We start from the raw sequence: 51,538 nt of genomic DNA on the forward strand, positions 1-51,538 counted from the left end.
CTCTTCCTAGAGCTGGCTGCCCAGCCAAACTGAGGAATCAGGGAGAAGGGCCTTGGTCAGGCAGGTGACCAATAACCCAATGTTCACTCTGACAGAGATCCAGAGTTCCTCTGTGGAGATGGGAGAACCTTTCAGAAGGACAACCATCTCTGCAGCACTCAACCAATCAGGACTTTATGATAAAGTTGCCAGACGGAAGACACTCCTCAGTCATTGACAGCCTGCACATGACAGCCTGCTTGGAGTTTGCCAAAAGGTCCCTAAAGGACTCTCAGCCCATGACAAAGCAGATTCTCTGGTCTGATGAAACTATTATTTAACTCTTTGGCCTGAATGTCAAGCATCACATTTGGAGGAAACCAGGCACCGCTCATCACCTGGCCAACACCATCCCAATTGATAAGCGTGGTGGCAGGATAAGCGTGGTGGCAGCATCATGCTGTGGGGATGTTTTTCAGCGGGACTGGGAGACTAGTCAGGATTAAGGGAAAGATGAACGGAGCAAAGAACAGAGAGATCATTGATGAAAATCTGCTCCAGAGAGCCCAGGACCTCAGACTGGGGCAAAGGTTTATCTCCCAACAGGACAATGACCCTAAGCACACAGCCATGACAATTTAGGAGTGTCTTTGGGACAAGTCTCTGAATGTCCTTGAGTGGCCCAGCCAGAGCCCGGACTTGAACCCGATCGAACATCTCTGGAGAGACCTGAAAAAAACTGTGAAGCGAAGCTCCCCATCCAACCTGACAGAGCAGAATGGGAGAAACTCCCAAATATATGTGTGCCAAGCTTGTAGAGTCACAACCATGAATACTCAATGTTGTAATCGCTGCCAAAAGTGCTTCAACAAAGTACTGAGTAAAGAGTCTGACTGCTGATGTAAATATGATATTTCTTAGTTTTTTTGCAAACATTTCTAAAAACCTGTTTTTGCTTGGTTGCTATGGGGTATTGTGTGTAGGTTGACGAGGCAAAAAAAACAACAGTTTAATACATTTTAGAATAAGGCTGTAACGTACATAATGTGGAAAAAGTGAAGGGGTCTGATTACTTTCTGAGTGCGCTGTATATACAGTACCAGACAAAAGTTGAGAGACAGCTACTCATTCCATGTTTTTTCTTTATTTCTACTATTTTCTACATTGTAGAATAATTGTGGAGACATTCAAACTATGAAATAAAAAATATGGAATCATGAAGTAAACAAAAAATTGTTAAACAAATATACATGTATTTTAGATACTAGAGTCTTCAAAGTTGCCACCCTTTGTCTTGATGACAGCTTTGCACACTCTTGGCATTTTCTCAACCAGCATCACGAGGAAGGCTTTTCCAACAGTCTTGAAGGAGTTCCCACATACAGTGGGGCAAAAAATTATTTAGTCAGCCATCAATTTTAACTTGTTATCAGTATAAAAGACACCTGTCCACAACCTCAAACAGTCACACTCCAAACTCCACTATGGCCAAGACCAAAGAACTGTCAAAGGACACCAGAAACAAAATTGTAGACCTGCACCAGGCTGGGAAGACTGAATCTGCAATAGGTAAGCAGCTTGGTTTGAAGAAATCAACTGTGGGAGCAATTATTAGGAAATGGAAGACAGACAAGACCACTGATAATCTCCCTCGATCTGGGGCTCCACGCAAGATCTCACCCCGTGGGGTCAAAATGATCACAAGAACGGTGAGCAAAAATCCCAGAATAGAACAACTCGTCGTGTTTGGAGGACAAAGAATGCTGAGTTGCATCCAAAGAACACCTACTGTGAAGCATGGGGGTGGAAACATCATGCTTTTGGGCTGTTTTTCTGCAAAGGGACCAGGACGACTGATTCGTGTAAAGGAAAGAATGAATGGGGCCATGTATCTTGAGATTTTGAGTGAAAACCTCCTTCCATCAGCAAGGGCATTGAAGATGAAACGTGGCTGGGTCTTTCAGCATGACAATGATCCCAAACACACCGCCCGGGCAACGAAGGAGTGGCTTCGTAAGAAGCATTTCAAGGTCCTGGAGTGGCCTAGCCAGTCTCCAGATCTCAACCCCATAGAAAATCTGTGGAGGGTGTTGAAAGTCCATGTTGCCCAGCAACAGAGCCAAAACATCACTGCTCTAGAGGAGATCTGCATGGAGGAATGGGCCAAAATACCAGCAACAGTGTGTGAAAACCTTGTGAAGACTTACAGAAAACGTTTGACCTCTGTCATTACCAACAAAGGGTATATAACAAAGTATTACTTTTGTTAGTATAACTTTAAATAGTATAACTTTTGTTATTGACCAAATACTTATTTCCCACCATAATTTCCAAATAAATTCATAAAAAATCCTACAATGCGATTTTCTGGATTTTTTTTCTCATTTTATCTGTCATAGTTGAAGTGTACCTATGATGAAAATTACAGGCCTCTCTCATCTTTTTAAGTGGGAGAACTTGCACAATTGGTGGCTGACTAAATACTTTTTTGCCCCACTGTATACTGAACACTTGTTGGTTGTATTTCCTTCACTCTGTGGCCCAACTCATCTCAATTGGGTTGAGGTCGGGTGATTGTGGAGGCCAGGTCATCTGATGCAGCACTCCATCAAATCAAATCAAATTGTATTTGTCACAAGTGCCAAATACAACAGGTGTAGGAGACCTTACAGTGAAATGCTTACTTACAAACCCAACTGCTTATGGCTGCAGGGGCAGTATTGAGTAGCTTGAATGAATAAGGTGCCCAGAGTAAACGGGATGCTCCTCAGTCCCAGTTGCTAATATATGCATATTATTAGGACATTTGGATAGAAAACACTCTGAAGTTTCTAAAACTGTTTGAATGATGTCTGTGAGTATAACAGAACTCATATGGCAGGCAAAAACCTGAGAGAAAATCCAAACAGGAAGTGGGAAATCTGAGGTTTGTAGTTTTTGAACTCAGCCTTATCGAATACACAGTGGGATATTGGTTATGTTGCACTTCCGAGGGCTTCCACTATATGTCAACCGTCTTTAGAAACTTGAATGAGGCTTCTACTGTGATGTGGGTCCGGATGAGAGCTCTTTGAGTCAGTGGTCTGGCAGAGAGCCAGGTCCTGGTCACGCGCATTTCACATGAGAGCGACCTGCATTCCATGGCTTTTCTACAGACAATGGAATTCTCCATTGAATTCTCCTAAAGATTGATTCTATACTTAGTTTGAAATGTTTCTACGACCTGTAATATAACTTTTTGAACTTTTCGTCCGACGTTCTGCTGGACCAGCACGAGCGTTTGGATTTGTGTACTAAACGCCCTAACAAAAGTAGCTACTTGGACATAAATAATGGATATTATTGAACAAATCAAACATTTATTGTGGAACTAGGATTCCTGGGAGTGCATTCTGATGAAGATCATCAAAGGTAAGGGAATATTTATAATGTTATTTCTGATTTCTGTTGACTCCAACATGGCAGATAATGTTTTTTTTCTTTCTGAGCGCCGTTCTCAGATTATTGCATGGTTTGCTATTTCCGTAAAGTTTTTTTTAAATCTGACCCAGCGGTTCCATTAAGAAGAGGTATATCTATAATTCCATGTGTAACACTTGTATTTTCATCAACATTTATGATGAGTATTTCTGTAAAATTGATATGGCTATGCAAAATCACTGGATGTTTTTGGAACTAGTGAAAGTAACGCACCAATGTAAACTCAGATGTTTTGATATAAATATGAACTTTATCAAACAAAACAAACATGAATTGTGTAACATGAAGTCCTATGAGTGTCATCTGATGAAGATCATCAAAGGTTAGTGATTAATTCTATCTCTATTTGTGCTTTTTGTGACTCCTATCTTTGGCTGGAAAAATGGCTGTTTTTCTGTGGCCTGGTGGTGAACTAACATAATCATGTGTGGTGCTTTCACTGTAAAGCCTATTTGAAATCGGACACTGTGGTGGGATTAACAACAAGATTACCTTTAAAACGGTATAAGATACATGTATGTTTGAGGAATTTTAATTATGAGATTTCTGTTGTTTTGATTTTGGCACCCTGCACTTTCACTGAGCTGTTGTCATATCGATCCCGTTAACAGGATTGCAGCCCTAATAAGTTTTAACCAACAATGCCTAAAGAAGTTAAGAAAAACAAGTGTTAAGTAAAAGTATGAATAAATATTTAAAAAAATAAGTATCCTTGGTCAAATAGCCCTTACACACCCTGGAGGTGTATTTTGGGTCATTGTCCTGTTGAAAAACAAATGATAGTCACACTAAGCGCAAACCAGATGGAATGTGTATCGTCGCAGAATGTTATGGTAGCCAGGCTGGTTAAGTGTGCCTTGAATTCTAAATAAATCACCAAGTGTCACCATTGAAGCACCCACACACCATCACACACACCTCCTCCTCCATGTTTCACAGTGGGAACCACATATGCGGAGATCATCTGTTCGTCAATACTGTGTCTAGCAAAGACATGGCAGTTGGAAGCAAAAATCTCAAATTTGGACTCATCAGACCAGGCTAGCTTTTTCAATCAGAAATTTGCATCCTGTAGCACAAACTCAAAAAAGTTCTGGGACACTGTAAAGTCCATGGAGAATAAGAGCACCTCCTCCCAGCTGCCCACTGCACTGAGGATAGGAAACATTGTTACCACCGATAAATCCACCATAATTGAGAATTTCAATAAGCATTTTTCTACGGCTGGCCATGCTTTCCACCTGGCTACCCCTACCCCGGTCAACAGCCCTGCGCTCCCCACAGCAACTCGCCCAAACCTCCCCCACTTCTCCTTCACCCAAATCAAGATAGCTGAGGTTCTGAAAGAGCTGCAAAATCTGGACCAAATCAGCTGGGCTAGACAATCTGGACCCTCTCTTTCTAAAATGATCTGCCGAAATGGTTGCAACCCCTATTACTAGCCTGTTCAACCTCTCTTTAGTATTGTCTGAGATCCCCAAAGATTGGAAAGCTGCCGCGGCCATCCCCCTCTTCAAAAGGGGAGACACTCTAGACCCAAACTGCTACAGACCTATATCTATCCTACCCTGCCCTTCTAAGGTCTTCGACGGCCAAGTTAACAAACAGATTACCGACCATTTCGAATCCTACCGTACCTTCTCCGCTTTGCAATCTAGTTTCAGAGCTGGTCATGGGTGCACCTCAGCCACGCTCAAGGTCCTAAACGATATCATAACCGCCATCGATAAGAGACAATACTGTGCAGCCGTATTCTTCGACCTGGCTAAGGCTTTCGACTCTGTCAATCACAACATTCTTATTTGCATACTCAACAGCCTTCGTTTCTCAAATGATTGCCTCGTCTGGTTCACCAACTACTTCTCTGATAGAGTTCAGTGTGTCAAATCGGAGGGCCTGTTGTCCGGACCTCTGGCAGTCTCTATGGGGGTGACACAGGGTTCAATTCTCGGGCCGACTCTCTTCTCTGTATACATCAATGATGTCGCTCTTGCTGCAGGTGATTATTTGATACACCTCTATGCAGACGACACCATTCTGTATAATTCTGGCCCTTCTTTGGACACTGTGTTAACTAACCTCCAGATGAGCTTCAATGCCATACAACTCTCTTTCCGTGGCCTCCAACTGCTCTTAAATGCAAATAAAACTAAATGCATGCTCTTCAATCGATCGCTGCCCGCACTTGCCCACCCATCCTGCATCACTACTCTGGACGGTTCTGACTTAGAATATGTGGACAACTACAAATACCTAGGTGTCTGGTTAGACTGTAAACTCTCCTTCCAGACTCACATTAAACATCTCCAATCCAAAATTAAATCTAGAATTGGCTTCCTATTCTGCAACAAATCATCCTTCACTCATGCTGCCAAACATACCCTCGTAAAACTGACTATCCTACCGATCCTTGACTTCGGTGATGTCATTAACAAAATAGCCTTCAACACTCTACTCAACAAATTGGATGCAGTCTATCACAGTGCCATCCGTTTTGTCACCAAAGCCCCATACACTACCCACCACTGCGACTTGTACGCTCTCGTTGGCTGGCCCTCGCTTCATACTCGTCGCCAAACCCACAGGCTCCAGGTCATCTACAAGTCTCTGCTAGGTAAAGCCCCGCCTTATCTCAGCTCACTGGTCACCATAGCAGCACCCACCCTTTGCACGCACTCCAGCAGGTATATCTCACTGGTCATCCCCAAATCCAATTCTTCCTGTTATCTGCTGCCAATGACTGGAACAAACTGCAAAAATCACTAAAGCTGGAGACTCTTACCTCCCTCACTAGCTTTAAGAACCAGCTGTCAGAGCAGCTCACAGATCACTGCACCTGTACATAGCTCATCTGTAAATAGCCAATCCAATCTACCTCATCCCCATACTGTATTTATTTATTTATCTTGCTCCTTTGCATTCCAGTATCTCTACTTGCATATTCATCTTCTGCACATTCTACCATTCCAGTGTTTAATTGCTATATTGTAATTACTTCGCCACCACGGCCTATTTATTGCCTTACCTCTCTTATCCTACCTCACTTGTACATGCTGTATATAGATTGTTCTACTGTATTATTGATTGTATGTTTGTTTATTCCATGTGTAACTTTGTGTTGTATGCTTTGCTTTATCTTTTCCAGTGTCACTCCCTGACCTTTAATCCTAATAGATCCTTTAATTTCTCTATTTGGTTAGGTCAGGGTGTGATTAGGGTGGGCATTCTAGTTTTTCGTTTTCTATGTTGGCCTGGTATGGTTCCCAATCAGAGAGTCTATCGTTGTCTCTGATTGGGGATCATATTTAGGCAGCCTTTTCCCACCTGTTGTTTGTGGGATCTTGTTTTTGTGTAGGGCCTGTGAGCACTCCATTACGTTTCATGTGTGGCTGTATTGAGTTTAATTTATTAAAACATGTGAAACTCTACACACACTGCGCCTTGATCCATTTATTCCAATGATCATGACAGCCAGGTGGCAGTTGCAAATGAGAATTTGTTCTCAACTAACCTACCTGGTTAAATAAAGGTCACATAAAAAAAGACCAAAGGACAGATTTCCACTGGTCTAATGTGCATTGCTTGTGTATCTTGGCCTAAGCAAGTCTCTTCTTATTATTGGTGTCTTTTAGCAGTGGTTTCTTTGCAGCAATTCGACCATGAAGGCCTATTTACGCAGTCTCTGAACAGTTGATGTTGAGATGTGTCTGTTACTTGAACTCTGTAAAGCATTTATTTGGGCTGCAAATTCTGAGGCTGGTAACTCTAATGAACTTATCCTTTGCATCAGAGGTAACTCTGGGTCTTCCCTTCCTTTGGCAGTCCTCATGAGAGCCAGTTTCATCATAGTGCTTGATGGTTTTTGTGACTGCACTTGAAGAAACTTTAAAAGTTGTTGACATTTTCCAGATTGGCTGACCTTCATGTCTTAAATGAATTATGAAATGTATTTTATTTTTACTTATTTGAGTTGTTCTTGCCATAATATGGACTTATCTTATACTTATTTTCCACCATAATTTGCAAATAAATTCATTAAAAACCCTACAATGTGATTTTCTGGATTTTTTTTCTAATTTTGTCTGTCATAGTTGAAGTGTACCTATGATGAAAATTACAGCCCTCTCTCATCTTTTTAAGTGGGAGAACTTGCACAATTGCTGGCTGACTAAATACTTTTTTGCCCCACTGTATGTATATATATACACTACCGTTCAAATGTTTGGGGTCACTTAGAAATGTCCTTGTTTTTGAAAGAAAAGCACATTTGTTGTCCATTGAAATAACATCAAATTGATCAGAAATAGTGTAGACTTGGTTAATGTTGTAAGTGACTATTGTAGCTGGAAACAACAGATTTTTTAATGGAATATCTACAGAGGCCAATTATCAGCAAACTATCTCTAACCAGAATAGAAAGAGGAGTGGGAGGCCCCGGTGCACAACTGAGCAAGAGGACAAATACATTAGAGTCTAGTGTCTATATATATATATATACAGTTGAAGTCGGAAGTTGACATACACCATAGCCAAATACATTAAAACTCAGTTTTTCACAATTCCTGACATTTAAATATTCCATCTAAAAACATTTAAAAATTCCCTGTTTTGGGTCAGTTAGGATCACAACTTTATTTTAAGAATGTGAAATGTCAGAATAATAGTAGAGAGTGATTTATTTCAGCTTGTATTTCTTTCATCACATTCCCAGTGGGTCAGAAGTTTACATACACTCAATTAGTATTTGGTAGCATTGCCTTTAAATTGTTTAACTTGGGTCAAACGTTCCGGGTAGCCTTCCACAAGCTTCCCACAATCAGTTGGGTGAATTTTGGCCCATTCCTCATGACAGAGCTAGTGTAACTGAGTCAGGTTTGTAGGCCTCCTTGCTCGCACACACTTTTTCAGTTCTGCCCACAAATTTTCTATAGGATTGAGGTCAGGGCTTTGTGATGGCCACTCCAATACATTGACTTTGTTGTCCTTAAGCCATTTTTCCACAAATTTGGAAGTATGCTTGGGGTCATCGTCCATTTAGAAAACCCATTTGCGACCAAGCTTTAACTTCCTGACTGATGTCTTGAGATGTTGCTTCAATATATCCACATAATTTTCCTGCCTCATGATGCCATCTATTTTGTGAAGTGCACCAATCTTTCCTGTAGCAAAGCACCCCCACAACATGATGCTGCCACCCCCGTGCTTCACGGTTGGGATGGTGTTCTTCAGCTTGCAAGCCTCCCCCTTTTTCCTCAAACATAACGATGGTCATTATGGCTAAACAGTTCTATTTTTGTTTCGCCAGACCAGAGGACATTTGTGGTGCAGCCAGAATGTATTTGTTTGACCGTCTCGTACTGTACAGTCACAGTGCCATGGAATGCTACTGGCATGATGGCATCTCTAGTCTTAAGCACTCTGTTAAATGTTGATGGATGAAAATGGTGCACTTTCACCGTGTTATTTTATTAAGGTGCTTTTTATTCTGTATCTGCATTAGATAAGAGCCCAAGCATTCAATGTTATATTTTACTAAAATGTCACCATATTTTGCAAAGATATTGAATCAACACAGCATTATATTCATCCATTTCGGGAAACTTTACTCTGGAAAAATAGTAACATACTATAACGCAGCCTATTTCAAAAGCTCCTACACTTTTTGTCATCACGCCTCAAAAATACACATTCTTCACATGCATCTGGAAATCAATCAGCGATAAACAGACAAATGATATGAAATATAAAATGGCAGCCGCCAGTCAGATAATATGAATGTGCTGCCTGTATGTGCTCTAGATTCCACCCAACAAAACCCTGACCTTTGTAGAATCATTATAATACCTTCTAATCTGAATAGTTGCTGTGGATATGGCCTTCCTTTTCCTGCTTGGTGGAAAGGGTATGCAGGATGATAATGGAACCATTTCAAGGGCTTCCTGCCTCTCTCTCTGCCTGCATGTGGGAATTTATGCCCGTCGGGAATGAAATTGACACAATATTTGAGTGTCACCCAGCATCATTATCATGTACATTTCAAAATGTACAGATAAGAGAGAGCATTTGAACATGCCTTTTTTTCTCACTAGACCAATCTGTGTGTTGGTGTCATCATGCGTTCAGCATGCAAACATTTTGTTTTAAAGCTAAAGAGGCTGATGTATGTAGTGATTACAGTCATGGCTATAGTCCAGGCAGTCGTTGTAAATAAGAATTTGTTCTTAATTAACCTGCCTAGTAAAATAAAGGTAAAATAAATAAAATAAATAGTGTGTTGTTAAGCAAAAGGTGGAGAAGCTGTGATATCTTTTGCTGCATAAACCTACTATGAATTATTAACTTTCAAATTATCCATTAATTTGTATTGATCGACACAAGTATTTGGGGATAGGAACATAACCTACACCTTGTGGCCATTGAAAACGATCACTGACACATTCCTTAAAATGTTTTATCCCTGTGAAACAGACAACATTTCAGGAGCCAGATCCAATTTCGTAATTATAATAACGTCCTGACACCTTGGAATCAGATAGCCAATGCCCCTCTCTCTCTGTGTTGCTTTCAGTTTTGACACATAGCCTACCCCAGAGAAAAATAAAGAATATCCTTTGTGCAACAGTGACATCTTTTGGTAAAAAATATCCCTGCTTGGAGTTATAGAGGATGTGTGAGGTCCAGGTCAACAAATCATCAATAACAATCTGTATTAGGCTACTACTGTATGCTTTTATTTAAAAACAAATCTCTGATTTAAAGATAAATAACTTACCTTAAAGAAACAATAAACACCAACGTATCCAGTAGCCTAAGACGTTAAAATAAATTGCTGCCTGTGTAATAATTGCAATGTACTTTCTATAGTAGCAATATTGTAATATCTATTCCAGCCTCATCTCGTGTAACGCAGGACTCAAATGTCGCGTGATTGTTCAACTGCTTTTTATGTTTAAGTATTCGGCCCACGGTTTCCACTAGCTACCACAGCCACAAAGTCAAATATATCGTACAAATGTTTGAAAACAAAAATGAGTTTTAGGGTTATAATTTTAAGTTAGGGTTAGGTATAAGGTTAGCAGTGGGGTTAGGGTTTAAGTCACATTTTAAGAAAATATATTATAGAAATAGGCGGGGTTCATTACTTTGTGGCTGTGGTAACTAGTCTCTGCCCACGAAAAAACCTGCCATAAAAGACTATAGAAGTACATCCATGGCTATTCAAATGAAGGCTAGTCCTTCATCCTTCACACGGGTCACAGTCATCACATGTAGTCCTACTCTCCTACCATGGATATCAAAGGCTACATTTTGTTGCTTCTTCTATTCATAACAGTGACACGTAGCTATGTCCTTTCGCATATAACATTGATGTCACACACTTTTACAGATATAATCTGACATGTCAGATATCCATATCCTGACCTATCCAATTCAACTCATCTGTGGCCAACCCTCTCCTTTTCCAGTGGTACTTCCGTTTCTGCGCAGTAAATTGAATTCACTCAAATTCTGAAATTATACTGAGTTTCAGCAGCAGCGACTGCTGATGATGTCCCCGTAGCCTACATTGTCGGTGTAAATCTGGGCAGCTATGAGTAGAACTATCGACGCTGTTGTGTCCCCCACCCAAACAAATGCAATACCTGCCGACATCTCCGGACAGATGTTAGATCTAGACGAGGACGACGATTTAGAAGTTTTCAGCAAGGTAAAAATAACACTAGCCTACTAATGTGGAATGTACAGAGAAGTTTAGAAACGGAGTTGGCGCAGGGGGTTGAATGCGATATTTCTGTGCTACGTGGATAGCCTGCATTTGACACTCAGTGGTGAGTTAATCGTTCAGGGAAGTTTGCATTGCTTTTGTAAATCCAATGAAGTTCAGGCAGGAAAGTGCATTGTTAGGGTGCTTTCCACTTGGATAGTCTAAAATGTATATTTTACCAGTTTAAATCACTGTATTTTACGTAGTCTACATCAATGCACCCCGACTGCATCTTAAAAGTATATTTTATATCAGACATTGGTTCGAAACAGTCTGTGTATTACCCTTTTGAATTCTCTGCTGATGTTATGTTTTTGTCAGTTTCAAAGGTCACTCGATCAGACGATGTCATGCAAATATCATTAGGACTAATGCCGCGTTCAAAAAACTAAGAACTCGGAATAATACGAGGTCAAATCATGACGTGTGATCTTTTAACTCCGAAAGTCGGAGCTGTGGAAAGAGGCCCGAGTTGGATCACCGTTAAAAAGAAATCCCAAGCGGAACTTTTTTTCCCAGTTCCCAGTTGTTTTCAACGCAATGAAGTCGGAAGTCAGAGATTTCCGAGTTCCAAGCTCCCAGTTGTTGTGAACACTGCATACTTTATCTTGTTGCCATCCACAGAGGCGTCATGCACATAGGGGGAACGTGCCCCCTTAGATATCTAAATGTTAGTGCTGAACCATTAACTGAAATGTTTATTTTTAAACAACTAATTGACCAAAGTTAAATTATTTGGAATTTCATTAACTTTCGTTAACTTGCCTAGTTAAATAAAGGTTTTTTTTTTTTTTTTAAATTGCTGAGCAATTACTAAGATTACCCAGATTTTAGCCAAAATGCAGAGAAGCATATTTTGTTTCTTAAAAAAAGAACCACCAGTCAGGAGGATACAGAGGGCTCAAGAGATATGCAGAAAAGTTTATTTTATTTTTTAATCGAATTAAGCATAATAATTATGACTCTATATTGCAGGAAAAGGGTGTTTGAAAAAAAGCCAAATTCTCCAATTTACAGACGAGGTCAGAGGTCGACCGATATGATTTTTCGATACCGATTGTTGGAGGACCAAAAAAAGCTGATACCGATTAATCGGCCAAACGTTTGTTTATATATATGAGTAGTGTAACGACCCTGGGTTTATAAGGGCGACGCACAATTGGCCTAGCGTCGTCCGGGTTAGGGAGGGTTTGGCCGGTAGGAAAATCCTTGTCTCATCGCGCACCAGCGACTCCTGTGGTGGGCCGGGCACAGTGCGCGCTAACCAAGCTTGCCAGGTGCACGGTGTTTCCTCCAACACATTGGTGTGGCTGGCTTCCGGGTTGGATGGCGCTGTGTTAAAGAAGCAGTGCGGCTTGATTGGGTTGTGCATCGGAGGACGCATGACTTTCAACCTTTGTCTCTCCCGAGCCCGTACGGGAGTTGTAGCGATGAGACAAGATAGTAGCTACTAAAACGATTGGATACCACGAAATTGGGGAGAAAAAGGGGTAAAATTCAAACAAACAAAAAAAGAAATTCATGTTAGCAGGCAATATTAACTAAATATGCAGGTGTAAAAATGTATACTTGTGTATTGATTTTATGAAAGGCATTGATGTTTATGGTTAGGTACATTGGTGCAATGACAGTACTTTTTTTCGCGAATGTGTTTGTTAAATCACCCGTTTGGCAAAGTAGGCTGTGATTCAATGACAAATTAACAGGCACCACCGCATTGATTATATTTAACGCAGGACAAGCTAGATAAACTAGTAATATCATCAACCATGTGTAGTTAACTAGTGATTATGTTAAGATTGATTGTTTTTTATAAGATAAGTTTAATGCTAGCTAGCACCTTACCGTGGCTCCTTGCTGCACTCGCAAAGCAGGTAGTCAGCCTGCCACGCAGTCTCCTCGTGGAGCGCAATGTAATCGGACATAATCGGTGTCCAAAAATGCTGATTACGGATTGTTATGAAAACTTGAAATCGGCCCTAATTAATTGGCCATTCCGATTGATCGGTCGACCTCTATCCTAGACCCCCTGCGGCTCACCCCCCTAGCTATCCTCACTTTTGTGCCCCCTCAGATTGTTGGGGTGCATGATGCCCTGTTGCCTAATGTAGCAATATTTTTGATACTCTTGTCACATTTTGTTGCCAAATCTGATTGTTGCATGATCATTGCTGGATGAAAGTTGTGGCCGCCAAGATCACACAACTAAGTTAGCAGGGTTTTTGAAGTTCATCTGTCAGACTAGCAGAAGAATCAGACAGCAAGAAAGCCACTCATGGTACCAACTAAGAAATTCCATGAGGCGACAGGGAATCAAATCAAGTGCATATTTGATCTAAATCGAATTGTTTATTTGTAGCTTATTCTTTTTGCAACATCACAGAGAAATCAGTTAAGAATTACATCGTTGTTATTTCAGCTTGTGCTGTTCCTATTGTTTTGCAGTGCGCATCGCAGCCAGGGGAGTAGCCTAGGCAGCAGGCTATGCATTCTGCTGACTACATTAGCCTCTCAGTTCAGTGTTATTACAGGAAGCGTCATGAAAGGACAATGACAAAAGCGTGTCGTGCTGCTGCCTGTGAACAATGGCACATCAGTTCAAGTCCGCTGAAACGTTTGCATGTTGTACATGGCCTGGCCATGATTTGAATATGACAGTGACATTACCACTGGTTGTTGACCTCGGATTGTGGAACATCAAATCATTTGCAAATGGTGCCATATTTCTTGACAAAGTTCAGGGACCATTAAATAAAACTGACAGTTGAAAGTTCCTTATCAGACATCACAAACAAACTCGGTAGGATAGTCTACAGGTAGGTAGGACTGTTAGCCATTTTTATAGGATCTGAGGACATCAGATGATAAATGCATTAAACTTACCTGACCCATGAAATGTGATGAATGCACAAATTGTCACAAATGATGTGCTACTTTGTTCTGGACCTGCTATTGTGACCCTCCCTCTCTCTCTTCCGCTCTCTGACCTGCTGTCTCGACCTGTGAATTGTCGGCTATGAAAAGCCAACTAACGTTTACTCCTGAGGTGCTGACCTGTTGCACCCTGTATAAACACCATGACTATTATTTGACCCTGCTGGTCATCTATGAACGTTTGAACATCTTGAGGAACGATCTGGCCTAAATGGCCATGTACTCTAATCTCTACCCGCCAATGCCAGAAGAGGACTGGCCACCCCTCAGAGACTAGCTCCTGTCTAGGTTTCTCGTTAGGTTCCTGCCTTTGTAGGAAGTTTTTCCCAGCCACCGTGCTTCTACATCTGCATTGCTTACTCTTTGGTGTTTTAGGCTGGGTATCTGTATAAGTACTTTGTGACAACTGTTGATGTGAAAAGGGCTTTTATAAAATACTTTGAGAATGGTTGACCAAGCAGGCGATGAGAGAACTGAGTAGGGTGATATGGGTTTTATTTTCTACTGAGTAAGGAAAAAAAAAAACAGTGCATAAAAAGGGTATTTAAAGGTCTATAAATGAATTAAACTAAAACTGTTCGAACACCTCAAATCAAAGTTTATTTGTCACGTGCGCCGAATACAACAGGTTTAGACCTTACAGTGAAATGCTTACTTACAGGCTCTAACCAATAGTGCAAAAAAGGTGTTAGGTGAACAATAAGTAAAGAAGTAAAAATAGTGAAAAATAACAGTAGCAAGGCTATATACAGTAGCATGGCTATATACAGTAGCGAGGCTATATACAGTAGCGAGGCTATATACAGTAGCGAGGCTATATACAGTAGCGAGGCTACATACAGACACCGGTTAGTCAGGCTGATTGAGGTAGTATGTACATGTAGATATGGTTAAAGTGACTATGCATATATGATGAACAGAGAGTAGCAGTAGCATAAAAGAGGGGTTGGTGGGTGGTGGGACACAATGCAGATAGCCCGGTTAGCCAATGTGTGGGAGCACTGGTTGGTTGGGCCAATGGAGGTAGTCTGTACATATGTACATGTTTGTATAGTTAGTGACTATGCATATATGATAAACAGAGTAGCAGCTGCATAAAAGAGGGGTTGGGAGGGGGACACACACACAATGCAAATAGTCCGGGTAGCCATTTGATTACCTGTTTAGGAGTCTTATGGCTTGGGGGTAAAAACTGCCTTTGTCCTAGACTTGGCACTCCGGTACTGCTTGCCGTGCGGTAGCAGAGAGAACAGTCTATGACTGGGCTGGCTGGGGTCTTTGACACATTTTACGGCCTTCCTCTGACACCGCCTGGTGTAGAGGTCCTAGATGGCAGGCAGCTTAGCCCCAGTTGATGTACTGGGCCGTGCGCACTACCCTCTGTAGTGCCTTGCGGTCGGAGGCCGAGCAATTGCCGTACCAGGCAGTGATGCAAACAGTCAGGATGCTCTCAATGTTGCATCTGTAGAACCTTTTGAGGATCTCAGGACCCATGCCAAATCTTTTTAGTTTCATGAGAGGGAATAGGCTTTGTCGTTCCCTCTTTGGACCATTCTAGTTTGTTGGTGATGTGGACACCAAGGAACTTGACGCTCTCAACCTGCTCCACTACAGCCCCGTCGATGAGAATGGGGGCGTGCTCGGTCCTCCTTTTCCTGTAGTCCACAATCATCTCCTTAGTCTTGGTTACGTTGAGGGATAGTTTGTTATTCTGGCACCACCCGGCCAGATCTCTGACCTCCTCCCTATAGGCTGTCTCTTCGTTGTCGGTGATTAGGCCTACCACTGTTGTCGTCTGCAAACTAAATGATGGTGTTGGAGTCGTGCCTGGCCATGCATTCGTGGGTGAACAGGGAGTACAGGAGGGGACTGAGCACGCACCAGTCTCCAGTGTTGAGGATCAACGCAGCGGATGTGTTGCTCACCACCTGGGGGCGACCTGTCAGGGAGTCCAGGATCCAGTTGCAGAGAGAGGTGTTTTAGTTCCAGGATCTTTAGCTTAGTGATGAGCTTTGAGGGTACTATGGTGTTGAACGCTGAGCTGTAGTCAATGAACAGCATTCTCACATAAGTGTTCCTTTTGTCCAGGTGGGAAAGGGCAGTGTGGAGTGCAATAGAGATTGCATCATCTGTGGATCTGTTTGGGCGTTATGAGATTATGATTATTTCTGGGATTATGGTGTTGATGTGAGCCATTACCAGCCTTTCAAAGCACTTCATGGCTACTGACGTGAGTGCTACGGGTCTGTAGTCATTTAGGCAGGTTGCCTTGTTGGTATTACAGTTGGCATTACAGACTCAATCAGGGACATGTTGAAAATGTCAGTGAAGACACCTGCCAGTTGGTCAGCACATGCCCGCCGCACACGTCCTGGTAATCCGTCTGGCCCCGCAGCCTTGTGTATGTTGACCTGTTTAAAGGTCTTACTTACGTCGGCTATGGAGAGCGTGATCACACAGTCGTCAGAACAGCTGATGCTCTCATGCATGCCTCAGTGTTGCTTTCCTCGAAGCGAGCATAGAAGTGATTTAGCTCGTCTGGTAGGCTCGTGTCACTGGGCAGCTCACGGCTGTGCTCCCCCTTGGAGTCTGTAATGGTTTGCAAGCCCTGCCACAAGATGAGCGTCGGAGCCGTTGTAGTATGATTCAATCTTAGCCCTGTATTGATGCTTTGCCTGTTTGATGGTTCGTCACAGGGTATAGCAGGATTTCTTGCTAACTTCCGGGTTAGAGTCCCGCACCTTGAATGCGGCAGCTCTAACTTTCAGCTCTAACCTTTGCCTGTAATCCATGGCTTCTGGCTGGGGTATGTTTGCACAGTCACTGTGGGGATGATGTCCTCGATGCTCTTATTGATATTGGCGGCAGGGTAGCCTAGTGGTTAGAGCGTTGGACTGGTAACAAGATGTACAAATCTGTCGTTCTGCCCCTGAACAGGCAGTTAACCCACTGTTCCTAGGCCGTCATTGAAAATAATAATTTGTTCTTAACTCACTTGCCTAGTTAAATAAAGGTGTGTGTATGTATATATATATATATATATATATATTTTTTTTATTTATTTTTAAACGTGGTGTACCATTCCATTGGAAGAATCCCGGAACATGTTCCAGTCTGTGATAGCAAAACAGTCCTATAGTTTAGCATCTGCTTCAACTGACCACTTTTTTTATAGACCGAGTCACTGGTGCTTCCTGCTTTAATTGTTGCTTGTAATCAGGAATCAGGAGGATAGAGTTGTGGTCGGATTAACCAAATGGAGGGCGAGGTTAGAGCTCTGTACGCATCTCTGTGTGTGGAGTATAGGTGATCTAGAAATCTTTTCCCTCTAGTTGCACATTTAACATGTTGATAGAAATTTGGTAGAACAGATTTAAGTTTCCCTGCATTAAAGTCCCCGGCCACTAGGAGCGCTGCCTCTGGGTGAGTGGTTTCCTGTTTGCTTATTTCCTTATACAGCTGACTGAGTGCGGTCTTAGTGCCAGCATCTGTCTGTGGTGGTAAATAAACAGCCACGAAAAGTATAGCTGAAAACTCTCTAGGCAAGTAGTGTGGCCTGCAATTTATCACAATATACTCTACTACAGGCGAGCAGAATCTAGAGACTTCCTTAGATTTCGTGCACCAGCTGTTGTTTACAAATATGCACAGACCGCCCCCCTCGTCTTGTGCTGTTCTATCTTGCTGGTGCAGCGTATATCCCGCTAGCTGAATATCCATGTCGTCATTCAGCCACGATTCCGTGAAACATAGGACATTACAGTTGATGTCCCCGTTGGTAGGATATTTGTGATCGTACCTCGTCTAATTTATTGTCCAATGATTGCACGCTGGCGAGTAATATTTGTCTAATCCAAGGTGAGTGATCTCTGTTCTGATACCCAGAAGCTCTTTTTTTGCGTAAGATACGGTTGCAGAAACATTATGTGCAAAATAAGTTACAAAGAACACACACAAAAAAAACACATAATAGCACAATTGGTTGGGTGCCCGTAAAACTGCTGCCATTTCTTCCGGCGCCACTTTATCTGAAACATAGATACATGTGTAAGGGAGGTCTGCGTGGCAGAATAGGCGCAACTCACAGGGTTAACTCGAGCCATAAAGTTAGAGCACAGAATATAAAGAGATGGCCAGTTCCAAATATCTGAGGCAGGTCGGCTACAAAGATGCAAATAAATGATCACGGATCTGTTCTTAAATGTTTTAGCATAAACATGATTGTAAGCATACTTATTATTATTTATTATTATGATGTGTTTTAAATGTATTCATTTTGAATAGAAAGTTCTAGCATAATGTTTTAAACTGGGGAACTCCATTTCCCCTATGCTGGACGGAGGTGGTATCACCGAACACACCCCTCCATTTCAGGATAATAGGACGTGCCAATTAGCTGCATGCTCTCTAACAAGTGCACCTGGCCTCTGTGCTGCAGACAAGGCACCAGAGAAGAGCTGCAAAAACTGAAACGGTAAAACTTAGAAATAATTGTTAGAATTAATATTTGCAGCAATTCAATAAAGGTGTGTCTTTGATATTTGAAATGGAAACCACATGTTGGGTCATTATTTGATTGGACACTAAATGTTTGGTGCAAATTAATGTGGAAGTGCAAAGGAAAGGGCTTTATAGCTGAGAAGCTACATGTGGTTGTCGCATCACAAGATGGTGTTGTGTAACACTCTTACACGATGTACTGTATGGTATTTACTGTTGTGACAAAGTAACTGGCCAGCGCACGTAACTGGCCAGCGCACGTGCATTTTGGTTCTGGGTTTCTCTTCCAGATGATTTAAATCAGTTCTGCCTTTCATGATTTGTTTTTCTAGGATTCGACTCTTGCAGACGGGAATATGTTCAACGCCTCAATGCCGACATCCCCAGGCTCCATGGTCAACCAGTGTAAGTTTGACGAGGACGAGGAGAGTGACTCTAAAGACATCTTCATTACAGTGGACAACCCAGAGAGTCATGTGACTGCCATTGAGACCTTCATCACCTACAGAGTTCTGACCAAGGTGAGAGGGGGGGGGGGTGTAATGTACTGTATGTCCTCTAGAAATGGAATTGCATCGATTGTACAGTATATACTAGACTGTGTATTTGCCAATAGAATTGAGTTAATCTGGTCTTTACTGTGTTTCTCTCTCTGCCTGCCTCAGACCACACGGAGTGAGTTTGACAACTCTGAGTACGAAGTCCGCAGGCGCTACCAAGACTTCCTCTGGCTCAAAGGGAAACTGGAGGATTCCCACTCAACTCTCATTGTTCATGTATGTGGTGTCTGACCTGTAAAGGAATTGAGAATTTGGTTAAACTCCATACTATCGATCCACAACATATTTCTGAGCTCCGTTTTAATCCTCCTTCCTGTCCTCAGCCTCTGCCAGAGAAGTTTGTGGTGAAGGGGATGGTGGAGAGGTTCAATGGTGATTTCATCGAGACACGGAGGAAAGCTCTCCACAAGTTCCTTAATCGCGTTGCTGATCACCCCATTCTGTCCTGCAGCGAAGACTTCAAAGTCTTCCTTAGTGCTCAGGCCTGGGTAAGCAAGCATATACCAAATGCATACATAAACACGCACCAAACACATAATCCATAAAAGCTTTGAGAGCACACAAAAGACTGATGTTACGCAGTCAGACTACACACACACACACCTGCTACGTCAAGCTAGTCTAATTGCACATGGTATAGTCCCGCTGTCCTACCACTAAACCTGATTAGCCTAGTAGTTTAATGCCTAGACTTTAACTCTGTGAATGAATGCCTCCCTTGTGTCCCAGTGTCTTTAGCATGTTATCAGTTTACGGTTTAGTTGATCCATTTTGTTGTACCATTTAAAAAAAAACAACAAGCACACAACTTGAAAAAGACATACGCACATGAGTAAAATCATGGAGGATAACAGACAAAGTCTGGGACTTACTCCCATTGTTAAATCATGGTGGAGAACACATAATAAAGTTTGGGACTTATTCCCATTGTTACATCATGGTGGATAACAGACAAAGTCGGGGACTTATTCCCATTGTTACATCATGGTGGATAACACACAAAGTCGGGGACTTATTCCCATTGTTACATCATGGTGGATAACACACAAAGTCTGGGACTCCCATTGTGGTCTTGTAACAAGACTGCTAGGCAAGATCCAACACGGTTGAACACATTGACCGCGAGATAATAAAACAAAAATATCTATCTCATTGCAGTAACATCATAGGGGTCATTCATATGGGCACAGAAGACATCAAACAGTTTTTTAAAAACTTTATTTTCAAAGCTGCCCAGAGAGGATGTTGTTTTTTATGGGCAGAGGCAACTCATTCCACTCTAAGGCTCCAGTATACAAGAAAGTAGCTTTCTAAGCACACCTGATCTGATGCTGTGATTGTGTGTATCCCTGACACGGGGAAAGTAATCAGTTAGATGTCTGGGCGCTGTTCTTAAGAACAGATCAAGTTTAGCCAACGCATATTATACTCTTGTGTCAGGACATAACGTTAGGCCTTGACCTCAATGAGAACAGGGAGACCACCACTGGATTGTATTTTATGTTAAAGGGGATTTTTCTCATCTGATCAGGCGCTGGGTGTGCTGTTTGAGTTTGTGGAACAACATTTAATTCAAGGTCAATGTGACATGAAAGCCATTTCTGTAACTTGGTGACAGTGGAATGTTCTAGTCTAGAGCGCATGTTATTGTTACAATGGATAGGATACAGTGTCTGTCTCTGACATAATCCATCTCTATCAATATTATGTCAATCTCACTCCTTCCAATGTAAAGTAAAAGTAAGCTCAAGGAATATAATTCGCTGCAATCTGCCATACTACAGGATGGGACTTTGTCATTGAACATTGTTTGTTCTAAAGCCTTTTATTTGACCCCAGTTTGTGTTGGTGTGTGCATGTGTGCGCGTCTCTCCATCCCATCTGTCCCTGTAGGAGCTGACAACCTATAAGAAGCAAGGCCCGGGGTTCCTGAGCAGGATGGGGGAAACGGTGCGAGCGGTGGCTAACTCAGTCAGAGGGGTGAAGAACCGGCCAGAGGAGTTCACCGCCATCCAGGAGTACGTGGAGGATTTCAGCAACAAGATCGGCTCTCTGGACAAAGTCACCCAGAGGATCGTCAAAGAACAGAAAGGTAAGACCACAGAGTTAAATATTACTCTCTAAACATACCAACTAACTAGTTAATACTATTCTGGGTACGCACACAGAGTTACATGAATGTAATGTTTTCAATCAGACTTGTAAATCGCTCCGTTTCAAAAATGGAGAATGATAGAGGGTTCTTGTTCTTTGTATCCGTCCCATTATGGTGTCTGTGACTGCACGTGCAGTGATATTGAGGCAATCTCTATTTTGAAGATGTACATTTTCTTCTACTTCTGTGAGTTGGTAAAAAACTGAAATGGTGCATACTGCCACCTGGAGTGTGTATGAACAGGTATAAAGTCAAGCTTGGCTATTTACAGCCACCTCCAGTTATGGAATATTTGCTCATGCGGATAATTAATTGACTGATGACCCCGATCAAACCCATAGGAAGTTCCACCCAGTTGACTACTTCAAAATGGTGAAAGTCCTCAATGCCACTACCTATGCTAAAACAGAGTCCTCTATCTCTATGGTCTCAAAGGACCTGGAGGAACTGAAGGGTAGTGCATTGTGGGTAGGGTAGTTGACAGTACATATCCCTGTTTGTGTCTCAGAGTACCTGGAGGAGCTAAAGGAGTACGGGCCCACCTACACCCTGTGGTCGGGCTCGGAGGAGGAGCTGGCAGAGCAGTTGAAAGGTGTAGCCGGCTGCATAGAGAGGTGCTGTAAAGAGACGGAGGAACAGGTCGGCCATCTCTCAGACACCCTGGTGCCTGTTTTACACGAGTATGTCCTGTGTGCTGAGACACTCAAGGTAAGTCAACTCCTCTGGCGTAAGACAGTAATGGAAGTCGTTTAACCGGCTGTTAAGTGGCGTTTAGATGTCGTTAGTAGACCAAATGACAGACCAGCACTGTGCAGTACTTGCTAAACCTGTAATGTTGATGAAACATGAAAGGCTTTGACTTAACTTACCCCCAACACCCACACATATTTACATAGTCTACGTACACAAACATACCTACTGTGTACATAATATCAAGCCTAATGCATATTTTTGTTGGATTTTCAGGACTAAGCAATGATCACCCCTAGATCATTTTATGTTCCTTTTTTCTAGGCAGTATTGAGACGGAGGGATAACATTCAGGCGGAATTTGAGGCCAAGAATGAAGCTCTGGCCACCAAGAAAGTTGACCGCGATGCAGTAAGTGCAAAATTGGCTTTTTATAAATGTAAGTAGTTTAGCAGACGCTCTTATCCAGAGCAACTTTGTTAGTTCATCTTAAGATGTATACACTAAGTGGGACAACCACATCTCAGTCATAGTAAGTCTGTTTTTTTTCCTCACAGTAGCTATTAGCAAAATCAGTGCTGGGGGGGGGGGGATTCGAGTGTTAGTTTAGGAAAGGTATGTTTTTATTCTATAATATCTTATATGTACCTTCTATAAGCCATCAGTCGGCCTACCTGATGCTTCAGTGCAATTTCCCAGAGATTAGGAGCAATAAAGCTGTGCTGCATGAACTGCCTCCTCGTCACCTCTCATTTTAAATCAAGCTGTCTTAAGCCAGAGGAGGCGCTTTGGCGATATTGGAAAAGGCCTCCTCTGAGGATTATCTAAATATCTCCGGATAGTTCAGGATGTCCCTCTTGAGCTCCTGGCACACTTCAGGAAACTGGGTGGTAAATATTGTCTAATAAGGCCTTGATAATCGTTGCGTAATGAAAACGCCCACATCTATCGACGTCTTACATCGAAATGCCACTGACTGGTGGTAAGATCTGAGATGGCTGGAGAATAAAGAAGAGAAAGGGGTAGAGTGGACAGAACTGTTAAGGATTATTGCTGTTCTAATCCTGTGGGTGTCCCTGGTTCCCTCCTAGCTTAGCAGTGACCTTTTTACCCTGAGATTTTAATTAGAGCGCTGGCTAAGAAAGTCACCTATGGATTTCCAACAAAGCACTGTAATAGTGTGTGTGAAACAATGGGATCTAGAGTTCTAGAACAATGTGAGGATAAGGTTTACAGTACTTTGTGAATGAGTCAGAATGTCAAACTTACTGTATGCTTTTGTTGCAGGTCCCAGTGTTTCACCTAATAAACACAATAACTGAGTAAGAGCTCTATCATGTAGTTTCACCTGAAAAGGCTATATGCAAAAATAAGATTAGGCTACATTCATATGACAGTCTGACGTAGTATGCCACCCATACATAGTATGTCATAAACAACTAGGCAACTTGAACATTTTCTGTCATTATGTATAAGATAGTCTTAAGTTCTCTGTCAAAATGAGACGGGGTCTATTTGTGCGGTCATCACCTTGTACTTTACTGTTCTTATGCCACTGCTTACTAGCAGGTCTGGGATCAGCTTCCCCAATCCTAACCTTAACATTTTAGCTGAGAAAATGACAAAACTGATCCAAGATCAGCATCTAAGGGCAACTTCTCCATGCGGACATGAGCATTCATTCCTGTTCCTGTTGTTGTGGCTTTTGCCCTCTGACATCCTGACCTTCCTGTGATGGGACTGGAGGAGTCTAGTGATCTAGGTTTTGTGTGGGGGAGCCTGCTGGGTAAAAACCCTGAAGAAGCCAGACATCAGAGGCAGGAGAGACTTGATGGGGAGATTGAAGAGGTACAGCGGACTGTAGGGCATGCCAACATGCAACTGTACTACACATTATGGGCTCACCAGCTTCTGCTTAACTTGGCTTTATGTGGAGCATTTAAGCTTTCCCTTTGCTGAATGGGTATGGTTGAGATGTTAGCTATTTCAAAATGAGCAAAAATATGACACTAAAGTCAAATAAGCTAATTATTAACACAATTGAATTATTAACACACCTTAAAATGCTATCAACTATCGACTTGTCCATTCAAGCAAGCAGTGGTTGAGCAAGTCTCACCTTTTTCTAACAGCTTGTTTGTGCTGTACATAGTTCCCTGGACAGTAGTTCTAGGTTACCCTGACCCTAACCTCTAACACTTGGCTGGGTTTGTTGGATGCTGTTTTTGGCCTAACTCATAGATCGGGCATTTAACACTGACTGGCTGTGGTTTGAAGCAGGATGCCATATTTCCATTTCCCAGCACAACAGGTCTGGAGAGAGGATGTATCGTGTTCTTCTCAAAGCCTTGCCAAGGTGCATGAAACGAGGAAACGGGCTGGACATAAAATTGTAATCTATTTGACCCAGTAGATGGCAGTGATGCTTCAGTCAAGAAACAAAGATGTCTTCAGTCAATTGTTCACTTTCCACCCAACTTTTAATGATTTGAGAAGGGGAATCTGTTGGGTTGTAATTATGGAAAAGGTTAACGTGACCGTGTGTGCGTGACCGTGCGTGACCGTGTGTGACCGTGTGTGTGTGCGACCGACCGACCGTGTGACCGTGTGTGCGTGTGACCGTGTGTGCGTGCGACCGACCGACCGTGTGTGCGTGCGACCGACCGACCGTGTGTGTGCGCGCGAGCGACCCTTTGTGTGTCCCTGTTCCTAATGATGTGTCCACATTGCCACCTGGGAGATGAATGCTGGTCCAGACATAGCAGCTAAGCCTTTAACCCCGGTCTCAGTCTATCTCCCCAACCTCTCTCGTTACACCTGACAAGCTCTCCTAATCAACACACACACACCCCGTCAAGTCTTGCATCGATCCCCTCTTAACAGGACCAGAGCAGGAGTGCCAACGCCGCACAACCCTTATCAGCTCCACCTGTCAATATCCACCTAGTCTCAAATGGAGCCATGCATATCTGAGCACTGCTAATTTGACACCGAGGTCTCCCTCAGGACCCTGTGTCTTCTCCCTGTGTATCTGACTAATTATTCAATAATTTCCTCTGTGTGTGTTTTCTGATAGACAGTCGTATGTTTCAGGGCTACGGACTGAGACTGTTGTACTCTAGAGGAAGTGCTTGTTTAGAGGAGAGACTGAGGCATTGGGCTTGTTAGGTAGGGCCATGAGATGGCTGATGAATCAATAACACTGCAGTAAACAGGACCATTGAGAGAAATGGCTCTCCAGATGGGTGTATGTATCACCATGTAGCAGGAGCAGCAAAGTTGGCCATCTAACTTTGATAAACACAGCATTATCAGCTAACGTGGATACACATTGATGTATAGTCTACCTTTTGATATGTTTTAATTGTCAACTGTCCAAACTGGATTAGCTAACTTTGATAAACATTCACAAGTTTTGATCATTAGGCTATATCACACGTGTGCGCACACAACCATAGGATATGACAAATAATAAACCACTAGCTTAAAGGTTTTTGTTTTCTATGTCAATGAAATGACGAGACAAATGTATAAATGGAAAGCCTGATTTGGGAGCTATCCAAGGAGGAAATAATCTCAATTAGCCTTGCCTATGAATCAGATTATAACGCTATGTTACATTTACTACTACTGCCTCTGCGTGGTGAGACTATTTAATGCTTCCATCAGACCAGAAGCTATTCATCAGCAGTTTTCAGGGGCAAGGTGGCTGTGTCTGAATACCCATGCTAGCATACTACGTACTTAAACTGCATACTACACTGAAAAATATAAACGCAACAATTTCAAAGACTTTACTGAGTAACAGTTCATGTAAGGAAATCAGTTAATTGAAGTAAATTCATTAGGCCCTAATCTATGGATTTCACATGACTGGGAATACAGATATGAATCCCTTGGTCACAGATACCTTTCAAGAAAAGGTAGGGCCGTGGATCAGAAAACCAGTCAGTATCTGGTGTGACCCACCATTTGCCTCATGCAACGCGCCACATCTCCTTCGCATAGAGTTGATCAGGTGTTTTAGTTTTTTTCCTCTGGCCTGTGGCGTGTTGTCCCACTCCTCTTCAGTGGCTGTGCAAAGTTGCTGGATATTGGTGGGAACTGGAACATTCTGTAATGCACGTCCATCCAGAGCATCCCAAACGTGCACCTGTGTAATGATCAAGCTGTTTATTCAGCTCCTTGATATTCCACACCTATCAGGATTATCTGGCAAAGGAGAAATGTTCATTAACGGGGATGTAAAGAAATTTGTGCACAACATTTGAGAACAATAACCTTTTTGTTATTTTAAACTATACTGTTCAAAAATATAAACACAGCATTTAAAGTGATGGTCCCATGTTTCATGAGGTGAAATAAATAATCAGACATTTTCCATACGCACAAAAGGCTTATTTCTCTCATTTGTTGCACAAATTTGTAGTGATCATTTCTCCTTTGCCAAGATAATCCATCCACCTGACAGGTGTGGCATATCAAGAAGTGGGATTGTGTCAATGGGGGTGTTGAGTACTTCTGTCGGTAATAAAGCCATTTTGTGGGGGAAAACCTATTCCGATTGGCTGGGCCTGGCTTCCTCGAGGGTGGGCCTATGCCCTCCAAGGCTGCATCCCTGCCCATTCATGTGAAATCCAAAGTTTAGTGCCTAATGAATTTATTTCAATTGCCTGATGTCCTTATGAACTGTTACTCAGTAAAAATCTTTGACATTGTTGCTTTTTTTATTTTTGTTCAGTATATTTTGGACGCAAGTATGGGTATACGGACATGGCCACTGTCTTAAATAAAACTGTCCCTGTCACGTGAGGTCTTTGGGTGAAGGTCTTGCTTTAAGTGTTCTGTATGTCCAGGTTGTTGATGTGAAGGGATATTGCACTGTAATATGTAATGTTGGGAGGAGGAGGAGGATGATGATGATTGTGTGTGTGTTAGCTGAAGGAGGAGATTGATAAACTGGAGGACCGTGTGGAATGGGCCAACAACGCTCTGAAGGGGGACTGGGGCCGATGGCAGAGGAGCATGAGAGGAGACCTTAAATCAGCCTTCCTCTCCACCGCAGAGAAGAACGTAGACTACTACGAGAAGGTGAGATACAAGATACTCTGACTGGTTAGCGGGAGGGATGGAGGGAGGGAAAGTTGGATTGAGACACTTGATATGGGAGAAAGAGTTGGATAGATGAGTCGAATAAGAAAGAGAAGCAGATTTGGGGGTGTGACTGGTATAAGCAGAGTGGGAGGTGGAGGCGATGGAAGAGAATAAGAAAAAGGTAAATTAGAGAAATAGAAAAGCACTTGGAGAGAATGTGAGAAAGACTAAATCAATTGTGTCAGGGAGAGAACTCCACCGACTGATTCATTTTGGGGAAATGAGAGACAAATCTACACAACTAAAGTTGTTAGTGGTAATTTACAATGTATCTTTTATAGATATTTTTGGGATGGATTTTAACTGTAAATCATTCAATGCAATTTCAGCAGAAATATGGTTCTCTGTGCTGTGCAGTCCTTGTCACTGTCTGGACAACTTCCAGTAGAGGGCGGTAGTACTTCATTTTTATTCACACACAAATTACTGTCAGTTTATAGAGGTTGTCAATGCAGATAATTCCATAATAAATTGATGCTTCATTTTATGGATATTGTAAATAGTACGTGGACATCAGTTGCGGTCAGTGACGTTTAAAATGAGGGAGGACGATCATTTTATTTCATGAGCATGGCCTTATTTCTATTAAAGCATATTGGATGACTGATATTCATATTTCATTCATACAGCTCTGTAATATTGATAGGTTTAAGCTACTACGTGATACTCCAACCTAGCCTATGAGTGAAAGTTTACGATGTAGGTGCACAGGTCGAGAGAAATTTGAGTAATCAAGGTGACGTATTCAATACCACCTTGCACAATCTTGCCTACATCTGGCTGATCTAAGGTGTAATCATTAGTCCTACAGTTGCAAACAAGGACAAATTCATATATGTTTATCCCTGTTTCGTTCCATTTGCTTCCGTTTAAAAAAAAAAACGTTTTTCAACAGAATCGACAGAATGGATACACCCTGATCACACACCAAAAAAACAGGTCACTTTCATAGCAGCCACATACAAACAGCATGATCCCTTTGATCGTTGGATAATTCCTTCTCGCATCTATGCGCTCTCCTCTCACCGTTTCCCTTCTGTTGTGGACTTCAGTGCACATTACAACCGCTGTCTGTGACAAGGCAAAAAAACCTTTCCAAACATATCATCACCGCTAACCACTACACACAGCATGCATCGTTGTCACCATATTAGCTAACATCAAGTCAACATAGTTGTAGTAGCTAACGCGTTAGTAAACCCGCTACAATCATGCAGTACAGTTGACAAGCAGTTTAACAGTTACGCAATGGCAGTTGCAATACATTTATAAAACCAGAAGCTTACCTTGGCATGGAAGAGCTCTAGTGTTGGATAGCCATTATCAGCTGGCTAACATAACATCCCTCTCTGTTTGAGCCAGGTGTTTGAGTAGGTTAAACTAGCTAGCTCTCTTGCATCTCCTTAATTTTTCGGGAATGAATTTATTCAACTATTGTCTTTCTCTTTGAGTCAACTACTCACCACATGTTATACACTGCAGTGCTAACTAGCTGTAGCGTATGCTTTCAGTACTAGATTAATTCACTGATCCTTTGATTGGGTGGACAACATGTCAGTTCATGCTGCAAGAGCTTCCTCCGGAAGTTGTCATAATTACTGTGTAAGTCTATGGAAACGGGTGAGAACCACGAGCCCACTAGGTTTTGTATTGAAGTCGATGTACCCAGAGGAGGATGGAAATTAGCTGTCATCCAGCTACACCATGGTGCTACCGTACAGAGTGCTGTTGTCATTGCAACAGTGTGGTTTAATCAATTGTTTGGTGATGTGAATATATTTAGTGTCGTTTTATTTGAAAAGTATCACTTTTCTTTTAATGTTCCACTATAAAATGTTTTATGAAATTCACTGGGGAGGATGGTCCTCCTCTGAGGAGCCTCCACTGGTGGACTTCGAGTAGTCGGCAACCCAAGATTTGAACTATCTAAAACAAAGCTGAATGTCAATGATGGTAAGGTTTAGGAATGTTTATTTGATCTAGCTAAAATCTGAATTGCTGTAAAAAGTCCAAATAAAATATTTATTTCGAGGAAAATAAAGAGTGATGGATGAAGAGTTGATTGAAGCAGTTCGGGAGTGGAGGGAGGGACATCAATATTATCAGTGGAGGGAGCGTCACGGTAGCAGGCAGGGGATTCAGATGATCAGTCAGACACGGACAAGTCCAGGAGCCTCAGCTACTAATCTCGCAGTCACCGACGTAATGCCTTTCCATGCATAGCCACTTGGCTCAGCTGATATGTAGCTTATCCTCCAATACCGCCGATGGGTATTCAGTACGGAGTAGCTGCCGTTTCACCACGACGAGACATCCTCTCATCTCCTCAACCTGGAGCCGTTTTCATGGCAATGTCCCAAACAGTACCATTCACAAACTGGTTTCGCCATCAAGATGATCGGATTGTAATCTAAATGTGGCGTTAAACGGTGGATGAGGGGGGGGGGGGGGGGGGGGAAGTACCATCCCCCAAAAAACTCAATGTTCAACATTTACACGAATGATCAGCTTCTGGCTGTCGTTACGGCAACATTGTGATTTTTTTAAAAAGAGGCGTGACACAAGTAAAATGTGTAACTATCCTTTTTTTAAATCCCATTTTATATATGTATTTAATAAAGCAGAATGTACACATGGTACATATGCAACAGAATGGAAGCAAAAAAGAATGTTCTGTCATTTGAAGGGTCATTTTAAATATCATTGTTACATGCATACAATAATGTGACATAGCTAGTTAGACCACAGTTGGAGCCTATTCAACCACCACTCCACTCCCCTGGTCCTGATGACCAGTGGACAAACTCCACATAGCCCTGGCCTCTAAAGAAATCAAATGGAAACAAAAACAGCTTAAACCTCTCATAGATAACCAATTCAACTCCATAAGATAAGGGCTTACAGTAGCTATTATAATTACTGTGTGAACACTTTCTCACAGACAGTTATTTTGACTACATTGACTAACTATCTCTTTCATGGGTGTGATGCTGCCTGTGAGATCTCAACACACTTGTCATTCATGTTATTTTTGTTCCCCTTCCATCCAATTTGCAGTTCTAAATGGTGTGTTGCCAACCCACCCAGGTTCCCTTGTTTTAATGATACAAATCCAGACATTCTTCTTAATTCCATCGTGGATGAATATCCGTCTTCTCCGCTGTTTAAGTTAGCACCCATTGCTATGTATTCCGCTTGACCAACCCCACCTGTGTTCTTCTTGGAGGACACATAACAGCTGGTGCTAATCTTCCACCATCTGTCCAGACAGGGATTCTCACAGAACCTAAGCCTGATCTGTAGCTGGTCCCTCTCCGTAGTCGTGGCATTTAAACTATTCCTGGACTGATCTTTCTCGGTGGTCGTCATTTTAAAACTATTCTGTAGCTGGTCTTTGTCTTTAGTCAGGTTGTTGTAACTGGTCTGTAGCTGGTCTCTCTGTAGAGTAATGACCAATGATGCCATAGTAGACACAGGCCTGTGATCCCAACCAGCAGAAGAACACACAGCAGCATCTCCAAAGGGTCTCTTCCACCACTGAAATTGTTCTGAATGTTGAGCAACAACTCATTTTCTTGGACTGGGCATGAAGGCTCATACATTGTCATACATTTGGCCATCAATGTCTGTATTCTTTATTGCAGTAGGTTCATAGTCTTTTCAATGATTCCCTCTGACATCTTTACAAACTTGTTCTCAACTACAGAAACTTGTACTGTTACTTCAGCTCTACTGTAGGTCTGTACATGCATGTCATCTCCCTGCCATGCTTCTGTGACTTTTTGAAAGTGACACTGTTTTAACTGTCAACCACAGGACTGCAAATGGGCTGCAAATGAACCTTTTTATTGAATAAATATATACAGTGTATATATTTTGAATCACAACATAAAGATGATGAAACAACTAATTTCTTCAATACCATCTCAGCATAATGCCCGATAAATCCCAAAAGAATGGTATATTTATTTATTTACTCATCAGCAGAGCAGGGAAAAATACTCCTCACCACCCCTAGTGCTCTGAATTTGAGTGGTTACATTTCTCCAGACCATCCCTCAGCTTTTTACTGAAAAAGCAGCAGGGAAAACACTTGTTTGTTTAAACTTCTGATTGCTGCTTTAAGCATTGATGTGATATTTTAGCAGATAGAACCAAATGGAACCCTGTGAATTTGTACATGCTTCATATTGAAGTTTAGAAGCTAAGGTTACTGGGAGATGTGTGGTGGCTAGAGTCCTAATGGATTGACACTCTCATCCACTGTGGTTGACACTTGCCATGTTTCGACACCCTCAGTCTTCAAACAGGAGTCGCATTTCAACCTCCCCTTTCTGACATGCTGATGATGGCCATATAGGGGTATAACACTTTGAAAAGTTATGTACAAGTGTGTGGTAATGTACAATACCAGTCAAAAGTTTGGACAACCTACACATTTAAGGGTTTTTTTTTTTTTTTTTACATTGTAGAATAATAGTGAAGACATCAACACTATGAAATAACTAATGGATTCATGTAGTAATCAACAAATATTTTAGATTTTTCAAAGTAGCCTTGCCTTGATGACAGCTTGGCACACTCTTGAATTAGGTGTCCAAATGTTTGACTGGTACTGTATGTCTGCATTTTTCTCAGGGGTTCTTCACACCATGTGAAACCATCTGACAACTTTGATTAAAGGGGAACTTAAGGGTATTTTTTGTTGTTGTTGTAAATGCTGGCATGACATGCTTTAGATGGATACAGACACTTTTTAGGTGAAATGGTTTGGTATCGAAAGAAGTACCACAGCAGCCCATGTTACAATGTTTGATGCTCATATTATGTTAACTATGTAGCACTATGTAGCCTACAATTTAACCTTAAATACATTACAAGTATGCATTGTTGTCTGACACCAGCTATAAACGGAGAACTTTACTCCAATTGAACAAGCCGACAACTCCCCTTAGTGTATTGGAGATGACATTCTTAGGCCGGTTCCTCTACGATCATCTAAAGGCTGTGTTTTTTATTTTGGGGTAAAATGGCTATACATAACAGGCAAAAAAACAAACATTTTGCTGCACGTTTTGCACCATGACTGAGCTATCCATTTTAATAAAAGAAAAGGAAGATTTTGGGGAAGACCTTGTGTTTAAGTATGTCTGGTTATTTTCAATGTTTTTTTTGGGGGGGGGGGGTTCTTCACCTCCCTGGGGGCTTCTGAAAATCAGAACGTGACACACTCCTCATACTGTTTGAGTCGCCCCAAGGCTGGCCTCAACAAACACAACCCACTTAAACAGAGAGAGAGGGAAGCGGGGGAGAGGGCAGAGAGATTCGGAGAAAGTGAGCGAGGGACAGGTGGAGGACATAATTGTGTTCTGTCTTAATCAGGCCTGTGAGGTCAGACTATCTGTTCCAGGTAATTCTGATCGGTAGAGAACACATGTTCTAATACACCTCAATCACATGAAAGAGGAAATTACTGTATCATGTGATTCACAATGTAGCATCATTTATGAAGGACAATTCTACAAGTATTTTTGTTGTTGACACCACAATTTGGTGAAACGAATACAGCCATTACCTTGCTCTCTAACCAAGGTGCATATATTGAGGCGAAACTGAATTGAAGAGACGACGGTCATATAAATTATCTACAGATGTTCAGTAGACGGTAAATACATGTCATCTACACACCATCTACTTGGGACTATTCCAATGGTCTTTGAGATGACGATTTGAAAGTAGTTTTTTATTGGCGGCGCGTCAGAAGTTTGCTGGAGGCTGGTGTTGTATTTCGTTTTGTGTACTTATAGGAATACAAGGCAGCATGCTAATTGATCTAGATCCTCTAGATTGAATATGAACATGGCTTCAAGTAACTCCTCCATTAACACCAGGGGCTAAACTTTTGTTTTAGGAGTGGGGTTATTATAAATAAATATCTAATAATTATCCAGTTGGATAAACACTCCAAACAGCCTACCCGGCCGCTCGGAGATGTCCGTTGCCTTGTTTTGTATCACATTCCAATTATAAAACTGGGGGGGGGGACAAAAATGCAATTTCAAAATGTGTAGGGTACATGTCCCCAGTGAAAGTTGCACCCCTGATTATTACCCTGCAAAATAGGAGTCTTGTCTAGGCAAGATCCATATCCGATAAGCCCATCGCTCATATGTTTTCTTGTATGGCCTGAGGGTAGCAGCATTTGTTTAATGCAATATAGTGTGGGAAAAACCTCTTCCATTGTGGAATACTTTGAGACAGTCCTCAGCTGCAGTGGGTTTGTTGTGTAGCAGAAACGGAGATAATTTGTCTTGATTGGTTCTTGCTGGCGAATTGGTGCACTAAGTAAAGAGACTCTGCATCCCAAATTGCCCTCTATTATACTTATCGTACACTACTCTTGACGAGGATCAATAGGACTCTGATTAAAAGTAATGCCAGTTGGGATACGTCCTTTGTCAGGGATTGAAGTGGTGGGACTTTGAATAAATTGGAAATGGCATATCCCGAGGCTGCATTCGTTGTAGCTGGGGATTTTAACAAAGGAAATGTAAGGAGAATTCTCCCGAAATTCCACCAACACATCTCTTGCCCAACTCATGGGAGAAATACCTTGGGCCGTTGTTATTCTCCATTCTGAGACCGATACAAAGTGGACTGGTTGATTGAAGTAGGGTAATGAGTTCCAAAAACGAGTTGCAGTTTTTGAATGGTGGTGTCCATCTATTTGTTTTTCTGAATGTATGAATTACATGTTATTTCCGTGTCAAAGTGCCAATTAACAAACATTACAGTAATTCTCTGTGATAATTTAGTGATTATTATTCCGGTGTTCTGTGCATTGCACACTGCATAAATCAATGCATACTAGTAAATAAGGTTATCCAAGCAATAATTATAACCCTAGAGCAGTAAAAATACATAGATAAATACAACAACAAGTCTGACACACAGAGCTGGTTCAGGTGTGAGACAGGCCTACACACAATCTATAAACTGTGCATATGTGCTATTTGCATATTTTTATAATTTAATTAGCCTCCCATTTTCTTTTATTCCAGGCTTTATCGTAAAATTCTGCAAATTGAAATACACAATGGATAAATTATTTCAGTTTCTCCTCATGGCTCAGCCACATAATGCCAGGGTATATCTGTTGAGCTTTCTGGAATAAGAGCTAGCGTATATGGTGGTAGAAAAGGCAATAGAGGATAACATTTATTTCATTTTCTATTTCTTCCAGGTCACAATAGTTACATAGTCTTTACCATTATACCAACCTGTTTTGGAGTCGGGCCTAAACTCCCAACATCCGTGCTTGACCTCAGGAATGCTCTTGTAGCTGAATGGAAACAAGTCCCCGCAGCAATGTTCCAACTAGAGGTCGACCGATTAATCGGCATGGCCGATTTTAATTAGGGACGATTTTTGAAGTTTTCATAGCAATTAGTAATCGGCCTTTTTGGACTATGGCGGATTACATTGCAATCCATGAGGAAACTGCATGGCAGGCTGTGACCACCTGTTACGTGAGTGCAGTGTCAAAAGGACCTTGTGGCTGCAATGAGTAAGTTGCTAGCTAGCATTAAACTTCTTGTAAAAAACGCAATCAATCTTCACATAATCACTAGTTAACTACACACATGGTTGATGATATTACTAGGTTAACTAGCTTGTCCTGCGTTGCATATAATCAATGCAGTGCCTGTTGATTTATCGAATCACAGCCTACTTCAACTACGCCAAACGGGTGACGATTTAACAAAAGCGCTTTCGCGAAAAAAGCACATTCGTTGCACATGTACCTAACCATAAACGTCAATGTCTTTCTTAAAATCAATACACAAGTATATATTTTTTAAACCTGCATATTTTGTTAAATAAAGGCATGTTAGCAGGCAATGTTAACTAGGGAAATTGTCACTTCCTTTGCGTTCAGTGCAAGTAGAGTCAGGGTATATGCAGCAGTTTGGGTCGCCTGGCTCATTGCGGGCTGTTTCTTCCTAACAAAGGCCGTAATTAATTTGCCAGAATTTTACACAATTATGACTTGACATTGAAGGTTGTGCAATGTAACAGCAATATTTAGACTTGGGTTGCCACCCGTTCGACAGAATACGGAATGGTTCCGTATTTAACCTGTTGCGTCGACCAAACCCGGATCCGGGATTCTATTTACAGACCTAAGCTCATTACCATAACGCAACGTTAACTATTCATGAAAATCGCAAATGAAATGAAATAAATATGCCATCTCTCAAGCTTAGCCTTTTGTAAACAACACTGTCATCTCAGATTTTCAAAATATGCTTCTCAACCATAGGAAAACAATCATTTGTGTAAAAGTGGCTAGCTAGCGTAGCATTTAGCGTTAGCATTAGCGTTAGCATCCAGCACGCAAGATTTCAACAAAAACATAAAAGCCTTCAAATAAAATCATTTACCTTTGAAGAACTTCTGATGTTTTCAATGAGGAGACTCTCAGTTAGATAGCAGATGCTCAGTTTTTCCAAAAAAGATTATTTGTGTATTAGAAATAGCTCCGTTTTGTACATCACATTTGGCTACCAAAAAAAAAACGAAAATTCAGTCCTCAAAACGCGAACTTTTTTCCAAATTAACTCCATAATATCGACTGAAAACATGGCAAACGTTGTTTAGAATCAATCCTCAAGGTGTTTTTCACATATCTCTTCAATGATATATCGTTCGTGGAAGCATGGTTTCTCCCCTCAATCAAATGGAAAAGTACAAGCAGCTGGCGTTTGCGCACCGAATTCCACGCAGGACACCAGGCGGACACTTGGAAAATGTAGTCTCTTATGGTCAATCTTCCAATGATATGCCTACAAATACGTCACAATGCTGTAAACACCTTGGGGAAACGACAGAAAGTGTAGGCTCATTCCTTGCGCAATCACAGCCATATAAGGAGACAATGGAAAACAGAGCTTCAGAGATTCTGCTCATTTCCTGCTTGACGCATCATCTTGGTTTCGCCTGTAGAATGAGTTCTGGGGCACTTACAGACTATCTTTGCAGATTTTGAAACTTCAGAGTGTTTTCTTTCAAAAACTGTCAAGAATATGCATAGTCGAGCATCTTTTCGTGACAAAATATCGCGCTTAAAACGGGAACGTTTTTTATCCAAAAATGAAATAGCGCCCCTAGAGATCCAACAGGTTAACTGAAAGAATGAACGTTTTGTTTTTCAGAAATGATAGTTTCCGGATTTGACCATATTAATGACCGAAGGCTTGTTTTTCTGTGTGTTTATTATAAATAAGTCTGATTTGACAGAGCAGTCTGACTGAGCGGTGGTAGGCAGCTGCAGCAAGCATTCATTCAAACAGCACTTTACTGCGTTTGCAAACAGCTCTTAGCAAAGCTTGAAGCAGAGCGCTGTTTAAGCCTATCAACTCCCGAGATTAGGCTGGCAATACTAAAGTGCCTATAAGAACATCCAATAGTCAAAGGTATATGAAATACAAATGGTATAGAGAGAAATAGTCTACATGTCATAATTCCTATAATAACTAGAACCTAAAACTTAACTGGGAATATTGAAGAACTGGGAATATTGAACCACCAGCTTTCATATGTTCTCATGTTCTGAGCATGGCACTCAACACTGTTTTTGGCATTATGTTTCATTATTTGAGGCTAAATGTATTTTATTGATGTATTAAGTTAAAATAAGTGTTCATTCAGTATTGTTGTAATTGACATTATTACAAATATAAATAAAAATTGGCCTATTTATTTTTTAATATTTTTTTTATCAGCTTTTTTTTGGACCACCAATAATCAGTATCGGTGTTGGAAAATCCTAATCGGTCGACCTCTAGTTCTAACATCTAGTGGAACACCTTCCCAGGTGAGCATTTGCCCACTGAACTCGGTTACGGTTCCGAACTTCAAGACCCTGGTGAGGATAACAAGCACGCAGATGAGCTTCCCTGAGACTGTTTCTGACAGATTGTGCAGAAAGGTTTCAGTTGTCAGCTGTCTGGGAGGCTGCTCTCAGATGAAGAAGCAGGATGTGTGAGGCCAGTGGCTGTACTGCCAAAAACTCTAAAATGACATTGGGACGCGGTTTATGGTAGAGAAATTAACAGTCAATTATCTGGCAACAGCTCTGGTGGACATTCCTGCAGTCGGCATGCCAATTTAGAGTGGCCTTTTATTGTTCCCAGCACAAGGTGCACCTGTTTAATGATCAAGCTGTTTAATGAGCTTCTTGATATGCCACACCTTTCAGGTGTCTAGATTATCTTGGGAAAGAAGAACTGCTCTCTAATGGGTATAAACAAATTTGAGAGAAATAAGCTTTTTGTGTATGGATTTTCTATTTGGGGTCTCTGTGTGTGCAGTTGAATTCGGAAGTTTACATACACCTTAGCCAAATACATTTACATTTTTTCTGAGGTCTTGGCTGATTTCTGTTGATTTTTTTTTTCCCCCATCATGTCAAACAAAAAGGCACTGGGTTTGAAGGTAGGCCTTGAAATACATCCACAAGTAAACCTCCAATTGATTCAAATGATGTCAATTAGCCTATCAGAAGCTTCTAAAGCCATGCCATAATTTTCTGGATTTTTTCCAATCTGTTTAAAGGCACAGTCAATTTAGTGTATGTAAACTTCTGACCCACTGGAATTGTGATACAGTGAAATAATCTGTCTGTAAACAATTGTTGGAAAAATGACTTGTGTCATGCACAAAGTAGATGTCCTAACAGATTTGCAAAAACTATAGTAAGAAATTTGTGGAGTGGTTGAAAAACAAGTTTTAATAACTCTGACCTTTTTAGTGTAAACTTCCGAGTTCAACTGTTGGTGTGTGTATACGTGTGTGTGTGTATACGTGTGTATATATGTGTGTGTGTGTGTGTGTGTGTGTATATATATGTGTGTGTGTGTGTATATATATGTGTGTGTGTGTGTATATGTGTGTGTGTGTATATATATGTGTGTGTGTGTATATATATGTGTGTGTGTGTGTATATATATGTGTGTGTGTATATATATGTGTGTGTGTGTGTGTGTGTGTATATATATATATATATGTGTGTGTATATATATATATATATATATATGTATGTGTGTGTATATATGTATGTGTGTGTGTATGTGTGTGTGTGTGTGTGTGTGTGTGTGCGCGCGCGCGCACTACATGGCCAAAAGAATGTGGAGACATGCTCGTCGACCATCTCATTCCAAAATCATGGGCATTAATATCGAGTTGGTCTCCCCCTTTCCTGCTATGACAGCCTCCACTCCCCCGGGAAAGCTTTCCACTAGATGTTGGAGAGTTGCTTCGGGGACTTGCTTCCATTCAGCCACATGAGCATTAACTTGTCACTAAGCTCAGGGTCTTGGGTCAGAACCCCAGGTGGTGAGGGAAGGCAACAACACCTCTGCCAAGCTGATCCTCAAAACGGCGTTCCCCCTCCTGTACTCCCTGTTCATTCATGACTGCGCGGCTGCTATTTTGCCTCTTCAACCTCAGGCAGCTGAAGAAATTCGGTAAGACCCTCAAAAACTTCTACACATACACCAGAACATTGTCAGACTGCATCACTGGCTGGTATGGAAACTGCACCTCCCTCAACCGCATGGCTCTCCAGAGAGTGGTGCGGTCAGCCCAACGTATCATCTGGGGCCCGCTGCTTGCCCTCCAGGACAATTACAGTGCTCTGTTTCAAAAGAAGGCCAAAAAGACCATTAAGGACCTCAGTCACCCGAGCCATGGACTGTTTACTTAGCTACCGTCTAGCAGACTGAGTCCGTACAGGTGCATCAGTGCCAAGACCGAGACTAAGAAACCGCTTCTATTACCAGACCATCAGACTGTTGAACAGCAATCACTAGCAGTCTACCAGGTGACGCACACTCACACAAAACACACGTACACACTATCTTACACACACACCCACATCGTTGCTATGGCACCGATAGACATTGCAGCTCTGCTTCTAGCTCCTAAACAATTTCAGTATTTTGTTAACGTTTTTTCTTAGGTTATTAGCCCAGAATGTTTTTTTTCTGTTATTACATACAGCCGGAAATGACTTTTTACAAGCATTTCGCTACACGCGCAGTAACATCAGCTAAATATATGTATGCGACCAATGCAATTAAATTTGATTTAACACAGTCACACACACACACACACACACACACACACACACACACACTCACAAATACTGTATTCCTGATGTGGCTCATTGTAATATTTCTACTACTGTACTTTGTATTTAGTTACACTGTTTCTACACACCGCATATTTATCTACTTGATTCTTGACATAGCTCACTAATATATCTACTGCTGTACGGATCATTCTTAGTATGTTTTGTGGAAATAATTTTACTTTCAGAAAGTATTCCCACCCCTTGACTTTTTCTTACTGCCTGAATTGCAAATGGATTAAGTTGAGTTTTTGTCAATGGCTTGCATTCAATAGCCTATAATGTCAAAATTTCCAAATGTGCTTAACGAGTCGCATCAGTTGCATGGACTCACTCTGTGTGCAATAACTGTGTTTAACAGGGATTTTCAAGCACAGATTCAACAATGCAGACCTGGCAGGTTTTCCAATTCCTCGCAAAGAAGGGCACCTATTGGTAGATGGGTGGGGGAAGCTTAATTACACCCATTCACTGCAAAGATACCACTCAGGGATTTCACCATGAGGCCAATGGTGGCTTTAAAACAGAGTTTGTCTGTGGTATGAGAACTGAGGATGGATCAACAACATTGTAGTTTTTCCAGAATACTAACCTAAATGACATTGAGCAGAATGAAGCCTGAGAGGTATATGATTGGGCCGTGATTGGGAGTCCCATAGGGCGGCGCACAATTGGCCCAACATTGTCCGGGTTTGGCCGGACTAGTCCGTCATTGAAAATAAGAATTTGTTCTTAACTGAATTGCCTAGTTAAATAAAGATTAAATAAAAAATTTACCTTTTTTTTACCAGTCAACCTATCAGGGTAGTTACAAACAGCACAGGAATGAAATCAACATGTATTGATCACATATTTAGTAATGCTGCAGATATTAGCTTGAAAGCAGTATCCACATCCATCGGCTGTAGTGATCACAATATAGTAGCCATATCTAGGAAAACCAAAGTTCTAAATGCTGGGCCTAATGTAGTGTATAAGAGGTTTTTCAATTAAGTTTTGTTGTGATTCCTATGTTATTGATGTAAAAAATATATGTTGGTCCATAGGGTGTAATGAGGAGCAAACAGACACTGCACTTGACACATTTATGAAATTGCTTTTTCCAGTTGCTAATAAGCATGCAGCCATTAAGAAAATGATTATAAAAACTGTTAAATCCCAGTGATGATGATTGATGAGGAATTGAAAAAGTGTGTGGTTGAGAGGGATGAGACAAAAAGAATGGCAAATAAGTCTGGCTGCATAGCTGATTGGCAAACTTATTGCAAATTGAGAAATCATGTGACTAAACTGAATAAAAATAAGCAGAAACTACACTATGAAACTAAGATAAATATAGAATGATAGTAAAAAGCTTTGGAGCACCTTAAATTAAATTCTGGGAAATAAGGTAAACTCGGCTACATCATTAATTGAAACAGATGGCTCATTCATCACAAAACCAACTGATATTGCCACCTACTTTATTTTTTTCATTGGCAAGATTAGCAAATTTAGGCATAACATGCCAGCAACAAATGCTGACACAACACATCCAAGTATATCTGACCAAATGATGAAAGACGAGCGTTGTCATTTTAAATTCTGAAAACTTAGTGTGGAAGAGGTGAACAAAAATATTGTCTATCAACAATGACAAGCCACCAGGGTCTGACAACTTGGATGGAAAATTACTGAGGATAATAGCAGAAGCTATTGCCACTCCTATTTGCGACCTCTTCAATTTAAGCCTACTAGAAAGTGTGTGCACTCAGGCTTGGAGGGAAGCAAGTCATTCCACTACCTAAGAATAGTAAAGCCCCCTTTACTGGCTGAAATAGCTGACCAATCAGCCTGTAACCAACCCTTAGTAAACTTTTGGAAAAAATTGTTTGACCAAATACAATGCTATTTTATAGTAAACAAATTGACGACAAACTTTCAGCATGCTTATAGAGAAGGACATTCAACAAGCACAGCACTTACACAAATGACTGATTGGCTGAGAAATTGATGATATAAAGATTGGGGGGGGCTGTTTTGTTAGACTTCAGTGCGGCCTTTGACATTATCGATCATAGTCTGCTGCTGGCAAAACGTATGTTATGGCTTTACACCCCCTGCCATATTGTTCATAAAGAGTTACCTATCTAACAGAACACAGAGGGTGTTCTTTAATGGAAGCCTCTCCAATGTAATCCAGGTAGAAATAGGAATTCCACAAGACTGCTGTCTAGGCCCATTACCTTTTCCATCTTTACTAAAGCCACGGGCTTTGAGGAAAACCAGAGTGTCTATGTGTGCGGATGACTCCACACATGTCAACTACTACAGTGACTGAAATTACTGCAAAAGTTAACAGTTGCAGTTTTAGAGTGGGTGGCAATGAATAAGGTAGTCCTAAATATTTCTAAAAGTATTGTATTTGGGACAAATCATTCACTAAACCCGAAATCTGAACTAAATCTTATAATAAATAATGTGGAAATTGTGCAAGTTCAGGTGACTAAACTGCTTGGGGTTATGCTGTATTGTAAACTCTCATGGTCAAAACATATTCATACAACAGTAGCTAAGATGGGGAGAAGTATGTCCATGATAAGGTGCTGCTCTACCTTCTTCACAGCACTCTCAACAAGGCAGGTCCTACAGGCCCTAGTTTGGTTTCACCAAGACTATTGTTCAGTCATGTGGTCAAATGCCACTAAGGCTTTAGGAAAATTTTAAATTGGGGAGCACAGGTATCCCTTGGATGTACACAGAGCTAATAATAATAATAATAATATGCATGTCAATCTCTCCTGGCTCAAAGTGGAGGAGAGATTGACTTCATCATTGCTTGTATTTGTGAGAGGTATTGACATTTTTTATTTTTGTTTTTATTTCACCTTTATTTAACCAGGTAGGCAAGTTGAGAACAAGTTCTCATTTACAATTGCGACCTGGCCAAGATAAAGCAAAGCAGTTCGACAGATACAACGACACATGGAGTAAAACAAACATACAGTCAATAATACAGTATAAACAAGTCTATATACAATGTGAGCAAATGAGGTGAGAAGGGAGGTAAAGGCAAAAAAGGCCATGGTGGCAAGGTAAATACAATATAGCAAGTAAAACACTGGAATGGTAGTTTTGCAATGGAAGAATGTGCAAAGTAGAAATAAAAATAATGGGGTGCAAAGGACCAAAATAAATAAATTAATTAATTAAATACAGTTGGGAAAGAGGTAGTTGTTTGGGCTAAATTATAGGTGGGCTATGTACAGGTGCAGTAATCTGTGAGCTGCTCTGACAGTTGGTGCTTAAAGCTAGTGAGGGAGATAAGTGTTTCCAGTTTCAGAGATTTTTGTAGTTCGTTCCAGTCATTGGCAGCAGAGAACTGGAAAGAGAGGCGGCCAAAGAAAGAATTGGTTTTGGGGGTGACTAGAGAGATATACCTGCTGGAGCGTGTGCTACAGGTGGGAGATGCTATGGTGACCAGCGAGCTGAGATAAGGGGGGACTTTACCTAGCAGGGTCTTGTAGATGACATGGAGCCAGTGGGTTTGGCGACGAGTATGAAGCGAGGGCCAGCCAACGAGAGCGTACAGGTCGCAATGGTGGGTAGTATATGGGGCTTTGGTGACAAAACGGATTGCACTGTGATAGACTGCATCCAATTTGTTGAGTAGGGTATTGGAGGCTATTTTGTAAATGACATCGCCAAAGTCGAGGATTGGTAGGATGGTCAGTTTTACAAGGGTATGTTTGGCAGCATGAGTGAAGGATGCTTTGTTGCGAAATAGGAAGCCAATTCTAGATTTAACTTTGGATTGGAGATGTTTGATATGGGTCTGGAAGGAGAGTTTACAGTCTAACCAGACACCTAAGTATTTGTAGTTGTCCACGTATTCTAAGTCTGAGCCGTCCAGAGTAGTGATGTTGGACAGGCGGGTAGGTGCAGGTAGCGATCGGTTGAAGAGACATGTTGAATGCACCGAGCTGTCTGTTTGAACTACTGGCACACAGCTCGGACACCCATGCATACCCCACAAGACATGCCACAAGAGGTCTCTTCAGTCCAGAACAGACTATGGAAGGCACACAGTACTAAATAGAGCCATGACTTCATGGAACTCTATTCCACAGCAAGTAACTCATGCAAACAGTAAAATTAGATTTTAAAAATTAAAAAACAGACTAAACTCCTAGAGGAAAACCTGGTTGTCTGCTTTCTAACAGACACTGGGAGATATACACCTTTTCAGCAGGACAATAACCTAAAACACAAGGCCAAATATACATGAGATGCTTACCAAGAGGACATTGAATGTTCCTGAGTGGCCTAGTTAGTTGACTTAAATCTGCTTGAGAATCTATGGCAAGACTTGAAATTGTCCGTCCAGTAATAACCAACAACCAAATTGACAGAGCTTGAATAGTTTTTAGAAGAATAATGTGCATATATTGTACAATCTAGGTGTGCAAAGCTCTTAAAGACTTACCCAGAAAGATTCACAGCTGTAATCACTCTTAAAGACTTACCCAGAAAGATTCACAGCTGTAATCACTGCCAAAGTTGATTCTAAAATATATTGACTCAAGGGTGTGAATACTTATGTAAATTAGGCTTCTGTATTTAATTTTCAATACATTTGCTAACATTTGTAGACACATTTTCTCTGTCATTATGGGGTGTTGTGTGTAGATCAATTACATTTTGAGTTTAGGCAAAAACATAAAATGTGGAAATTCAAGGGGTATGAATACTTTCCAAAGGCACTATGTATAAGTTGCATTTTGATGACTGTTAGTGCCATTTGGGATGAGTCCAATTTAACTACCCAACTTTCTTCATTTCAAATGTTTTTTGTACTTGTTTTTACTTGTTAATTATTTGTGTACTTGTTTGACTTTTTACTGCATACTTAGGAGCTAGGAACATAAGCATTTTGCTGCACCCGCTATAACATCTGCTAAACTGTGTGCGCGACCAATAAACTTTGAGTTGATTTTATTCAGGTGTTGAAGGAGGCTGGATGATGAGTGTGCCGTGGGCTTTGTGAATGATTCATATAAGACCTTTAATAAGAGAAGAGTCTAGGAGGTCTGCACTCGACACTGAGAATCCAGGATGAGAGGTATGGGGGGTGGCAGCAGTAAGCCTGGGAGGGAATGCTCTGTGCCCCTCATCTACCTCGCACCACCACCCTACTGCATTCTTCACCCTGTGGTACCGCCAATGCAATAACCGGGCCCTAAAGGTGAAGAGGAGAGCAGGGATGGATGCGTGACACAGAGAGGGGTAGATAAAGGGAGGAGTTAGATGAAGGAAGGAGGGGATGTAAGGTGAATGGAAGTTGTGGAGGGGTGGAGAGACTGGGGAAAGGGCTGTACTCGGAGGACTCAGTGAGGTGTTTGCTCTTCCTGAGATGGAATATTAACATCAATTATGGGCTTGGATAAATCTCAGGGTGCATGCTTGTCTGAATCATCAGTTTGCCTGGGGGTTATAGACCCATTTTCCATACTTTATTCCATACCTGTCACATTCAATCTTCTCATGACTGTAACCATACAGAGATACCCAGGGCTAGGTCACATAGAGGTCATAGTTCAGTTCTCTGACAATTACTGTACTGTAATATAGACTTATTATTACCAGAATGTGAAAAGCCCCTCAGACCAGAGGTTATATTTCTGTGACTGTAACCACTGTACCTTTTTTTATTTCCAAACCAATGCCCTCTCAAATTGTTTGTAAACAGGATTTATTATTTCCTGCAGATATCGTGTCTCTGCATAAATGCTGACGGAGAGGAATATAGGGATATTTTAGATATCTATCTATTCTAATCTTAATGGTCCTTTGTTGGTGTACTATGAATTCTATTTGCATTAGATTTAGAATCTGCCTGTTCATCACTGTACCCACTCTGCATACAGCACAGCAACTGTGCGTCGTTCTGTCAGGTTGCAACATCAAAGGAACGCCATGGTTACTCCATAGCAACTACGGTTTCTTCAATGATATTGTTTCTTCAACTGGACATGGTTTTACTTACAAGGTGTTCTAGATTTGGAACAATTATCTACCTTGTTCTTATCACCTCTACCATGGCATTGACAGTCAGTTCAACTCTTCTGAGTATCTGAATATTGATGTGAAGGAAGTCTGTGCTGAGCTCAAGTCCATAACTTTCTTCTGGACTAGTGCAGCCGCTCTTGTGCATAAAGATGTGTGTGTGCATGTTTGCTTGTGCATGCATTCTTTCATCCACTGGTGTTCATATGTAATGCTGCCTGATTTTATTTCAGTTTACCTGTCTTCCGGCTAAACCACTGGAGCCTGGAGGGAGAAAAGGAGGATAGCTAATGATGTTAACGAGGCTAGCGGTCTCTTCCCCCCTTAACAATCTCCTTAATTAGCGCGCTAGTCACACTGCTACACGGGACCCATTACCTCAGCTGGAGCTGTCACAGGCTGTGTCAGGACCAGCACTGATGGAGCTCCTCTACCAGATAAACACACACACACAGGCACTCCCCTCTCGGCGGCAGAGTGTGTATTGACATTTGCCTCCTTGGTAATGCACAGATAGCCACCCCTGATTGGATGGCGACTTATCACCCCTGTGGAGCTCTGCGTCAGTGCACACGTCAGTCCAGACATGCTGGGACCAAGGACAGATTATACCCTTCAATTTTGGGTCCAATTATTCACTTCGTTATAATTCGGGTACCTGTACATGTTGGTCATGTCATACTGACGATGCACCGGGCATTATGTGTGAAGGCAGAAGTTATGAAACGAGACACCATAATGAACATCAGTCGTACACCGGAGGATCACCTGGCGATTCAACATGATGGCCGATGTTCTGTGGTCAGAGGCGATGGGATGGCCAACCGCTCATTATGGTGTCTTGTCCTTTACAGTGCTCAGGAGTGAGGTTCCTCTCTCTGCCTCCCATTGTGCTGCCATAGGCTTTTTAGTGTTGCTTCAATCAGACAGTCATCCTCACAGCTCCACTGCAAGGTATGAACTTAAAGGGCTTTGGATCTCCGGGAAGAATGCTGCGTTGGCGGCAGGGTTGTACTTCTCTCCCAGTCGGGTCTTTAAATGGATTTAGCTGTCGCCTGATTTCCCCTGAATGTTTTATTCAACAGTCTGTTGTCTTATCTGAATTTGAGGGCTTAAACACTCCGTCTGGAAGGAAGGATAAGTTGCACTAACTATGTATCGCTTTCCTCAACCACAATAATCCTTAAACACACAGTTAACACACTTAAACACACAATCCTTAAACACACAGTCTTATCTTAGTACTAGTCAAACCTGTTTATTTATCCCACAACATACGGTATCATTAAGTATAAACGTTCAAGTTTGAATAAACTTAACTCCAAGTAGTTAGCTGTGGAAGTAAACATTTTTTTTATTTTTCTGTCAGCCTCTTTTCTCTGTGTCTTGGTCTTTCCTGTGATCAGCTCTGTGCATCTGCTCCCATTTAGTATTCTAGCCAGCTGCTGAGTCACAGAAATCTGCTATTCGCCATTTTTCCCCCTCTGCTCGTGTGCTCTGTGTAGCTCACAGCAGCTCTGTCCCTGTGCTCTGTGAAGCTTGTGGCCCTTGGTCTAGTCTATTGTAACTCTTTCCGCCCCCTCGCTATTCGCCCCTCTGTACTTAACACAGCTCTGCTCTCTGTCCCTATCCTTGTATAACCCATGGTCCCTAGGGTACAGCAACTCTGTCCCGGGTTCTCTAGTTAGCTCTGTCCCTGTATAACCTATTGTGTAAACCAGTTTTGTCCATACTCTGTTTAGCCCTGTGCTCTGTCCCTGTATAACCTGTTGTGTAAAGCAGCTATGTCCAAACTCTGGTTAGCTCTGCCTTCTCTGGGCCCCGTCAGTGAGGCTGATGGGTAAAGGTCAGACTGAGTCTGTGTCCTGTGGTGAAGGTGTCATCATGATTAAGCACTAGTGACATGGCAGTCAGCTGGCTACCCACGAGAGCCTCCTGCCACTGTCATGTTGGTTAAGTTTGGAAGAGGAGAGAAGGATGGAGAGTGGAGTGAAGGGTTGGGTGGGTGTGGAAGATTGGGGTGAGAGGAGGCAGGGTGAGAGGAGAACGGGATGTTTAGATGGGGGGAGGATGGAGACGGAGGAAATAGGGCTGTTTGGGTGGATGCTTGGCTCTGTTTGGGTCAGAACATTAATCACAACCTTGTCAAGTGACAAATAGATGAGACAGAAGTCCAGGGAGCAGCCGGAGCCTGTGAACGAAATTGGCTGCTGAATTGAGGCATGCCATGTGTGTCTGACTTACGGCGGCCATTAAACAGACAGCTATTACTTTGGAAGTTTAGATGACAGTGGAAGGTTTTATTGATGTGTGGAAACATACTGACTGGCTCGAAAGTTCACAGACCTGCCGTTTCAACTGAGTGATTGTGTGTGTGTGAGACTTACCGGTCTGTCATAACCTGATGATGTGGGTGTTCTCTCCTCCAGTGTCTGGCAGTGTGGGAGACCTTCCTTCTCTCCCAGAGAACAGAACCCAGCGAGGAGACTGACAGAGACAACACCCCCTAACCTCCACGATGCACTTCTTCTCTATTACGCAACCCTCTGCCTACTACCCCCTACCCAGGGGGCACAGCCAAAGACATCTTCCAGCACAACCCGGAGGACTCCTGTAATTGAACCCTAATCATTCCAATGAAGCTTCACTTTAAAGTCACTTTAGCACAGACTGTGATAAATCTGAGAGATCTTTAAATATGCATGATCAGCCAGCCGCTGCCTTAGGGCTTCTGTATGTACAGCCCTGGATCTGAGGGTAGATATACTGAGTACACTGATGGATCCCCCATGATTTTCACAGCAATACAATGACATACTTTACTTGTTTACCTGTTTTACAATGACTCACTATGGTATTTTGATAACAGAAAATAAACTAAAGAGTGCCACTTTTTTTTATTTTATACTATACACATTTTTCTCTTTGTAAAGCTTTAAATTGGGTTTTTAAGATGTTGGCATAATAAATGGATTGCTAAATTGCATTTTCTCAGTACATGGTGTTTTATGGAGCCTAAGCTATTGGCTTGTAGTTAGTCTTAGCAGCGAGCAGCAGCAGCCTCTAGAACTTCTCTTTGGATGGCAATGTTCTTTTCATGTAGGTGCTTTTCAAGATATTACGATCTGCGAAGCTTATGACGAACACTACCGTCTGAAAAGGAAACCATGCTAAACTCTTCAGAAAAATGCAATCTTTTCCATTGATCATGAAATATAATCCATTTTCACACCAGTGTCTCGTTACATCCAACCAGAATCGCTCTACTATAAATGTCATGGTGCAACTTGTAATTGAAAATAGTTCTATTTGTGGCATACATTTTGTTTTGCTTTGTCAGCTGATGGGGATTTTCATGCTGTACGTGTGTGAGAACGGACAGTTGAGTAGAGATGCATGTTCCCTGCTTAACTAGGTTACCCACTCTAAAGGCCTAATCACATTCAACATTAAAGAACCCTCAAAATAACAGTCCCTGGAAATTAGGCCCTTTATCTGCACTTTATTGAATATAGAACGAGCAACGAGAGGAAAGGAAAGCACATGCTTGTAAAACCAAGAGCTATAACCAGAGGTACTTCCCAAATGGCACCCTATTCCCTATATCGTGCACTACTTCTGACAGTGCTCTGGTCAAAAGTCATGAACTATAAAGGGAATATGGTGCCGTTTGGGACACATCAGAACTGGCATCAATACAGTGTTCCAAAGCATCCCATTAGAATATAATATTAGATTGTGTGTGTTAATCAAGTTTAAACTATGGACCATGTTTGGTGGTTTCTCATGGACTCCTTTACCTCCACAGTTCCAACTGATTCCTTTTGATCAAGCTGTTCTGAATAACTAATAGTATACCCCTGAGGTGAGGACACATCATTTACCACCTCAACGGACAACCTGCACCTGAACTGGCTATTCTGTATTTCGTGCAAAACTTTTCACCAGGACCCATAGGGCTCTGATCAAAAGTATTGTGCTCCATAGGGGATCGGGTGCTATTTAGGACACACATAACCAGATTTCTTTCTCTGGCTATGCTGTAGTGAACGCTGGCCCTGCCATGTGGGTATGAATACTGCATGGCAGAATGGCAGGGCTTTCCAAGATGCCCGCCTGCCTGCCCCACTGCCGGGTCAAAGAGGAGGGGTGCAGGGGGAGTCTTCCTCCATTCGCTATCTGATTCAACATTAATCAAGATGGAGACACAGGAAGCTGATGAATGAATGGAGAGGTTTAGCTCTTTTAGTATGCATCTGTAATGACAGCCTATTCCTTTCATAGTGCCCTCCTTTTTACCAGGGCCTGTAGGGATCTGGTTTAATGTAGGGAACTAGAAAGAGAATCCGCTGCCATTTGGGACACAAATGTAGACTGCTAATGACTATCTGAGGGATGGATGTGTTCAAGTTTCTTTGCCAAGTTTAATGGACGCATTGAAAATCTTATTCAATGCTCACATAACAACCGTACGAAGTATAGGCTATAAATATACCAGTGCAACAACCAGCAATGAAATCAGTAATAAAACCAACTAGCAAAAGAATAAATCTGATATAAATCAAACAATGCATTGACTGGAGGGCTTTCTCACAGAGACGGTGTTCAATAAACAATACTTTATCTTTTTGACATCAGCCTCTCAGAAGACATCTTCTGTGTTTACGCAATACAAACATTGACATTTTTGCTTTGGGGAGAGCAGAGATGGGCACACGAACACACTGTTTTAGACAGTTGGTGCCCAAAACAGTCACGTAGTTACTCCTAGTGAAAACATTTGCATTTGATTTATACAAGAGGGCTATAATGGCAACAGGAGTGCCTATCATCACCAGTATCAGGTGTGCTACCGTGTAGGCTGCTGAGGGGAGGATGGCTCATACAGTAATAATGCCTGCAATGGAGAGAATGGAATCGCATCAAATCATGTGTTTGATGTATTTGATACCATTCCACCTATTCCGCTCCAGCCATTACCACAAGCCCGTCCTCCCAAATGAAGGTGCCACTTACCTGTGGTGTGCACAGTTCCAGAGATGGATAGTTAACACATATAGAGTGATACAGCCCAGTTGGCGCAGTGTCACTCACACAGTCATTAGAATGTGCAGGAGGGATGCTCTACATCTAGCACTTCAAACAGCTTAGAGCTTTCACTGGTGGTGAGGTGAAAAGAAAGAGAGGGAGGTATAGCTTTACCATACACTACTGAATGGATTTTGAAGCTCTCTATTGCGGTGTTCGTGAAAAAAGAGTCTTAGGGGAGTGGGGAAGGCGGTGGGAGGAAAAGAGAGAGAGAGAGAGAGAGAGAGAGAGAGAGAGAGAGAGAGAGAAAACAGAGGGAAAAAATAGACAGAAGGAACTTGTTGGTCCATTTCATTTTGTTGTCTTATTAAAATACCTGCACCAGTTCCTCTCCTCTCTCTCTCTCTCTGATCCCTCTGGTTCGGAGCGTCAAGCCAACTGTAACTGTGGCTTACTTCCTGGTTTCTGTTGTGTGTTGCGGTAATTAGAGTGGTGGGTGTGAAATTGATGCGTGGCGGTGGCAGGCGCTGGCAGGCATCGTGGTCATGTCAAATCCCTGGAACGCTCCAATGTGCAGACAGCAGGAGAATGTTATGACAGAGAGACAGAGATGGGCTCTGGCAAAGGACAGCCTAAAGGGGGGGAAAGGTAGAAGCTTCTATTTTCTTATTATTTATTTGTCTATTTTGGTCTCTGGGTGTGATTTTTTCAATATGTCAAAATATGCCTGTATACAACATGATGAAGCAATGGAACATTTCCCTCCGAGGAACTAAACAGTCAGTAATTTATCTCATCTAGTCATGCTATCGAAATAAATCATAAAATACATTTTGTGTGCTTTTCATTCAGTGCTGACGTGGAAAAGTATAGCAGAAGTTCCAATGTGATCCAAATATGAAATCTTGGTCAGTGTACAGAGTTTGTCCTAAAGGCAGAAGACCAGACTCCGACTGACGTAATGGGACATAATCAACTGGACCCGCTAGGCACATGATGAAGTCCTGCTGTATTTCCACTGTGATTGGTGTCGCTCTGATCTTCTTCAATGAGCT

At 41.8% G+C, this 51,538-nt stretch overlaps 1 protein-coding gene across 2 annotated transcripts; it reads left to right on the plus strand.

Annotated features, from left to right (window-relative positions):
- Positions 1 to 10,936: 10,936 nt before the first annotated feature.
- On the plus strand, positions 10,937 to 48,441 carry LOC139420376 (sorting nexin 7). Of its 2 annotated transcripts, XM_071170411.1 has the most exons (10): positions 10,937 to 11,167; positions 18,991 to 19,179; positions 19,324 to 19,434; positions 19,542 to 19,706; positions 21,112 to 21,310; positions 21,882 to 22,081; positions 22,388 to 22,474; positions 23,810 to 23,911; positions 27,002 to 27,154; positions 47,885 to 48,441. In XM_071170411.1, the coding sequence occupies exons 1-10, from the start codon at positions 11,051 to 11,053 to the stop codon at positions 47,963 to 47,965; spliced, it is 1,404 nt and encodes a 467-aa protein (XP_071026512.1). In that variant the 5' UTR covers positions 10,937 to 11,050; the 3' UTR covers positions 47,966 to 48,441. The 2 variants fall into 2 exon arrangements, with proteins under 2 accessions (XP_071026512.1, XP_071026513.1); XM_071170412.1 differs by lacking the exon at positions 23,810 to 23,911 and having other exon boundaries at positions 10,955 to 11,167.
- Positions 48,442 to 51,538: the final 3,097 nt, after the last annotated feature.

This window comes from Oncorhynchus clarkii, chromosome 11, assembly GCF_045791955.1.
Source record: "Oncorhynchus clarkii lewisi isolate Uvic-CL-2024 chromosome 11, UVic_Ocla_1.0, whole genome shotgun sequence".
In the NCBI taxonomy this organism is placed as follows: Eukaryota; Metazoa; Chordata; class Actinopteri; order Salmoniformes; family Salmonidae; genus Oncorhynchus; species Oncorhynchus clarkii.

Excerpts from the sequence above, each read along its gene's own strand:
- LOC139420376 (XM_071170411.1), top strand. The coding sequence starts at position 11,051 with ATGAGTAGAACTATCGACGCTGTTGTGTCCCCCACCCAAACAAATGCA. Across the intron at positions 22,475-23,809 it reads AGAAAGTTGACCGCGATGCA|GAGTCTAGTGATCTAGGTTT; the intron begins GTAAGTGCAAAA and ends ATGGGACTGGAG. Across the intron at positions 27,155-47,884 it reads ACGTAGACTACTACGAGAAG|TGTCTGGCAGTGTGGGAGAC; the intron begins GTGAGATACAAG and ends TCTCTCCTCCAG.